This window comes from Coregonus lavaretus (genome assembly GCF_964263955.1).
Source record: "Coregonus lavaretus genome assembly, contig: HAP1_SCAFFOLD_550, whole genome shotgun sequence".
Classification (NCBI taxonomy): Eukaryota; Metazoa; Chordata; class Actinopteri; order Salmoniformes; family Salmonidae; genus Coregonus; species Coregonus lavaretus.
Genome location: NW_028162133.1, coordinates 197,831 through 269,919, shown reverse-complemented (window position 1 = coordinate 269,919; position 72,089 = coordinate 197,831). Strand labels below are relative to the sequence as shown.

The following is a 72,089-nucleotide window of genomic DNA, read 5'->3' as shown; positions in this document are numbered from 1 at the left end:
TGTAGTGTATCTCAATCACAGATATTACTAACAGTATTATGACTGCACTACTGTATGTGTTTCTCCTGACAGCCAATCAGAGAGCTCTGTCAGAGGATCAGATTTGTCAACAGACAGCGTCAACATAGAATCCTCCTACACACTGACGCGGCCCAGGCCATAGGCAAGGTGCGGGTCGACGCCCTTGACCTGGGAGTGGATTACCTCACCATTGTAGGACACAAGGTCAGGGGTCAGGTCACTTCTGGACTTCAGGCAAATCTGAAATGTGTTTCCTTGATTCCTTATGTTCTTCTCAAAACGTATTGGAGGAGAGGGTCAGAGGGGAGTGACCCTAAGATCTTCTCCTCCAATGCGTTTTGAGGTACGGGTCAAGATGCGAGGAATCAAGGAAATACAATTTAAAGATTCACCCATGGATACTGTGATTGGCTATGTCTTCTGTTGCATTCTGGGAAGATGAGTTCTTGTGTTGAGTTCTGAGAATCTTAGAAGGTTTTTATTCCGTCACTTTGGTTTCCAGTTCTACGCACCGAGGATAGGGGCGCTGTATGTGAACGGCCCAGGAACAACCACACCACTCTACCCCATGTTGTTTGGAGGGGGACAGGAGAGGAGCTTCAGACCAGGGTATCATTCAAGTAATTATGTGTGCTTCCCAAAATGGCACCCTATTCCCTATGTAGTGCACTACTTTTGACCAGGGTCCATAAGGCTCTGGTCAAAACTAGTGCATCACTATATAGGGAATAGGGTGCCATTGATACTCAATTACTCGCCACACTGAGATATTTTGACCATTTAAATAGCTATTATGTATGTATAAATAAAAAAAACACTGAAGTTATAATGAACAACAGATGAAGATATTACAAGTGATGAAGTAATAGCACTGTATTTTCATGTTTGGCTTGTTTTAGCACTGAGAACACACCCATGATCGCTGGCCTTGGAAAGGTACAGTATGGAATCATTACAGTATTAATTAGTCCATTTGTGTAACGACACGTTATGACCCTTTCTACTACCGTATTTTCCGCACTATAAGGCGCACCGGAGTATAAGCCGCAGCAGCTAAATTGAATGATATTGAATGATGTGTACATATATAAGCCGCACTGGACTATAAACCGCAGGTGTTTTAATGTTTAATTACCATATGTAAGGGTTCGTGCACAGAGGGGATTGTCGGGAAAGAGACAAACTGTCTCGCTCTCGTAATGTCTGTCTGTCTTGCTCTCGTTCTGTCTCTCGTACCACTCTCGGTTCCACTTTTACTTTTGCGCGCTACCTGTCTCACTCTTTTCCGGCCTCCAGCTTTTCCTGCTGGAGCCCGCCGCTTAAAGGTGGGGGGGCGCGGACCGGTCATAGAGCCCATAGAGTTAAAGTTGGTGGGCTGTAACCTGTAAAATCCATAGATTTAGGAGGTCTTCTAGTGGCCGTTAGCTGTAAAAATCCATAGATTAGCCGCACCGTTATATAAGCCGCAGGGTCGAAAAATGGGAAAAAAGGCGCGGCTTATAGTCCGAAAATTACGGTACTCAATATGTATTTTACTAAAACTGGTGGCCAAATACAGTTATATAAGTATTGCTAAAGCAAACCATATTCATGGTGTCTATATGATGTGATGATGCAGAGCCTGTAGCTGAACTAAAGAGTTGTCGCTCTACTAGGCAGCAGAGTTGGTGAACTAAAGAGTTGTCTCTCTACTAGGCAGCAGAGTCTGTAGCTGAACTAAAGAGTTGTCTCTCTACTAGGCAGCAGAGTTGGTGAACTAAAGAGTTGTCTCTCTACTAGGCAGCAGAGTTGGTGAACTAAAGAGTTGTCTCTCTACTAGGCAGCAGAGCTGGTGAACTAAAGAGTTGTCTCTCTACTAGGCAGCAGAGTCTGTAGCTGAACTAAAGAGTCGTCTCTCTACTAGGCTGCAGAGTTGGTGAACTAAAGAGTTGTCTCTCTACTAGGCAGCAGAGCTGGTGAACTAAAGAGTTGTCTCTCTACTAGGCAGCAGAGTTGGTGAACTAAAGAGTTGTCTCTCTACTAGGCAGCAGAGTTGGTGAACTAAAGAGTTGTCTCTCTACTAGGCAGCAGAGCTGGTGAACTAAAGAGTTGTCTCTCTACTAGGCAGCAGAGCTGGTGAACTAAAGAGTTGTCTCTCTACTAGGCAGCAGAGTTGGTGAACTAAAGAGTTGTCTCTCTACTAGGCAGCAGAGTTGGTGAACTAAAGAGTTGTCTCTACTAGGTAGCAGAGCTGGTGAACTAAAGAGTTGTCTCTCTACTAGGCAGCAGAGTCTGTAGCTGAACTAAAGAGTTGTCTCTCTACTAGGCAGCAGAATTGGTGAACTAAAGAGTTGTCTATCTACTAGGCAGCAGAGCTGGTGAACTCTAACCTGACTGAGTATGAGACTCATATGCTGGATACAAGGGACTACCTGGAGGAACGACTAGAGGTACAGTAACAGAACGTTAGTCTGTTAATCCATCCATCTTAGACTATCACAAGCATCAATGTTTTTGTTGGATTTCAGAAATTATTTATAGCCTGTGTTGACACTGTTCTGGAAGCTGTTTTGGAGATTTGTTCAGTAGTTTCAATGTAGAACCAACATTTATTTTCCTTGTAGATAGTGGCCTGTTTTCCTTAGAATTTACTGTTTCGTGAGTGAAGTCAATGTACAGTATAGTAAATCTTATTAATTCTATGTCCACATCTTTGCTGTTGTGTGTTGCCAGGCCGTCTTTGGGAGAGAGAGGATCCATTTCAACAGTCATTTCCCTGACTCAGAGACCCTCCCCAACACCTGTAACGTGTCCGTTCTGGGTCCTGGACTACAGGGTTAGTAGAAATGTGCTATTGAGCTGTGCAGTCTCTTTTGTTACATACGTCGGCCACGCAATAACAGCCAGTGAAACTACATTGGTAAATATGTAATAATTGGCCAGTGGACTATCACAGCTCCGTGGATGTGGACTCTGAATTGAGCTGCAGAGTCACACTGGCGTCTTCCTTGTCTCTACCCTTCCTGCCGTGGGATTTGTCTCTGTCAATCTGCCACCCTGTACAGCAGCCTTTCTTAAAGTATGGGTTGGGTCGCGGACATGTTAATGGTGGGTTGCGACATTGCAGACTAAAAAAATAAATATATAGATTGCCTTCGGAAAATATTCAGACCCGTTGACTTTTGTGGGGAAAAACTCATTCTGACTGGCTGGGCCTGGCTCCCAAGTGGGTGGGCCTAAGCCCTCCCAGTCCCACCCATGGCTGTGCCCCTGCCCATTCATGTGAAATCCATAGTCTAGGGCCTAATTTATTTATCTCAATCGACTGACTTCATTATATGAACTGTAACTCAGTAAAATCATTGAAATTGTTGCACATTACTTCGGAAAGTATTCAGACCCCTTGACTTTTTCCACATTTTGTTACGTTACAGCCTTATTCTAAAATGGATTTAAAAACAAATCCTCAGCAATCTACACATAATACCCCATAATGACAAAGCGAAAACAGATTTTTAGAAATTTTAGCAAATGTATAAAAAAACAAAAAACAGAAATACCTTATTTACAGAAGTATTCAGACCCTTTGCTATGAGACTCGAAATTGAGCTCAGGTGCATCCTGTTTCCATTGATCATCCTTGAGATGTTTCTACAACTTGATTGAAGTCCACCTGTGGTAAATTCAACTGATTGGACATGATTTGGAAAGGCACCCAGCTGTCTATATAAGGTCCCACAGTTGACAGTGCATGTCAGAGTAAAAACCAAGCCATGAGGTCGAAGGAATTGTCCGTAGAGCTCCGAGACAGGATTGTGTCAAGGCACAGATCTGGGGAAGGGTACCAAAACATTTCTGCAGCATTGAAGGTCCACAGTGGCCTCCATCATTCCTAAATGGAAGAAGTTTGGAACCACCAAGACTCTTCCTAGAGCTGGCCGCCCGGGTTAAACTGAGCAATCGGGGGAGAAGGGCCTTGGTCAGGGAGGTGACCAAGAACCCGATGGTCACTCTGACAGAGCTCTAGAGTTCCTCTGTGGAGATGGGAGAACCTTCCAGAAGGACAACCATCTCTGCAGCACTCCACCAATCAGGCCTTTATTGTAGAGTGGCCAGACGGAAGCCACTCCTCAGTAAAAGGCACATGACAGCCCACTTGAAGTTTGCCAAAAGGCACCTAAAGGACTCTCAGACCATGAGAAACAAGATTATCTGGTCTGATGAAACCAAGATTGAACACTTTGGCCTGAATGCCAAGCGTCACGTCTGGAGGAAACCTGGCACCATCTCTATGGTGAAGCATGGTGGTGGCAGCATCAGGTGTGGGGATGTTTTTCAGCGGCAGGAACTGGGAGACTAGTCAGGATCGAGGCAAAGATGAACTGAACAAAGTACAGAGATCCTTGATGAAAACCTGCTCCGGAGTGCTCAGGACCTCAGACTGGGGTGAAGGTTCACCTTCCAACAGGACAACGACCCTAAGCACACAGCCTAGACAATGCAGGAGTGGCTTCGGGACAAGTCTCTGAATGTCCTTGAGTGACCCAGACAGAGCCCGGACTTGAACCCAATCGAACATCTCTGGAGAGACCTGAAAATAGCTGTGCAGCAACGCTCCCCATCCAACCTGACAGAGCTTGAGAGGATCTGCAAAGAAGAATGGGAGAAACTCCCCAAATACAGATGTGCCAAGCTTGTAGCGTCATACCCAAGAAGACTCAATGCTGTAATCGCTGCCAAAGATGCTTCAACAAAGTACTGAGTAAAGGGTCTGAATACTTATGTAAATGTGATATGTCAGGTTTTTTTTAAATATAAATTAGCAAAAATGTCTAACAACATGTATTAAAATGCATTGTCATTATAGGGTATTGTGTGTAGATTGATGAGGGGGGAAAAAACAATTTAATCCATTTTAGAATAAGGCCGTAACTTAAGGGGTATGAATAGTTTCCGAATGCACTATTCATACCCCTTACTCATACCCCTGAACTAAAATATAAACGCAACATGCAACAATTTCAGTGATTTTACTGAGTTACAGTTCATATAATGAAGTCAGTAAATTGAAATAAATTCATTATGCCCTAATCTATGGATTTCACATGAATGGGCAGGGGCACAGCCATGGGTGGACCTGGGAGGGCTTAGGCCCACCCGCTTGGGGGTCAGGCCCACCCGCTTGGGGGCCAGGCCCAGCCAGTCAGAATGTTTTCCCCACATTAGGGCTTTATTACAGACAGAAATACTCCTCACTTTCATCAGCTGTCTGGGTGGCTGGTCTCAGACGATCCCGCAGGTGAAGAAGCCGGATGTGGAGGTCCTGGGCTGACGTAGTTACACGTGGTCTGTGGTTGTGAGGCCGGTTGGACATACTGTCAAATTCTCTAAAACGGCTTATGGTAGAGAAATTAACATTAAATTATCTGGCAACCGCTCTTGTGGACATCCCTGCAATCAGCATGCCAATTGCACGCTCCCTCAAAACTTGAGACATCTGTGGCATTGTGTTGTGTGACAAAACTACACATTTTAGACTGGCCTTTTATTGTACCCAGCACAAGGTGCACCTGTGTAATGATGTTGCTGTTTAATCAGCTTCTTGATATGCCACACCTGTCAGGTGGATGGTTTATCTTGGCAAAGGAGAATTGCTCACTAACAGGGATGTAAACACATTTGTGCACATTTGAGAGAAATCAGCTTTTTGTGCGTATGGAACATTTCTGGAATCTTTTATTTCTGCTCATGAAACATGGGACCAACACTTTACATGTTGCGTTTATATTTTTGTTCCGTATTTTTTGTACAGTATATACAGTTGAAGTCGGAAGTTTACATACACTTAGGTTGGAGTCATTCAAACTTGTTTTTCAACCACTCCACAAATGTCTTGTTAACAAACTATAGTTTTGGCAAGTCGGTTAGGAAATCTACTTTGTGCATGACACAAGTAATCTTTCCAACAATTGTTTACAGACAGATTATTTCACTTATAATTCACTGTATCACAATTCCAGTGGGTCAGAAGTTTACATACACTAAGTTGACTGTGCTTTTAAACAGCTTGGAAAATTCCAGAAAATTATGTCATGGCTTTAGAAGCTTCTGATAGGCTAATTGACATCATTTGAGTCAATTGGAGGTGTACCTGTGGATGTATTTCAAGGCCTACCTTCAAACTCAGTGCCTCTTTGCTTGACATCATGGGAAAATGAAAAGAAATCAGCCAAGACCTCAGAAAAAAAGTTGTAGACCTCCACAAGTCTGGTTCATCCTTGGGAGCAATTTCCAAACGCCTGAAGGTACCACGTTCATCTGTACAAACAATAGTATGCAAGTATAAACACCATGGGACCACGCAGCCATCATACCGCTCAGGAAGGAGACCCGTTCTGTCTCCTAGAGATGAAAATACTTTGGTGCGAAAAGTGCAAATCAATCCCAGAACAACAGCAAAGGACCTTGTGAAGATGCTGGAGGAAACAGGTACAAAAGTATCTATATCCACAGTAAAACAAGTCCTATATCTATGGTTTTCAAGTGCACATGGTGACAAAGATCGTACTTTTTGGAGAAATGTCCTCGGGTCTGATGAAACAACAATAGAAATGTTTGGCCATAATGACCATCATTATATTTGGAGGGAAAAGGGGGATGCTTGCAAGCTGAAGAACACCATCCCAACTGTGAAGCACGGGGGTGGCAGCATCATGCTGTGGGGGTGCTTTGCTGCAGGAGGGACTGGTGCACTTCACAAAATAGATGGCATCATGAGGAAGGAAAATTATGTGGATATATTGAAGCAACATCTCAAGACATCAGTCAGGAAGTTAAAGCTTGGTCGCAAATGGGTCTTCCAAATGGACAATGACCCCAAGCAAAGTTGTGGCAAAATGTCTTAAGGACAACAAAGTCAAGGTATTGGAGTGGCCATCTCAAAGCCCTGACCTCAATCATATAGAAAATGTGTGGGCAGAACTGAAAAAGCGTGTGCGAGCAAGGAGGCCTACAAACCTGACTCAGTTACACCAGCTCTGTCAGAAGGAATGGGCCAAAATTCACCCAACTTATTGTGGGAAGCTTGTGGAAGGCTACCCGAAACGTTTGACCCAAGTTAAACAATTAAAAGGCAACGCTACCAAATAATTATTGAGTGTATGTAAACTTCTGACCCACTGGGAATGTGATGAAAGAAATAAAAGCTGAAATAAATCATTCTCTCTACTATTATTCTGACATTTCACATTCTTAAAATAAAGTGGTGATCCTAACTGACCTAAGACAGGGAATTTTTACGAGGATTAAATGTCAGGAATCTTGAAAAACTGAGTTTAAATATATTTGGCTAAGGTGTATGTAAACCTCCGACTTCAACTGTATATATATTGTTTAGTTTTTTGGGGAGTGGGGGGGGGGGGGGGGGGGGAACTCAGTCTGGGTCTCAACTTCCTGTTGAGAGTTAGAATAGTAGAATATCGAGGTGGAATTTCTAAATGTGGTTGTGCATCATCAGTTATTCTCTTGTTACGTCAGTCACTGACAGTCACTCAATTAGCCCATGTCAGCTAACATTTTGTAGATTGGTAAGCTAGTCTAGCCAACTATCTACACTTGTAGTAATCATGGCCGAATACCGAACGGGCACGCAGGGCACGTGCCAAGTAGGGTTGGGCGATTTTTACGATTGTATCGTCTGTCGACGATGTTTGACAGCCGTTGTCGATGGTGACGACATCGTGATGTCACAAAGGATGGTTTAGCATATATATATATATTTGCGAGAAAAAAAAACATATGGGGGATTGGAAGTGATGCAGACAATTACATTGATGGAAGTTACAATCTATCTGCAATATTAAAGCTGATCTACCCCCTAAAAAAAAAAGAGACTAATCCAATAGGAAGTTTAAACAAACCTGATATGTTTCTGCTTTACATGAACAAAGAGTAAGCAAAATAAATTGTGCCATCGGACAATCCCTCCTGGCAACCCAAACAGCCAATAATAGAGACCTAAACATAGGCTACTGTCAAAAGTTGCAGTAAACATTACTTTTAACAAGTAATGGTAGAATTGCGTAACGTAATCCTTGAATTGCGTAACGGGCAGTCAGGGGAAAATCTCCAGCAGCAGTTTCAATAAGCGGGAACAAAAAATGATGGAATGATGAGTTGTCTCACAAACAACTTTATTTTAAATAGCTTACAAATTGGCTCATTCATCCCCCCTCCTCTCCCCTGTAAGTATTCCACAGGTCGTTGCTGTAAATGAGACTGTGTTCTCAGTCACAACGGGGCATGTTTTCATGAGCTTGGGTCCCAGGAAAACAGTGAATTTCTCATTTGGTTCCCAGGAAAACAGTGAATTTCTCATTTGGTTCCCAGGAAAACAGTGAATTTCTCATTTGGTTCCCAGGAAAACAGTGAATTTCTCATTTGGTTCCCAGGAAAACAGTGAATTTCTCATTTGGTTCCCAGGAAAACAGTGAATAAGAACCCCTGCTGTGCAGGATCTCTAACCCTACATCGTCGCGAGGTCACGACCTGCGTTGCTGTGGCTATTTATAAACTACAGCGGCTGTTAATGATTCATGTCTCTTCTGTCCCCCTGTACTGTACTGTAGGGAGGAAGGTATTGTCCAGCTGTAGAAGACTTCTGGCCAGTGTTGGGGCTGCATGCCATTCACACAGAGGAGACAGGTAAATACCTGACGCCTACAGTTACTAGCTACTGTATATCATAGACCTACAATAACTAGCTACTGTATATCATAGACCTACAGTAACTAGCTACATCATAGAGCTACAGTAACTAGCTTCATCATAGACCTACAGTAACTAGCTACATCATAGACCTACAGTAACTAGCTACATCATAGACCTACAGTAACTAGCTACATCATAGACCTACAGTAACTAGCTACATCATAGACCTACAGTAACTAGCTACATCATATACCTACAGTAACTAGCTACATCATAGACCTACAGTAACTAGCTACATCATAGACCTACAGTAACTAGCTACATCATAGACCTACAGTAACTAGCTACATCATAGACCTACAGTAACTAGCTACATCATAGACCTACAGTAACTAGCTACATCATAGACCTACAGTAACTAGCTACATCATAGACCTACAGTAACTAGCTACATCATAGACCTACAGTAACTAGCTACATCATAGACCTACAGTAACTAGATCATCATAGACCTACAGTAACTAGCTACATCATAGACCTACAGTAACTAGCTACATCATAGACCTACAGTAACTAGATCATCATAGACCTACAGTAACTAGCTACATCATAGACCTACAGTAACTAGCTACATCATAGACCTACGTAACTAGCTACATCATAGACCTACAGTAACTAGCTACATCATAGACCTACAGTAACTAGCTACATCATAGACCTTCAGTAACTAGCTACATCATAGAGCTACAGTAACTAGCTACATCATAGACCTACAGTAACTAGCTACATCATAGAGCTACAGTAACTAGCTACATCATAGAGCTACAGTAACTAGCTACATCATAGACCTTCAGTAACTAGCTACATCATAGACCTACAGTAACTAGCTACATCTTAGAGCTACAGTAACTAGCTACATCATATACCTACAGTAACTAGCTACATCATAGACCTACAGTAACTAGCTACATCATAGACCTTCAGTAACTAGCTACATCATAGACCTACAGTAACTAGCTACATCATAGAGCTACAGTAACTAGCTACATCATAGACCTTCAGTAACTAGCTACATCATAGACCTACAGTAACTAGCTACATCTTAGAGCTACAGTAACTAGCTACATCATATACCTACAGTAACTAGCTACATCATAGACCTACACTAACTAGCTACATCATAGACCTTCAGTAACTAGCTACATCTTAGAGCTACAGTAACTAGCTACATCATATACCTACAGTAACTAGCTACATCATAGACCTACAGTAACTAGCTACATCATAGAGCTACAGTAACTAGCTACATCATAGACCTACAGTTACTAGCTACATCATAGACCTACAGTTACTAGCTACATCATAGACCTACAGTAACTAGCTACATCATAGACCTACAGTAACTAGCTACATCATAGACCTTCAGTAACTAGCTACATCATAGACCTTCATCATTTACATTTACATTTTAGTCATTTAGCAGACGCTCTTATCCAGAGCGACTTACAGTTAGTGAATACATATTTTTTTATACTGGCCCCCCGTTGGAATCGAACCCACAACCCTGGCGTTACAAACGCCATGCTCTATCAACTGAGCTACATCCCTGCCGGCCATTCCCTCCCCTACCCTGGACGACGCTGGGCCAATTGTGCGCCGCCCATGAGTCTCCCGGTCGCGGCCGGCTGCGACAGAGCCTGGATTCGAACCAGGATCTCTAGTGGCACAGTTAGCACTGCGATGCAGTGCCTTAGACCACTGCGCCACTCAGGAGTACTTCAGTAACTAGCTACATCATAGACCTACAGTAACTAGCTACATCATAGACCTTCAGTAACTAGCTACATCATAGACCTACAGTAACTAGCTACATCATAGACGTACAGTAACTAGCTACATCATAGACCTTCAGTAACTAGCTACATCATAGACCTACAGTAACTAGCTACATCATAGACCTACAGTAACTAGCTACATCATAGACATTCAGTAACTAGCTACATCATAGACCTACAGTAACTAGCTACATCATAGACCTACAGTAACTAGCTACATCATAGACCTTCAGTAACTAGCTACATCATAGACCTACAGTAACTAGCTACATCATAGACCTACAGTAACTAGCTACATCATAGACCTACAGTAACTAGCTACATCATAGACCTACAGTAACTAGCTACATCATAGACCTACAGTAACTAGCTACATCATAGACCTACAGTAACTAGCTACATCATAGACCTACAGTAACTTTACAGTCACAAGAACTGCCCTTAGCCAAACTTAAGACCGTTACAATATATATATATACTGTATATATAGACATTATATATATATATAGAAAGCATGCACATTAATTACAAACAACAAAATAAATCACCCCTGTTTAGTGGAACCATTTTGTTTTGTTGACACTGTTAGTTTTCACTCTGTTTGTCCCTCAGGCCCTCCCATATCCTGCTGAGCTGTGGCATCCCTGAGGAGGTGGCAGCTAATGCCCTGAGGCTGAGTGTGGGGAGAAGCACCAGCAGGGCTGAGGTAGGCCTGGTGGTGGACGACCTGAAGAACGCTGTAGAGACGCTGCAGGGACTCAACTGATCACATACATTGATTGATTGATTGATTGATTGATTGATTGATTGATTGATTGATTGATTGATTGATTGATTGATTGACTGATTGATTGACTGATTGATCGATTGACTGATTGGTTGATTGAGCTACAGACTGATTGACTGATTGGTTGATTGAGCTACACACTGATTGATTGATTGATTGACTGATCGATTGACTGATCGATTGACTGATTGGTTGATTGAGCTACACAATATACACCTGATAGTACTTTGATCTGCTGTGTTACAAACAGTAAATCATTTAAAGCAATACCTTGTAAATTCTACAATGAGAATTTATTTTGCAAATTTAAATAAATTGTGTCCTTTGTGAAAGGTGTTTGATATTTGTATGTAGACCTAATGTATACCTTTTGTGTTTATTAATTTAATTCAGGAGAAAATGTTTCCAATGTTTAAGACTGGAAAAAACGTATTCAAACTGACTTGAATGATGTGAATAGATGGATGGCTTTATCAAATCAAAATCAAATCAAATGTTATTGGTCAAATACACATATTTAGCAGATGGTATAGCGGGTGTAGCGAAATGCTTGGCTTCTAGCTCCGACAGTGCAGTAATATCTAACAAGTAATAATAATAATAATATGCCACTTAGCAGACACTTTTATCCAAAGCGACTTACTGGTGGTCCTGGGGGTGGTGGTCCTGGGGATGGTGGTCCTGGGGGTGGTGGTCCTGGGGTGGTGGTCCTGGGGGTGGTGGTCCTGGGGGTGGTGGTCCTGAGGATGGTGGTCCTGGGGGTGGTGGTCCTGGGGATGGTGGTCCTGGGGGTGGTGGTCCTGGGGATGGTGGTCCTGGGGGTCCTGGGGGTGGTGGTCCTGGGGATGGTGGTCCTGGGGATGGTAGTCCTGGGGGTGGTGGTCCTGGGGGTGGTGGTCCTGGGGATGGTGGTCCTGGGGGTGGTGGTCCTGGGGATGGTGGTCCTGGGGATGGTGGTCCTGGGGGTGGTGGTCCTGGGGATGGTGGTCCTGGGGGTGGTGGTCCTGGGGGTGGTGGTCCTGGGGATCAAACCCACTACCCTGGCGTTACAAGCGCCGTGCTCTACCAGCTGAGCTACAGAGGACCACAATAACTTCTATACAGTATAATAATAATAATAAACATAATTTACTTTTATGTAGGCTATAACCCATATGTGTATGCTAAATAAACACAAGAGACAGCTTTTAGCTCCGACAGTGCAGTAATATCTCACAAGTAATATCTAACAATTTCACAACATCTACCCAATACACACAAAGCTAAGTAAGGAATGGATTTAAGAAAATATACATATATGGACGAGCAATGACAGAGTGGCATGGACTAAGATACAGTAGAATAGTATAGTATAGAATACAGTATATACATATGAGATGAGTAGTGCAAGATATGTAAACATTATTAAAGTGACTAGTGTTCCATTTCTTAAAGTGGCCAGTGATTTCTAGTCTATGTCTATAGGCAGCAGCCTCTAATGTGCTAGTGATATCCCCTTTAGTGTGCTTGCTATCAATCATCAGCTTCACTGGTTAATACTTAATCAGGGGAGCTAACAAAAACTTCCATGTGAATAGCATATCAGCTGTTTAAAATTGGAGATGCTTGTAAATGCTTCCGCAAATAAAGCACTGGTATATCAACTTCTACTTCACGTTCATTGTTTTATGATGGAGGGATGCTATTTGAATGACCACGTGTGTATGAACCTAATCAGCAGTCTAATCCCACGATAGCTGTAATCTGATAGATAACACAGTAGCACTCTGTTCACTCCCCACCGCGCCGAGATAAATAGCGCTAGTAATCTCATTTACCCCTTCATCTCGTCAATGGAGAATTCTCCCGTTACTTCAGTTTCCATCGTGCTCCTTCCGTACCCCCCCCCCCCCCCCCCCGCAAGTGTCCCAAACGGCACCCTATTCCCTATATAGTGCACTACTTTTGACCAGGACCTATAGCCTTAAGTTTAGCCCTTGATCATGACTCTCCGTTGCATTACATTACACATAAGAGTCAATGGACAAAGGTGTTATCTGATACACACCTTTTACAGGGTTAAGGTTAGTGTTCCCACACGGCCGTATTTCCATGTTACAGCGCGTGTTTACGGAAGACAGACGGAAGACGGAAGACAGACAGAAGACGGAAGACAGACGGAAGACCGGAGGGACCACCTGTGCTAATTAGCTATCTAGCATGCTCTGAACATCTGTGTGTAACGGAAGAAGGCCTGCCAGAAACGTGTTGTCACTGGAAAAAAATACTGTCGGCTGCAACTGTGATGAAGCTGGTTAACACAGTGTACTGTAAGTGTATATTTAGCATTTAGTGACATTTATTTTTGCTGTGATATGAAAGTAAAGGGCTTTATGTTTCTCGTTTGAGAATCGAGTCACGTTTCGATGGATTTTTGGCAGCCAGAGCCAGTCAACCTCTGAAAAAACTAACATAGAACATCCTTGGACCTTAAGGAGTAACAGCAGGCTCCTTAAGAGTACATCTTGGGCTAGGGTAAGCCTAACCGCATAGGGCCCTGGTCAAAAGTAGTGCACTACATATGGAATAAGGGTGCCATTTGGGACTTGGGGCCCCTGTGTTCAGTGAAGCAGGGGAGCGTGTGGCAGCATGTGTTCAGCCCAGCACAAAGGGAAACGCTAGGCTGTAAGCGGCGGGCCATTGTTCCTTCAACCTGTCTTTCATTACCCTTTTAGCTCACTGGGCCGCTGTGACCCTCTCCCCTCTGTCCCTCCCTCCCTCACTGGGCCGCTGTGACCCTCTCCCCTCTGTCCCTCCCTCCCTCACTGGGCCGCTGTGACCCTCTCCCCTCTGTCCCTCCCTCCCTCACTGGGCCGCTGTGACCCTCTCCCCTCCCTCCCTCCCTCCCTCACTGGGCCGCTGTGACCCTCTCCCCTCTGTCCCTCCCTCCCTCACTGGGCCGCTGTGACCCTCTGTCCCTCCTTCCCTCACTGGGCCGCTGTGACCCTCTCCCCTCTGTCCCTCCCTCCCTCACTGGGCCGCTGTGACCCTCTCCCCTCTGTCCCTCCCTCCCTCACTGGGCCGCTGTGACCCTCTCCCCTCTGTCCCTCCCTCCCTCACTGGGCCGCTGTGACCCTCTGTCCCTCCTTCCCTCACTGGGCCGCTGTGACCCTCTCCCCTCTGTCCCTCCCTCCCTCACTGGGCCGCTGTGACCCTCTCCCCTCTGTCCCTCCCTCCCTCACTGGGCCGCTGTGACCCTCTGTCCCTCCCTCCCTCACTGGGCCGCTGTGACCCTCTCCCCTCCCTCCCTCCCTCACTGGGCCGCTGTGACCCTCTCCCCTCCCTCCCTCCCTCACTGGGCCGCTGTGACCCTCTCCCCTCTGTCCCTCCCTCACTGGGCCGCTGTGACCCTCTCCCCTCTGTCCCTCCCTCCCTCACTGGGCCGCTGTGACCCTCTCCCCTCTGTCCCTCCCTCACTGGGCCGCTGTGACCCTCTCCCCTCTGTCCCTCCCTCCCTCACTGGGCCGCTGTGACCCTCTGTCCCTCCTTCCCTCACTGGGCCGCTGTGACCCTCTCCCCTCTGTCCCTCCCTCCCTCACTGGGCCGCTGTGACCCTCTGTCCCTCCTTCCCTCACTGGGCCACTGTGACCCTCTCCCCTCTGTCCCTCCCTCCCTCACTGGGCCGCTGTGACCCTCTCCCCTCTGTCCCTCCCTCCCTCACTGGGCCGCTGTGACCCTCTCCCCTCTGTCCCTCCCTCCCTCACTGGGCCGCTGTGACCCTCTCCCCTCTGTCCCTCCCTCCCTCACTGGGCCGCTGTGACCCTCTCCCCTCTGTCCCTCCCTCCCTCACTGGGCCGCTGTGACCCTCTCCCCTCCCTCCCTCCCTCACTGGGCCGCTGTGACCCTCTCCCCTCTGTCCCTCCCTCACTGGGCCGCTGTGACCCTCTCCCCTCTGTCCCTCCCTCACTGGGCCGCTGTGACCCTCTCCCCTCTGTCCCTCCCTCACTGGGCCGCTGTGACCCTCTCCCCTCCCTCCCTCCCTCCCTCACTGGGCCGCTGTGACCCTCTCCCCTCTGTCCCTCCCTCCCTCACTGGGCCACTGTGAACCTCTCCCCTCTGTCCCTCCCTCACTGGGCCACTGTGAACCTCTCCCCTCTGTCCCTCCCTCACTGGGCCGCTGTGACCCTCTCCCCTCTGTCCCTCCCTCCCTCACTGGGCCGCTGTGACCCTCTCCCCTCTGTCTCTCCCTCACTGGGCCACTGTGACCCTCTCCCCTCTGTCTCTCCCTCACTGGGCCGCTGTGACCCTCTCCCCTCTGTCCCTCCCTCACTGGGCCGCTGTGACCCTCTCCCCTCTGTCCCTCCCTCCCTCACTGGGCCACTGTGACCCTCTCCCCTCTGTCCCTCCCTCACTGGGCCGCTGTGACCCTCTCCCCTCCCTCCCTCCCTCACTGGGCCGCTGTGACCCTCTCCCCTCCCTCCCTCACTGGGCCGCTGTGACCCTCTCCCCTCCCTCCCTCACTGGGCCGCTGTGACCCTCTCCCCTCTGTCCCTCCCTCCCTCCCTCCCTACGCCCTGCCTGTTGGCCAGCTGGCTGCCCCCATGGTGTCACTTTCCCCTGGGCTCCTGGCTGGGAGAAGGCTCGGTGTTTGTGTGTGTGTGATCAAGTGTGCCTATGTGTGTATTCAAGTGTGCCTGTATGTGTGTGTGTGTGTGATCAAGTGTGCCTATGTGTGTATTCAAGTGTGCCTGTGCCTGTGTGTGTGTGTGTGGGTGTGTGTGTGTGAGCAGGCTAGGTTGCCGTGATCGGGGGAGAGCTCCAGCTCCAGCCTACCTGTGCAGCACCACAGCCAACTGTCAGAGCCAGAAAGACACCTGACGACAGAGACCAGCCAGAGAGAGACTACCGTAGGCCAGGCGACAGGCGTGGGCCAACTGTCAGAGCCAGAGTAGGAGATAGACTAGCCATCAGCCAGGTGTGGATGTATGATGGTGCTGCACCGGGTGATCCAGGCAGCCCGGGCAGGCGATCTCTCAGCCCTGAGGAAGCTCTCCTCCTCTGGGTGCCTCACGGTCTCAGCCTCCATCACAGACGCCCAGGGGGCCGGCCCGGTGCACCACGCCGCGCGATGCGGCCGCTTGGAATGCCTGCGCTACCTGGTGGTGGAGGTGGGGCTGGCGGCCGATGCCCGGGCCCTGAACAGAGCCACACCCGCCCACGACGCTGCCGCCACTGGCCACGCCCGGGAACTGCAGTGGCTGGTGAACCAAGGGGGCTGCAACATAGAGGTGAGTCTGGTTGAGACACTGAGGGTGGACCAGAGAGTTACAACATAGAGGTGAGCCTGGTTGAGACACTGAGGGTAGACCAGAGAGTTACGTCATAGAGGTGAGCCTGGTTGAGACACTGAGGGGACTGGAGAGAGGTGGAGATAAGTGGGTGTAGTTGTTGCCCTCATACATGAATGTAAAGTCCCATGGCGTCTAGCCAGCAGCCATGTATCAGGACAAGGATTACACGGAGCAGCGTGAAGACCAGTTTAGATGAGTCCATGGTACCTGGACTTCCCAGGGGTCTTGTCTCGTTCTCTGCACATGTTGTGCCTCATGAATGTGATGCTTAACCATCAGACTGTACTGCATGTAAACACTAACCCAAAGTCACATGGCTTCTGACCGTTGGGGTTCTTAATGACCGTGCTCCTAGAATAGAGGGTTACGTTGGGGTTCTTAATGACCGTGCTCCTAGAATAGAGGGTTACGTTGGGGTTCTTAATGACCGTGCTCCTAGAATAGAGGGTTACGTTGGGGTTCTTAATGACCGTGCTCCTAGAATAGAGGGTTACGTTGGGGTTCTTAATGACCGTGCTCCTAGAATAGAGGGTTAAGTTGGGGTTCTTAATGACCGTGCTCCTAGAATAGAGGGTTACGTTGGGGTTCTTAATGACCGTGCTCCTAGAATAGAGGGTTACGTTGGGGTTCTTAATGACCGTGCTCCTAAAATAGAGGGTTACGGTGGGGTTCTTAATGACCGTGCTCCTAAAACAGAGGGTTACGTTGGGGTTCTTAATGACCGTGCTCCTAGAATAGAGGGTTACATTGGGGTTCTTAATGACCGTGCTCCTAAAATAGAGGGTTACGGTGGGGTTCTTAATGACCGTGCTCCTAAAACAGAGGGTTACGGTGGGGTTCTTAATGACCGTGCTCCTAGAATAGAGGGTTACGTTGGGGTTCTTAATGACCGTGCTCCTAAAACAGAGGGTGACGTTGTGTCAGTTGGCGTTCCAGATGACTGGTCACTATCTGGTGTGTCAGTTGGCGTTCCAGATGATTGGTCACTATCTGGTGTGTCAGTTGGCGTTCCAGATGACTGGTCACTATCTGGTGTGTCAGTTGGCGTTCCAGATGATTGGTCACTATCTGGTGTGTCAGTTGGCGTTCCAGATGACTGGTCACTATCTGGTGTGTCAGTTGGCGTTCCAGATGACTGGTCACTATCTGGTGTGTCAGTTGGCGTTCCAGATGATTGGTCACTATCTGGTGTGTCAGTTGGCGTTCCAGATGACTGGTCACTATCTGGTGTGTCAGTTGGCGTTCCAGATGACTGGTCACTATCTGGTGTGTCAGTTGGCGTTCCAGATGATTGGTCACTATCTGGTGTGTCAGTTGGCGTTCCAGATGACTGGTCACTATCTGGTGTGTCAGTTGGCGTTCCAGATGACTGGTCACTATCTGGTGTGTCAGTTGGCGTTCCAGATGACTGGTCACTATCTGGTGTGTCAGTTGGCGTTCCAGATGATTGGTCACTATCTGGTGTGTCAGTTGGCGTTCCAGATGACTGGTCACTATCTGGTGTGTCAGTTGGCGTTCCAGATGACTGGTCACTATCTGGTGTGTCAGTTGGCGTTCCAGATGACTGGTCACTATCTGGTGTGTCAGTTGGCGTTCCAGATGACTGGTCACTATCTGGTGTGTCAGTTGGCGTTCCAGATGACTGGTCACTATCTGGTGTGTCAGTTGGCGTTCCAGATGATTGGTCACTATCTGGTGTGTCAGTTGGCGTTCCAGATGACTGGTCACTATCTGGTGTGTCAGTTGGCGTTCCAGATGATTGGTCACTATCTGGTGTGTCAGTTGGCGTTCCAGATGACTGGTCACTATCTGGTGTGTCAGTTGGCGTTCCAGATGATTGGTCACTATCTGGTGTGTCAGTTGGCGTTCCAGATTACTGGTCACTATCTGGTGTGGCGTTACTTTGTTGTCCAGTAGTATTATCTCTCTCTCCTCCCCCTTTCTCTCTTCTCTCTCTCTCCTCCCCTTTTCCCTCTTCTCTCTCTCTCCTCCCCCTTTCTCTCTCTCTCTCTCTCCTCCCCTTTTCCCTCTTGTCTCCTCCCCCTTCTCTCTTCTCTCTCTCTCCTCCCCCTTTCTCTCTTCTCTCTCTCTCCTCCCCCTTCTCTCTTCTCTCTCTCTCCTCCCCCTTTCTCTCTTCTCTCTCTCTCCTCCCCTTTTCCCTATTCTCTCCTCCCCCTTCTCTCTTTTCTCTCTTTCCTCCCCCTTTCTCTCTTCTCTCTCTCCTCCCCCTTTCTCTCTTCTCTCTCTCTCCTCCCCTTTCCCCTCTTCTCTCCTCCCCCTTTCTCTCTTCTCTCTCTCTCCTCCCCCTTTCTCTCTTCTCTCTCTCTCCTCCCCCTTTCTCTCTTCTCTCTCTCTCCTCCCCCTTCTCTCTTCTCTCTCTCTCCTCCCCCTTCTCTCTTCTCTCTCTCTCCTCCCCCTTCTCTCTTCTCTCTCTCTCCTCCCCCTTCTCTCTTCTCTCTCTCTCCTCAGCCTTTCTCTCTTCTCTCTCTCTCCTCCCCTTTTCCCTCTTCTCTCCTCCCCCTTCTCTCTTCTCTCTCTCTCCTCCCCCTTCTCTCTTTTCTCTCTCCTCCCCCTTCTCTCTTCTCTCTCTCTCCTCCCCCTTCTCTCTTCTCTCTCTCTCCTCCCCCTTCTCTCTTTTCTCTCTCTCCTCCCCCTTTCACTCTTCTCTCTCTCTCCTCCCCCTTCTCTCTTTTCTCTCTCTCCTCCCCCTTCTCTCTTCTCTCTCTCTCCTCCCCCTTCTCTCTCTCTCCTCCCCCTTCTCTCTTCTCTCTCTCTCCTCCCCCTTCTCTCTTCTCTCTCTCTCCTCCCTCTTTCTCTCTTCTCTCTCTCTCCTCCCCCTTCTCTCTTCTCTCTCTCTCCTCCCCCTTCTCTCTTCTCTCTCTCTCCTCCCCCTTCTCTCTCTCTCCTCCCCCTTCTCTCTCTCGCCTCCCCCTTTCTCTCTTCTCTCTCTCTCCTCCCCCTTCTCTCTTCTCTCTCTCGCCTCCCCCTTTCTCTCTTCTCTCTCTCTCCTCCCCCTTTCTCTCTTCTCTCTCTCTCCTCCCCCTTTCTCTCTTCTCTCTCTCTCCTCCCCCTTTCTCTCTTCTCTCTCTCTCCTCCCCCTTCTCTCTTCTCTCTCTCTCCTCCCCCTTTCTCTCTTCTCTCTCTCTCTCCTCCCCTTTTCCCTCTTCTCTCCTCCCCCTTCTCTCTTCTCTCTCTCTCCTCCCCCTTTCTCTCTTCTCTCTCTCCTCCCCCTTTCTCTCTTCTCTCTCTCCTCCCCCTTTCTCTCTTCTCTCTCTCTCCTCCCCCTTTCTCTCTTCTCTCTCTCTCCTCCCCCTTTCTCTCTTCCCCCTCTCTCCCGTCTCGCTCTCCCTCCCTCCCTCTCCCTGCTAAAAATATTTTCGTTGACAGTAGTGTGTAAGTCAACCCCCCTCATAGGTTCTATTTCAGTTCTTTCTCACCCTAACTCAAACCGGCCCGTCTCAACATCACCGACCTCTTGATCTCATTTAAATACAGCTGCTCCAAGTTAAAGAACACGTTCAGAGTCCCTGGTTATTGTTCAGACAAAGTGATAACATTATTCTTGGTTGGTGGTCTCTCCCATAGAGGGGACCTGTATTGCTCCAGCCTATTGTGCTTCACAACGGGAGGTGAAAAGGGCAAGAATATGTTTAAATCATTCATTAACATTCCCTTACATGATTGAAGATGTATTAATCTGATTATGCTGTACTCAACTGGGTGGGAGTAAGTGATCTGTAAGCTTTAGTTTTGATTTTCATAACATGTCTTTGTGCTCTGTGTTGATACAGTAGAACCATTATGAATAGATCTCTGGGTCTGTTTTGTTTTCTAGCCGTAATATATTACAGTATGCAGACATATCTATGGTTGTGTGTGTAAATGTGCAAGGTAAATCAATCCTTAAAATAATTTGGTAACACTGTACTTAAAACCTGCAGGTATAATGCATTATGATGCCGTTATAACACATTCATAAGACTGTCATGATAATGTATGTCTTCTAATCATCTCATCCTGACTTAATCCAAGCTATTGATTTGTGTCTCTCTCTCTGGTTGTTTGTAGGACCAGGATGCAGCCGGGGCGACAGCGCTCCATCTCGCAGCCCGGTTCGGACGGGTAGAGGTCGTCCATTGGCTGCTGTTGGTTGGGGGCGTGGCCGAGGAGACGACAGACTGTGGGGCAGTCCCCGCCCATTACGCTGCTGCCAAGGGAGACCTTACCTGTCTGAAACTACTGGTCCACCAAGCACCTGGGTAGGACCAAAGATGAACAACATGTACGGATAGGACTGCTGCCTCTACACGTCTATCCAGTCAATGTGTTGGATGGTTGATTGTTGTCACTGCTTGTCCCACAGTGGTCATAGTGGAGAATATAGTCCTCATTGTCCTACAGTGGTCATAGTGGAGAATATAGTCCTCATTGTCCTACAGTGGTCATAGTGGAGAATATAGTCCTCATTGTCCTAGTGGTCATAGTGGAGAATATAGTCCTCATTGTCCTAGTGGTCATAGTGGAGAATATAGTCCTCATTGTCCTAGTGGTCATAGTGGAGAATATAGTCCTCATTGTCCTACATTGGTCATAGTGGAGAATATAGTCCTCATTGTCCTACAGTGGTCATAGTGGAGAATATAGTCCTCATTGTCCTACAGTGGTCATAGTGGAGAATATAGTCCTCATTGTCCTACAGTGGTCATAGTGGAGAATATAGTCCTCATTGTCCCACAGTGGTCATAGTGGAGAATATAGTCCTCATTGTCCTACAGTGGTCATAGTGGAGAATATAGTCCTCATTGTCCTACAGTGGTCATAGTGGAGAGTATAGTCCTCATTGTCCTACAGTGGTCATAGTGGAGAATATAGTCCTCATTGTCCTACAGTGGTCATAGTGGAGAATATAGTCCTCATTGTCCTACAGTGGTCATAGTGTAGAATATAGTCCTCATTGTCCTACAGTGGTCATAGTGGAGAATATAGTCCTCATTGTCCCACAGTGGTCATAGTGAAGAATATAGTCCTCATTGTCCCACAGTGGTCATAGTGGAGAATATAGTCCTCATTGTCCCACAGTGGTCATAGTGGAGAATATAGTCCTCATTGTCCTACAGTGGTCATAGTGGAGAATATAGTCATTTACATTTTACATTTTAGTCATTTAGCAGACGCTCTTATCCAGAGCGACTTACAGAAGCAATTAGGGTTAAGTGCCTTGCTCAAGGGCACATCGACAGATTTTTCACCTAGTCGGCTCGGGGATTAGAACCAGCGACCTTTCGGTTACTGGCACAACGCTCTTACCCACTAAGCTACCTGCCCTCATTGTCCTACAGTGGTCATAGTGGAGAATATAGTCCTCATTGTCCCACAGTGGTCATAGTGGAGAATATAGTCCTCATTGTCCCACAGTGGTCATAGTGGAGAATATAGTCCTCATTGTCCTACAGTGGTCATAGTGGAGAATATAGTCCTCATTGTCCCACAGTGGTCATAGTGGAGAATATAGTCCTCATTGTCCTACAGTGGTCATAGTGAAGAATATAGTCCTCATTGTCCTACAGTGGTCATAGTGGAGAATATAGTCCTCATTGTCCTACAGTGGTCATAGTGGAGAATATAGTCCTCATTGTCCGACAGTGGTCATAGTGGAGAATATAGTCCTCATTGTCCTACAGTGGTCATAGTGGAGAATATAGTCCTCATTGTCCTACAGTGGTCATAGTGGAGAATATAGTCCTCATTGTCCTACAGTGGTCATAGTGGAGAATATAGTCCTCATTGTCCTACAGTGGTCATAGTGGAGAATATAGTCCTCATTGTCCTACAGTGGTCATAGTGGAGAATATAGTCCTCATTGTCCTACAGTGGTCATAGTGGAGAATATAGTCCTCATTGTCCTACAGTGGTCATAGTGGAGAATATAGTCCTCATTGTCCTACAGTGGTCATAGTGGAGAATATAGTCCTCATTGTCCTACAGTGGTCATAGTGGAGAATATAGTCCTCATTGTCCTACAGTGGTCATAGTGGAGAATATAGTCCTCATTGTCCTACAGTGGTCATAGTGGAGAATATAGTCCTCATTGTCCTACAGTGGTCATAGTGGAGAATATAGTCCTCATTGTCCTACAGTGGTCATAGTGGAGAATATAGTCCTCATTGTCCCACAGTGGTCATAGTGGAGAATATAGTCCTCATTGTCCTACAGTGGTCATAGTGGAGAATATAGTCCTCATTGTCCTACAGTGGTCATAGTGGAGAATATAGTCCTCATTGTCCTACAGTGGTCATAGTGGAGAATATAGTCCTCATTGTCCTACAGTGGTCATAGTGGAGAGTATAGTCCTCATTGTCCTACAGTGGTCATAGTGGAGAATATAGTCCTCATTATCCTACAGTGGTCATAGTGGAGAATATAGTCCTCATTGTCCTACAGTGGTCATAGTGGAGAATATAGTCCTCATTGTCCTACAGTGGTCATAGTGGAGAGTATAGTCCTCATTGTCCTACAGTGGTCATAGTGGAGAATATAGTCCTCATTGTCCTACAGTGGTCATAGTGGAGAATATAGTCCTCATTGTCCTACAGTGGTCATAGTGGAGAATATAGTCCTCATTGTCCTACAGTGGTCATAGTGGAGAATATAGTCCTCATTGTCCTACAGTGGTCATAGTGGAGAATATAGTCCTCATTGTCCTACAGTGGTCATAGTGGAGAATATAGTCCTCATTGTCCTACAGTGGTCATAGTGGAGAATATAGTCCTCATTGTCCTACAGTGGTCATAGTGGAGAATATAGTCCTCATTGTCCTACAGTGGTCATAGTGGAGAATATAGTCCTCATTGTCCTACAGTGGTCATAGTGTATTTGTTGATTGAACAGGAAGTAGTGGTGGTAAGACATGATGAACCCTAACCTTAAGTTGACCCAGAGAGGTAACCACAGGGTATCCCATGACTCCTCTCACTCTGCCCCGCTGACATGTGATCGCCAGGGCATGGGACACACACACGACCCATCCAGGTCAGCCACCTCGAAACCCCACAGAGATTCACACACGATGGGTGATGGCACCATGGCAACCATGCCACTCTACTTTGTTTCATTCAGGGGGTTAGGTTAGGTTAGAGCCAGGTTAGGGTAGGTTAAGGCCAGGTCAGGTTAAGTTAAGGCCAGGTCAGGTTAGGTTAGGTTAAGGCCAGTTTAGGTTAGGTTAAGGCCAAGTTAGGGCCAGGTTAGGTTAGGTTAACGTTAGGTTAGGGTTAGGTTAAGGTCAGGTTAGGTTAAGGTTAGGTTAAGGTTAAGGTTAGGTTAAGGCCAGGTCAGGTTAAGGCCAGGTCAGGTTAGGTTAAGGCCAGGTTAGGTTAAAGTTAAGGTTAGGTTAAGGTCAGGTTAGGTTAAGGCCAGGCTAGGTTAAGGCCAGGTTAGGTTAAGGCCAGGTCAGGCCAGGTTAGGTTAAGGCCAGGTTAGGTTAAAGTTAAGGTTAGGTTAAGGCCAGGTTAGGTTAAGGCCAGGTCAGGCCAGGTTAGGTTAAGGCCAGGTTAGGTTAAGGCCAAGTTAGGGCCAGGTTAGGTTAAGGCTAGGTCAAGTTAGGTTAAGGCCAGGTCAGGTTAAGTTAAGGCCAGGTCAGGTTAGGTTAGGTTAAGGCCAGGTTAGGGCCAGGTTAGGTTAAGGTTAGGTTAGGTTAGGTTGAGGCCAAGTTAGGGCCAGGTTAGGTTAGGTTAGGGCCAGGTTAGGTTAAGGCCAGGTTAGGTTAAGGCCAGTTTAGGATAGGTTAGGTTAAGGCCAGGTCAGGTTAGGTTAAGGCCAGGTTAGGTTAGGTTAGGTTAAGGCCAGGTTAGGGTTAACCTGGCCGTAACCTAGCCTGGCCTTAACCTATCCTAACCTGGCCTTAACCTAACCTGGCCCTAACCTATCCTAACCTGGCCTTAACCTAACCTAACCTGGCCTTAACCTAACCTATCCTAAACTGACCTTAACCTAACCTGGCCCTAACCTAACCTAACCTGACCTTTTAACCTAATGTTAACATTACTGTATAACTGTAGTTGTATAAAGTATTATCTGCCACTAACATTACTGTATAACTGTAGTTTTATAATGTATTATCTGCCCACTAACATTACTGTGTAACTGGAGTTGTATAATGTACATTCTGGTGTCATCTTTACGATGCCTCCCTGTGTGTTTCTTCCACCAGGTGTGTGAACCGTCAGACCGGAATCGGTGCCACCCCTCTGTACCTGGCGTGTCAGGAGGGCCACCTGCATGTAGTGGAGTACCTGGTGAAGGACTGCGGGTCGGACGTACACCTCAGGGCCCACGATGGCATGACCGGCCTGCACGCTGCTGCACACATGGGTCACCATGCCCTGGTGGTCTGGCTGGTAAGTGGACTGCATGCCAATATGCTGTAGAACAGTGTTTCCTCAAACCTCTCCTTGAGTACCCCCCCAGCCAGTTGTCATGTCTGAATCACATGTCCTAGGTAAGCCCAGATTCATGTCTGGATCACATGTCCGAGGTAAGCCCAGATTCATGTCTGAATCACATGTCCGAGGTAAGCCCAGATTCATGTCTGAATCACATGTCCGAGGTAAGCCCAGATTCATGTCTGAATCACATGTCCGAGGTAAGCCCAGATTCATGTCTGAATCACATGTCCGAGGTAAGCCCAGATTCATGTCTGAATCACATGTCCGAGGTAAGCCCAGATTCATGTCTGAATCACATGTCCGAGGTAAGCCCAGATTCATGTCTGAATCACGTGTCCGAGGTAAGCCCAGATTCATGTCTGAATCACATGTCCGAGGTAAGCCCAGATTCATGTCTGAATCACATGTCCGAGGTAAGCCCAGATTCATGTCTGAATCACATGTCCGAGGTAAGCCCAGATTCATGTCTGAATCACATGTCCGAGGTAAGCCCAGATTCATGTCTGAATCACATGTCCGAGGTAAGCCCAGATTCATGTCTGAATCACATGTCTGAGGTAAGCCCAGATTCATGTCTGAATCACATGTCCGAGGTAAGCCCAGATTCATGTCTGAATCACATGTCCGAGGTAAGCCCAGATTCATGTCTGAATCACATGTCCGAGGTAAGCCCAGATTCATGTCTGAATCACATGTCCGAGGTAAGCCCAGATTCACGTCTGAATCACAGGTCCGAGGTAAGCCCAGATTCATGTCTGAATCACATGTCCGAGGTAAGCCCAGATTAATGTCTGAATCACATGTCCGAGGTAAGCCCAGATTCATGTCTGAATCACATGTCATAGGTAAGCCCAGATTCATGTCTGAATCACATGTCATAGGTAAGCCCAGATTCATGTCTGAATCACATGTCCGAGGTAAGCCCAGATTCATGTCTGAATCACATGTCCGAGGTAAGCCCAGATTCATGTCTGAATCACATGTCATAGGTAAGCCCAGATTCATGTCTGAATCACATGTCCTAGGTAAGCCCAGATTCATGTCTGAATCACATGTCCTAGGTAAGCCCAGATTCATGTCTGAATCACATGTCCGAGGTAAGCCCAGATTCATGTCTGAATCACATGTCATAGGTAAGCCCAGATTCATGTCTGAATCACATGTCCTAGGTAAGCCCAGATTCATGTCTGAATCACATGTCCGAGGTAAGCCCAGATTCATGTCTGAATCACATGTCCTAGGTAAGCCCAGATTCATGTCTGAATCACATGTCCGAGGTAAGCCCAGATTCATGTCTGAATCACATGTCATAGGTAAGCCCAGATTCATGTCTGAATCACATGTCATAGGTAAGCCCAGATTCATGTCTGAATCACATGTCCTAGGTAAGCCCAGATTCATGTCTGAATCACATGTCCTAGGTAAGCCCAGATTCATGTCTGAATCACATGTCCGAGGTAAGCCCAGATTCATGTCTGAATCACATGTCCTAGGTAAGCCCAGATTCATGTCTGAATCACATGTCCTAGGTAAGCCCAGATTCATGTCTGAATCACATGTCCGAGGTAAGCCCAGATTCATGTCTGAATCACATGTCCTAGGTAAGCCCAGATTCATGTCTGAATCACATGTCCGAGGTAAGCCCAGATTCATGTCTGAATCACATGTCCTAGGTAAGCCCAGATTCATGTCTGAATCACATGTCCTAGGTAAGCCCAGATTCATGTCTGAATCACATGTCCTAGGTAAGCCCAGATTCATGTCTGAATCACATGTCCAAGGTAAGCCCAGATTCATGTCTGAATCACATGTCCGAGGTAAGCCCAGATTCATGTCTGAATCACATGTCCGAGGTAAGCCCAGATTCATGTCTGAATCACATGTCCAAGGTAAGCCCAGGTAATCCTCTTGTTGTGGATTTGGACACTAGCACTCCTGTGTTACATACACTAAAGTATAGTTTATCTGGAACAAGATGTTTTATTTTTATTTTATTTTTTAGGGGGTAGATCAGCTTTAATAGTGCAGATAGATTGTAGATTCCATCAATGCAATTGTCTGCATCATTTCCAATCCCCCATATATTTTTTTGTAAATATATATACAGTGCCTTCGGAAAGTATTCAGACCCCTTGACTTTTCCCACATTTTGTTACGTTTACAGCCTTATTCTAAAATGGATTAAATATTTTTTTTCCCTCAGCAATCTACACACAATACCCCATAATGACAAAGCAAAAACGGTTAAAAAATAAATAAAAAACAGAACTACCTTATTTACATAAGTATTTAGACCCAAAATTGAGCTCAGGTTTATCCTGTTTCCATTGATCATCCTTGAGATGTTTCTACAAGGGAAAAAAGTATTTGATCCCCTGCTGATTTTGTACGTTTGCCCACTGACAAAGAAATGATCAGTCTATAATTTTAATGGTAGGTTTATTTGAACAGTGAGAGACAGAATAACAACAAAAAAATCCAGAAAAACGCATGTCAAAAATGTTATAAATTGATTTGCATTTTAAAGAGGGAAATAAGTATTTGACCCCTCTGCAAAACATGACTTAGTACTTGGTGGCAAAACCCTTGTTGGCAATCACAGAGGTCAGACATTTCTTGAAGTTGGCCACCAGGTTTGCACACATCTCAGGAGGGATATTTTCCCACTCCTCTTTGCAGATCTTCTCCAAGTAATTAAGGTTTCGAGGCTGACGTTTGGCAACATGAACCTTCAGCTCCCTCCACAGATTTTCAATGGGATTAAGGTCTGGAGACTGGCTAGGCCACTCCAGGACCTTAATGTGCTTCTTCTTGAGCCACTCCTTTGTTGCCTTGGCTGTGCGTTTTGGGTCATTGTCATGCTGGAATACCCATCCACGACCCTTTTTCAATGACCTGCTGAGGGAAGGATGTTCTCACCCAAGATTTGACGGTACATGGCCCCGTCCATCGTCCCTTTGATGCGGTGAAGTTGTCCTGTCCCCTTAGCAGAAAAACACCCCCAACGCATAATGTTTCCACCTCCATGTTTGATGGTGGGGATGGTGTTCTTGGGGTCAAAGGCAGCATTCCTCCTCCTCCAAACACGGCAAGTTGAGTTGATGCCAAAGAGCTCCATTTTGGTCTCATCTTACCACAACACTTTCACCCAGTTCTCCTCTGAATCATTCAGATGTTCATTGGCAAACTTCAGACGGGCCTGTATATGTGCTTTCTTGAGCAGGGGGACCTTGCGGGCGCTGCAGGATTTCAGTCCTTCGTGGCGTAGTGTGTTACCAATTGTTTTCTTGGTGACTATGGTCCCAGCTGCCTTGAGATCATTGACAAGATCCTCCCGTGTAGTTCTGGGCTGATTCTTCACCGTTCTCATGGTCATTGCAACTCCACGAGGTGAGATCTTGCATGGAGCCCCAGGCTGAGGGAGATTGACAGTTCTTTTGTGTTTCTTCCATTTGCGAATAATATTACCAACTGTTGTCACCTTCTCACCAAGCTGCTTGGCGATGGTCTTGTAGCCCATTCCAGCCTTGTGTAGGTCTACAATCTTGTCCCTGACATCCTTGGAGAGCTCTTTGGTCTTGGCCATGGTGGAGAGTTTGGAATCTGATTGATTGATTGCTTCTGTGGACAGGTGTCTTTTATACAGGTAACAAACTGAGATTAGGAGCACTCCCTTTAAGAGTGGGTTCCTAATCTCAGCTCGTTACCTGTATAAAAGACACCTGGGAGCCAGAAATCTTTCTGATTGAGAGGGGGTCAAATACTTATTTCCCTCATTAAAATGCAAATCAATTTATAACATTTTTACATGCGTTTTTCTGGATTTTTTTGTTGTTATTCTGTCTCTCACTTTTCAAATAAACCTACCATTAAAATTATAGACTGAACATTTCTTTGTCAGTGGGCAAACGTACAAAATCAGCAGGGGATCAAATACTTTTTTCCCTCACTGTAGTAACCAAAAAAGTGTTAAACAAATCAAAATATATTTTATATTTGAGATTCTTTAACTAGCCACCCTTTGCCTTGATGACAGCTTTGCACACTCTTGGCATTCTCTCAACCAGCTTCATGAGGTAGTAACCTGGAATGCATTTCAATTAACAGCCTTCTTAAAAGTTAATTTGTGGAATTTATTTCCTTCTTAATGCATTTGAGCCAATCAGTTGTGTTGTGACAAGGTAGGGGGGTATACAGAAGATAGCCCTATTTGGTAAAAGACCAAGTCCATATTATGGCAAGAACAGCTCAAATAAGCAAAGAGAAATGACAGTCCATCAATACTTTAAGACATGAAGGTCAGTCAATACGGAACATTTCAAGAACTTTGAACGTTTCTTCAAGTGCAGACGCAAAAACCCTCAAGCGCTATGATGAAACTGGCTCTCATGAGGACCGCCACAGGAATGGAAGACCCAGAGTTACTTCTGCTGCAGAGGATAAGTTCATTAGAGTTACCAGCCTCATAAATTGCAACCCAAAAAAATGCTTCACAGAGTTCAAGTAACAGACACATCTCAACATCAACTGTTCAGAGGGGACTGTGTGAATCAGGCCTCCATGGTCGATTTGCTGCAAAGAAACCAGTACTAAAGGACACCAATAAGAAGAAGAGACCTGCTTGGACCAAGAAACAGGAGCAATGGACATTAGACCATTGGAAATGTGTCCTTTGGTCTGGTGTACAAATTGAAGATTTTTGGTTCCAACCGCCTTGGCTTTGTGAGACACGGTGTGGGTGAATGGATGATCTCCGCATGTGTAGTTCCCACCGTAAAGCATGGAGGAGGAGGTGTTATGGTGTGGGGGTGCTTTGCTGGTGACACTGTCTGTGATTTATTTAGAATTCAAGGCACAATTAACCAGAATGGCTACCACAGCATTCTGCAGTGATACGCCATCCCATCTGGTTTAGGTTTAGTGGGACTATCATTTGTTTTTCAACAGGACAATGACACACCTCCAGGCTGTGGAAGGGCTATTTTACCAAGAAGGAGAGTGATGGAGTGCTGCATCAGATGACCTGGCCTCCACAATCACCCGACCTCAACCTAATTGAGATGGTTTGGGATGAGTGAAGGAAAAGCAACCAACAAGTGCTCAGCATATGTGGGAACTCCTTCAAGACTGTTGAAAAAGCATTCCAGGTGAAGCTGGTTGAGAGAATGCCAAGAGTGTGCAAAGCTGTCATCAATGCAAAGAGTGGCTACTTTGAAGAATCTCAAATGTAAAATATATTTTGATTTGTTTAACACTTTTTTTGGTTACTACATGATTCCATATGTGTTATTTCATAGTTTTGATGTCTTCACTATTATTCTACAATGTAGAAAATAGTAAAAATAAAGAAAAACCTTTGAATGAGTAGGTGTGTATACACACATATACACACACGTTTTAAAAATATATGTTCCTTTATTATTTTCCCCTAACCCTACCATCCCTCCACTAATTGGAGTAAACTAATGGACAACAACACTTAGGCTTCTACTTCCAGCTTATACATACTATATACATTTTACGGACACAATGTATTTTACAATAGTTATATTTTGTTTGTTTTTAACCCCATCATTCAGCTACCATCAACCCCTCCCATCTATCTCTGAAGCCAATCCAGTTTGAGTTCTATTTTGCGTATATTTTTAACTGAGCTGTTTCACAAAAGTTCTGAACCTATATACATTTTACAGACACAGTATATTTTACATTAGTTACTTGTTGTTTTTAATCCCACCCATCAGCTCCACCACAGATGGTATTAGTTCACTATGTTGAGTTATAAGGTCCTGCGACAGACAAGCTTCCTTTCCAGGAGGTGTTCTTATTCATCAAAGGCTTACTTACTTATGTTGAGACAACATTCTCCTCCCCTGTCATTTGTCCCTCGCAGGCCACCTTAACATTCTGGTCTGTTGACATTTGTAACTCATAGGCCACCTTCACAGACCTTAGCCTGCAGTGCCAGGACAGGGAGGGGGCGACTGCTCTTCACTTCGCGGCCAGTGGGGGGCACCATCGCATCCTGGAGAGGCTGCTCCGCATGGGGGCAAAGGTCATCAGAGACTACTGGGGGGGAACCCCTCTACATGATGCAGCTGAAAACGGAGAGCTGGAGGTGAGAGATATGACAAGATCAGAGTCTCAGAGTAGGAGTACTGATCTAGGATCTGGTCCCCCTTGTCCATGTAATCTGATTCACAGTGGTCTAAAAGTTAAAACTGATCGTAAATCAGAACTCCTAACTATCTACAGTATATTGAAGTCATGTTAAGTCATAGTAACAGAGGTTTGATTCAGTCTGTTTGCTAACTGTTACCCCTCCTTCTAGTGCTGCAGGATCCTGTTAGCCAACCAGGTGAGCCCATCAGAGCAGGACATAGATGGGTTCACAGCAGCAGACCTGGCAGAGTACAACGGACACTACGACTGTGCCGGCTACCTCCGAGCTGTGGAGACATGCGTAAGACCCAAAACCTCTGGCTACCTCCGAGCCGTGGAGACATGCGTAAGACCCAAAACCTCCGGCTACCTCCGAGCCGTGGAGACATGCGTAAGACCCAAAACCTCCGGCTACCTCCGAGCCTTAGAGACATACGTAAGACCCAAAACCTCCGGCTACCTCCGAGCCGTGGAGACATGCGTAAGACCCAAAACCTCCGGCTACCTCCGAGCCGTGGAGACATGCGTAAGACCCAAAACCTCCGGCTACCTCCGAGCCGTGGAGACATGTGTAAGACCCAAAACCTCCGGCTACCTCCGAGCCGTAGAGACATTCGTAAGACCCAAAACCTCCGGCTACCTCCGAGCCATGAAGACATGCGTAAGACCCAAAACCTCCGGCTACCTCCGAGCCGTGGAGACATGCGTAAGACCCAAAACCTCCGGCTACCTCCGAACCGTGGAGACATGCGTAAGACCCAAAACCTCCGGCTACCTCCGAGCCGTAGAGACATGCGTAAGACCCAAAACCTCCGGCTACCTCCGAGCCGTGGAGACATGCGTAAGACCCAAAACCTCCGGCTACCTCCGAGCCGTGGAGACATGCGTAAGACCCAAAACCTCCGGCTACCTCCGAGCCGTGGAGACATGCGTAAGACCCAAAACCTCCGGCTACCTCCGAGCCGTGGAGACATGCGTAAGACCCAAAACCTCCGGCTACCTCCGAGCCGTGGAGACATGCGTAAGACCCAAAACCTCCGGCTACCTCCGAGCCGTGGAGACATGCGTAAGACCCAAAACCTCCGGCTACCTCCGAGCCGTGAAGACATGCGTAAGACCCAAAACCTCCGGCTACCTCCGAGCCGTGGAGACATGCGTAAGACCCAAAACCTCCGGCTACCTCCGAGCCGTGGAGACATGCGTAAGACCCAAAACCTCCGGCTACCTCCGAGCCGTGGAGACATGCGTAAGACCCAAAACCTCCGGCTACCTCCGAGCCGTGGAGACATGCGTAAGACCCAAAACCTCTCCCTTTATACCATATTTCTTAGTTCAGAAATTATTTTCTTGTTTTTGTGGCCTCTCTAACTGTATATTGTTCCCAAGCATATTTGTTTTGCATTAAAATCCAAGTCGGAACAAGCTTGAAAACATCTATAAAGGGGAAAACTGTTTGTCTCTTACAGTCGTGTTGTGATTTGAGACTGTCCGTGTGTCTAGTGTTCAGACCTTAAGCCTTGTTCACACTGCAGGCCTTAATGCTCAAATCAGTTTAGTTTTTCAAAATCCATTTTGGAATACGGACTGTCCAAACAGCAAGTTACAAGTGACCAAATCGGATTTGTGTGTGTGTGTGTTCAGACAGCAGTCATTTGCTGACATGGCTACGCTAGTTGTCATAGTAACGACGGGTGCGCGCAGTGGTGTAGGCTGATTTGGTCGGTGGTGCTCGTGCTTCCTGTCACGCTGAAGTTATGTAGCAAGCGAAGGTGAGAGCAGTGCCTGCCATGGACGTTTCCCCAGTTGCTTTGAATGTTCAAAATGAAAGTGTAAGACAACTTTTAAAGCCTCAAAGGATAAAGATGATCCAACTTTCAAAACGAGTCCTTTTTGGCTAGCCACAGCAGCCAACTAGCTGTTTAGCTTTCTAGTACATGCACTCATTTGTTTGTAAACAATTAACAAGCTAGTTGGCTACCACATGTTCTTGTCAAACTGTCAACAGTAGGTAGCAAGCAACAATATATGCCAAATAACAGTCTAAAAACCACTTGAGTTCAAATAAATTCGATTTGACCGTTCAGACACAAGTCACATGGCCAGGAATCAGATCACTCAATCAATCAATCACATTTTTATTTATAAAGCCCTTTTTACATCAGCAGATGTCACAAAGTGCTATACAGAAACCCAGCCTAAAACCCCAAACAGCAAGCAATGCAGATGTAGAAGCACGGTGGCTAGGAAAAATTCCCTAGAAAAGGCAGGAACCTAGGAGGAACCAGGCTCTGAGGGGTGGCCAGTCCCCTTCTGGCTGTGCCGGGTGGAGATTATAACAGTACATGGCCATTAAGGACAGATTTTTCTCCAAGATGTTCAAACGTTCATAGATGACCAGCAGGGTCAAATAATAATCACAGTGGTTGTAGAGGTTGCAACAGGTCAGTACATCAGGAGTAAATGTTATTAGCTTACTATAGGGGAGTGTACACTAGATATAGAGGAGTGTACACAAGATATAGGGGAGTGTACACTAGATATAGGGGAGTGCACACTAGATATAGGGGAGTGCACACTAGATATAGGGGAGTGTACACTATATATAAGGGAGTGTTCAATAGATATAGGGGAGTGTACACTAGATATAGAGAAGTGTACACTAGATATATCAGAGTGTACACTAGATATAGGGGAGTGCACACTAGATATAGGGGAGTGTACACTAGACATGAGTGTACACTAGATATAGGGGAGTGTACACTAGATATAGGGGAGTGTACACTAGATATAGGGGAGTGTACACTAGATATAAGGGAGTGTTCAATAGATATAGGGGAGTGTACACTAGATATAGAGAAGTGTACACTAGATATATCAGAGTGTACACTAGATATAGAAGAGTGTAAACTAGATATAGGGGAGTGTAAACTAGATATAGGGGAGTGTACACTGCATCGCAGTGCTAGCTGTGCCACTAGAGATCCTGGTTCGAATCCAGGCTCTGCTGTAGCCGGCTGCAACCGGGAGACCAATGGGGCGGCGCACAATTGGCCCAGCGTCGTCCAGGGTAGGGGAGGGAATGGCCGGCAGGGATGTAGCTCAGTTGGTAGAGCATGGCGTTTGCAACGCCAGGGTTGTGGGTTCGATTCCCACGGGGGGACAGTATGAAAAATAAATAAAGAATAATGTATGCACTAACTGTAAGTTGCTCAGGATAAGAGCATCTGCTAAATAATGTAAAATGTAAAAAAAAATGTAAACTAGTGTACACTAGATATAGGGGAGTGTACACTAGATATAGGGGAGTGTTCAATAGATATAGGGGGAGTGTACACTAGATATAGGGGAGTGTTCAATAGATATAGGGGAGTGTACACTAGATATAGGGGAGTGTACACTAGATATAGGGAAGTGTACACTAGATATAGGGGAGTGTACACTAGATATAGGGGAGTGTACACTTGATATAGGGGAGTGTACACTAGATATAGGGGAGTGTACACTAGATATAGGGGAGTGTTCAATAGATATAAGGGAGTGTACACTAGATATAGGGGAGTGTACACTAGATATAGGGGAGTGTACACTAGATATAGGGGAGTGTACACTAGATATAGGGGAGTGTACACCAGATATAGGGGAGTGTACACTAGATATAGGGGAGTGTACACTAGATATAGGGGAGTGTACACTAGATATAGGGGAGTGTACACTAGATATAGGGGAGTGTACACTAGATATAGGGGAGTGTACACTAGATATAGGGGAGTGTACACTAGATATAGGGGAGTGTACACTAGATATAGGGGAGTGTACACTAGATATAGGGGAGTGTACACTAAATATAGGGGAGTGTACACTAGATATAGGGGAGTGTACACCAGATATAGGGGAGTGTACACTAGATATAGGGGAGTGTACACTAGATATAGGGGAGTGTACAATAGATATAGAGGAGTGTACACTATATATAGGGGAGTGTACACTAGATATAGGGGAGTGTACACTAGATATAGGGGAGTGTACACTAGATATAGGGGAGTGTACACTAGATATAGGGGAGTGTTCAATAGATATAGAGAAGTGTACACTATATATAGGGGAGTGTACACTAGATATAGGGGAGTGTACAATAGATATAGGGGAGTGTACACTAGATATAGGGGAGTGTACACTAGATATAGAGAAGTGTACACTATATATAGGGGAGTGTACACTAGATATAGGGGAGTGTACAATATATATAGGGGAGTGTACACTAGATATAGGGGAGTGTACACTGGATATAGGGGAGTGTTCAATAGATATAGAGAAGTGTACACTAGATATAGGGGAGTGTACACTAGATATAGGGGAGTGTACACTAGATATAGGGGAGTGTACACTAGATATAGGGGAGTGTACACTAGATATAGGGGAGTGTACAATAGATATAGGGGAGTGTACAATAGATATAGGGGAGTGTACACTAGATATAGGGGAGTGTACACTGGATATAGGGGAGTGTTCAATAGATATAGAGAAGTGTACACTAGATATAGGAGAGTGTACACTAGATATAGGGGAGTGTATACTAGATATAGGGGAGTGTTCAATAGATATAGAGAAGTGTACACTATATATAGGGGAGTGTACACTAGATATAGAAGAGTGTAAACTAGATATAGGGGAGTGTAAACTAGATATAGCGGAGTGTACACTAGGTATAGGGGAGTGTACACTAGATATAGGGGAGTGTACACTAGATATAGGGGAGTGTACACTAGATATAGGGGAGTGTACACTAGATATAGGGGAGTGTACACTAGATATAGGGGAGTGTACAATAGATATAGGGTAGTGTACACTAGATATAGGGGAGTGTACACTAGATATAGGGGAGTGTACACTAGATATAGGGGAGTGTACACTAGATACAGGGGAGTGTACACTAGATATAGAAGAGTGTAAACTAGATATAGGGGAGTGTAAACTAGATATAGCGGAGTGTACACTAGATATAGGGGAGTGTACACTAGGTATAGGGGAGTGTACACTAGATATAGGGGATTGTACACTAGATATAGGGGAGTGTACACTAGATATAGGGGAGTGTTCAATAGATATAGGGGAGTGTACACTAGATATAGGGGAGTGTACACTAGATATAGGGGAGTGTACACTATATATAGGGGAGTGTACACTAGATATAGGGGAGTGTACACTAGATATAGGGGAGTGTACACTAGATATAGGGGAGTGTTCACTAGATATAGGGAAGTGTTCAATATATATAGGGGATGTACACTAGATATAGCAGAGTGTACACTAGATATAGGAGAGTGTACACTAGATATAGAGGAGTGTTCAATAGATATAGGGGAGTGTTCAATAGATATAGTGGAGTATACACTAGATATAGGAGAGTGTACACTAGATATAGGAGAGTGTTCAATAGATATAGGAGAGTGTACACTAGATATAGGGGAGTGTTCAATAGATATAGGAGAGTGTACACTAGATATAGGGGAGTGTTCAATAGATATAGGAGAGTGTACACTAGATATAGGGGAGTGTTCAATAGATATAGGAGAGTATTCAATAGATATAGAGAAGTGTACACTAGATATAAGGGAGTGTTCATTAGATATAGGGGAGTGTTCAATAGATATAGGGGAGTGTACACTAGATATGAGAATGTACACTAGATATAGGGGAGTGTTCAATAGATATAGGGGAGTGTACACTAGATATAGTGGAGTGTTCAATAGCTATAGAGGAGTGTACTCTTTCAACTGGACATAGTTCTCTACCACATTGCTATACGATGTGTAATACTCTAGAATACTGATCTATCTGGAAGTTCCAACCCTAAATGTTGCTTTTGACACTACAGTCAAAATGTCCGATAGCGGCTGTAATATACAGAGGCAATAAGGATCTGGGAAAACATGAAATGTTGATGGACACAGAGCATGAACTTATGACCCCCCATGATCCATCCCATGACCACATGATGTCCAGATAGTTACATCACATGTATTGTTGTGTGTGTGTGTTGTTGTGTGTGTGTGTGTATTGTTATGTGTGTGTGTGTGTGTGTGTGTTGTTGTGTGTGAGTTATGTGTGTGTGTGTGTAGTTATGTGTGTGTATTGTTATGTGTGTGTGTTGTTGCTGTGTGTGTGTGTGTGTGTGTGTGTTGTCATGTGTGTATATTGTTATGTGTGTGTGTGTGTGTGTTGTTGTGTGTGTGTATTGTTGTGTGTGTGTGTGTGTGTGTGTGTGTTGTTGTGTGTGAGTTATGTGTGTGTGTGTGTAGTTATGTGTGTGTGTTGTTGTTGTTATATGTGTGTGTTGTTATGTGTGTCTATTGTTAGGTGTGTGTGTGTGTGTGTTGTCATGTGTGTATATTGTTATGTGTGTGTGTGTGTGTGTTGTTGTGTGTGTGTGTGTGTGTTGTTGTGTGTGTGTTGTTATGTGTGTGTGTTGTTGTGTGTGTTGTTGTGTGTGTTGTTGTGTGTGTGCTCGCCTCAGTCCACCACGTCCACAGTTCTACATACCCATAAATACCCAGTGATGTGTCCCCTACACAGTGATAGCAGCTCTCTGCCTGGCAGCCCATAGATACCCATTGATGTGTCCCCTACACAGTGATAGCAGCTCTCTGCCTGGCAGCCCATAGATACCCAGTGATGTGTCCCCTACACAGTGATAGCAGCTCTCTGCCTGGCAGCCCATAGATACCCATTGATGTGTCCCCTACACAGTGATAGCAGCTCTCTGCCTGGCAGCCCATAGATACCCATTGATGTGTCCCCTACACAGTGATAGCAGCTCTCTGCCTGGCAGCCCATAGATACCCAGTGATGTGTCCCCTACACAGTGATAGCAGCTCTCTGCCTGGCAGCCCATAGATACCCAGTGATGTGTCCCCTACACAGTGATAGCAGCTCTCTGCCTGGCAGCCCATAGATACCCAGTGATGTGTCCCCTACACAGTGATAGCAGCTCTCTGCCTGGCAGCCCATAGATACCCATTGATGTGTCCCCTACACAGTGATAGCAGCTCTCTGCCTGGCAGCCCATAGATACCCAGTGATGTGTCCCCTACACAGTGATAGCAGCTCTCTGCCTGGCAGCCCATAGATACCCATTGATGTGTCCCCTACACAGTGATAGCAGCTCTCTGCCTGGCAGCCCATAGATACCCATTGATGTGTCCCCTACACAGTGATAGCAGCTCTCTGCCTGGCAGCCCATAGATACCCATTGATGTGTCCCCTACACAGTGATAGCAGCTCTCTGCCTGGCAGCCCATAGATACCCATTGATGTGTCCCCTACACAGTGATAGCAGCTCTCTGCCTGGCAGCCCATAGATACCCATTGATGTGTCCCCTACACATGTGACATGTTAGAATGAGGATGGAAAGACTATGCACTCCAAATGGCACCCTATTCCCATAGAGCACCGGTCAAAAGTAGTGCACTACATAGGGAATAGGGGGTGCCATTTGGGGCGTACCCAGCAAAGCTTGGCTCCCGGGGGATAGCTTCACCTCCCCCTCCACCTGAAATAATCCTCCTGCCTCCTGTTAAAAAATGGGACTGCTAATTAACTGTGGAGCCGCTGGCGCTGCAGTGTTGCAGCTGCTGTTTGGAGACGCCGTGAGCCCCTGGGACCTATCAGTTACCCCAGATAGGAAGCTCAGGTGGCGGGGAGAGGGCCTGGCCTATGGGGCCTGAGCCGGTTATGAGATCTGATGTCTTCGGTTTCACCATTTTCACTGCAGTTCTGATGCCTGGAACCGGAAACTCTATCCCTCAGGAGCAGGATGTCATGTTGGCTTCAAACACACGTCCTCCTCGGTTTGATTGTGTGTCATGTTCTGTTTCCAGATCACCCATTACACATAGCATATCATATTATGGTGGTTTAGTTTAGATTAGAATAGGGCTGTTCTCAACAAAGGCCCTAAAATTTGGTGTAAAGTGTAAACTCTCAAGGATAATTCTTGTACTTTTTTATCTATTTAATCCCATGAAATTGAAGTCATTGCAACAGTAGTTCTGTAAAAAAACGTGCAGTATAAATCCACTGGGTCGTTTTAATTACATGTCCCTTAGTGTCACACTTTCACAGGGTTGTAGGGTTTCTGTCCGTTCTAAAGTGTCAGTCCGTCACTTCGTCTCATTTCCGATTGGCAGCTTTTAATGGGCCGGTAGCCAGAGAGTTGCGTGCTAGGTTTTTCATCATGTTTGGTTTTCTCCGAAAGAGATCACCTTCCCTCCTCCTTATTTAGCTAGCATTCTGCTACAGTCAGCCAGCCAGCCAGCCAGCCTGCCAGCCAGTCAGCCAGCCAGCCAGCCAGTCAGCCAGCCAGCCAGTCAGCAAACCAGTCAGCCAGTCAGCCAGTCAGCGAGCCAGCCAACCAGTCAGCCAGCCAGTCAGCCAGCCAGTCAGCCATCCAGCCAGCCATCCAGCCAGCCAGCCATCCAGCCATCCAGCCAGCCAGCCATCCAGCCATCCAGCCATCCAGCCATCCAGCTAGTCAGCCAGTCAGCCAGCCAGCCAGCCAGCCAGCCAGTCAGCCATCCAGCCAGCCAGCCATCCATCCATCCATCCAGTCAGCCAGCCAGCCAGCCAGCCAGTCAAAGTTTGCTGCTTCAGTGTTATGAGATATTTTTGTCAGATGTTACTATGGTATACTGAAGTATAATTACAAGCATTCCATAAATGTCAAAGGCTTTTATTGACAATTACATTAAGTTTATGCAAAGAGTCAATATTTGCAGTGTTGACCCTTCTTTTTCAAGACCTCTGCAATCCGCCCTGGCATGCTGTCAATTAACTTCTGGGCCACATCCTGACTGATGGCAGACCATTCTTGAATAATCAATGCTTGGAGTTTGTCAGAATTTGTGGGTTTTTGTTTGTCCACCCGCCTCTTGAGGATCGACCACAAGTTCTCAATGGGATTAAGGTCTGGGGAGTTTCCTGGCCATGGACCCAACATTTCGATGTTTTGTACCCCGAGCCACTTAGTTATCACTTTTGCCTCATGGCAAGGTGCTCCATCATGCTGGAAAAGGCATTGGTCATCACCAAACTGTTCTTGGATGGTTGGGAGACGTTGCTCTCGGAGGATGTGTTGGTACCATTCTTTATTCATGGCTGTGTTCTTAGGCAAAATTGTGAGTGAGCCCACTCCCTTGGCTGAGAAGCAACCCCACACATGAATGGTCTCAGGATTGGCATGACACAGGACTGATGGTAGCGCTCACCTTGTCTTCTCCGGACAAGGTGTTTTCCGGATGCCCCAAACAATCGGAAAGGGATTCATCAGAGAAAATGACTTTACCCCAGTCCTCAGCAGTCCAATCCCTGTACCTTTTGCAGAATATCAGTCTGTCCCTGATGTTCTTTCCTGGAGAGAAGTGGCTTATTTGCTGCCCTTCTTGACACCAGGCCATCCTCCAAAAGTATTCGCCTCACTGTGCGTGCAGATGCACTCACACCTGCCTGCTGCCATTCCTGAGCAAGCTCTGCACTGGTGGTGCCCCGATCCCGCAGTTGAATACACTTTAGGAGACGGTCCTGGCGCTTGCTGGACTTTCTTGTGCGCCCTGACGCCTTCTTCACAACAATTGAACCGCTCTCCTTGAAGTTCTTGATGATCTGATAAATGGTTGATTTAGGTGCAATCTTACTAGCAGCAATATCCTTGCCTGTGAAGCCCTTTTTGTGCAAAGCAATGATGACGGCACCCTCCTTTTAAAAGCTTCCCGTCTGTTATTCTAACTCAATCAGCATGACAGAGTGATCTCCAGCCTTGTCCTCGTCAACACTCTCACCTGTGTTAACGAGAGAATCACTGACATGATGGCAGCTGGTCCTTTTGTGGCAGGGCTGAAATGCAGTGGAAATGTTTTTGGGGGATTAAGTTCATTTTCATGGCAAAGAGGGACTTTGCAATTTATTGCAAGTCATCTGATCACTCTTCATGACATTCTGGAGTATATGCAAACTGCCATCATCAAAACTGAGGCAGCAGACTTGACCACGACTGTAGTGCACTACTTTTGACCAGAGCCCTGTTAATTAGTGCACTATGTAGGGAATAGGGTGCCATTTGGGACGCATACGAGGACTTCCGCTCTTCATTCACACAGAAAGACAGTGGACTTCTTGAAATGTGATTTTTTTTTTTTTTTTACATTGGAAAGTCAAGAAAGGGCCTTCACAATGATAAGCTGAAACAGAGATAATGATCAGCTGAAACAGAGATAATGATCAGCTGAAACACGTTTCCACTTCACAATAACAGCACTTACAGTTGACCGGGGCAGAAATTTGACGAACTGACTTGTTGGAAAGGTGGCGTCCTATGACAGCTCTTCAGTAAGGCCATTCTACTGCTAATGTTTGTCTGTGGAGATTGCATGGCGGTGTGCTCAGTTGTATACACCTGTCAGCAACGGGTGTGGCTGAAATAGCTGAATCCACTAATTTGAATTGATGTCCACATACTTTTTGTGTATAAAGTGTCTATTTTCCAGCTGCTTTGACAGCCTTAGGTATCGTCCCAACTGGCACCCTATTCCCTATGGGCCCTGGTCAAAAGTAGTGCACTATAAAGGGAACAGGGTGCCATTGGGACACTACCTTAGTTCCGCTGACAGTTCTCTTCCTTTGTTCGGTGCCACAGCAACATAGCTGTTGGTTTGTCCTGCATTAGGGACATTACCGGCCATCCCATCCTACACCTTAATAATTAACACCATTCTCCGATCAGTGTTATTGTTTATTGGCTGGCAGGGCGGCAGTGTGGAGGCTGGCTGTCTGTTCATGGGGGTGTCAAACGCCTACCTGAATGACTGGCTGCCTGGTTACCTGGCAGGCTAGACGGCTGACTGACTGACTGGGTGGGATCTATCGGCAGATTCTGTCACGTCCTCATCATTGAGGGCCGACTGACCGGATAACTAACTAACTAATTGACTGACTGCAAGACGTAGCATCACTCGGGTCTGAGCCGTAAGTTACTTATTGATTTTGTTGATTGCTATGGCTTTATTTGATACACTGCTTTTAAGTCAAATGCTTGTCAAAGTGTTGATTCATTACTTAACTAGGCCAGGGGTAGGCAACATGAATATAAACGCAACATGCAACAGTTTCTAAGATTTTACTGAGTTACAGTTCATATAAGGAAATCAGTCAATTGAAATAAATTAATTAGGTCCTAATCGATGGATTTCACATGACTGGGATGTTTTCGTTGTCCGTAGCTTATGCCTGCCCATACCATAACCCCAACGACACCATGGGGCACTCTGTTCACAACGTTGAAATCAGCAAACCGCTCTCCCACACATCGCCATACACGTGGTCTGCGGTTTTTTAGGCTGGTTAGATGTACTGCCAAATTATCTAAAACGACGTTGGAAGCAGTGTCGTGTATTCACGGATGCCAAGGGAAGCCAGGCTTCCCAAAAATATTTACAAAGAAAACAATTCTAAAACATAAAAAAAATATATCTCTGTGTTTCATAATTTTCCTTCAATTCGCAAGAGGCTGAATGTACACTACATGATCAAAAGTATGTGGAAACCTGCTCGTCCAACATCTCATTCCAAAATCATGGGCATTAATATGGAGTTGGTCCCCCCCTTTGGTGCTATAACAGCCTCCACTCTTCTGGGAAGGCTTTCCACTAGATGTTGGAACATTGCTGCGTGGATTTGTTTCCATTCAGCCACAAGAGCATTAGTGAGGTCGGGCACAGATGTTGGGCGATTATGCCTGGCTCGCAGTCGGCGTTCCAATTCATCCCAAAGGTGTTCGAATGGCGTTGAGGTCAGGGCTCTGTGCATGCCAGTCAAGTTCTTCCACACCGATCTCGACAAACCATTTCTGTATGGACCTCGCTTTGTGCACGGGGGGCATTATCATGCTGAAACAGGTAAGGACCTTCCCCAAACTGTTGCTACCAAGTTGGAAACACAGAATCGTCTAGAATGTCATTGTATGCTGTAGCGTTAAGATTTCCCTTCACTGGAACTAAGGGGCCTAACCCGAACCATGAAAAACTGCCCCAGACCATTATTCCTCCTCCACCAAACTTTATACAGTTGGCACTACGTATTGGGGCAGGTAGCGTTCTCCTGGCATCCGCCAAATCCAGATTCGTCCGTCGGACTGCCAGATGCGTGATTCATCACTCCAGAGAACGCGTTTCCACTGCTCCAGTCCAATGGCAGTGAACGTTATACCACTCCACTTCACGGCGTAGTGTGTTACCAATTGTTTTCTTGGTGACTATGGTCCCAGCTGCCTTTAGATCATTGACAAGATCCTCCCGTGTAGTTCTGGGCTGATTCCTCACCGTTCTCATGATCATTGCAACTCCACGAGGTGAGATCTTGCATGGAGCCCCAGGCCGAGGGAGATTGACAGTTCTTTTGTATTTCTTCCATTTGCGAATAATCGCACCAACTGTTGTCACCTTCTCACCAAGCTGCTTGGCGATGGTCTTGTAGCCCATTCCAGCCTTGTGTAGGTCTACAATCTTGTCCCTGACATCCTTGGAGAGCTCTTTGGTCTTGGCCATGGTGGAGAGTTTGGAATCTGATTGATTGATTGCTTCTGTGGACAGGTGTCTTTTATACAGGTAACAAGCTGAGATTAGGAGCACACCCTTTAAGAGTGTGCTCCTAATCTCAGCTCGTTACCTGTATAAAAGACACCTGGGAGCCAGAAATCTTTCTGATTGAGAGGGGGTCAAATACTTATTTCTCTTATTAAAATGCAAATCAATTTCTAACATTTTTGACATGTGTTTTTCTGGATTTCTTTGTTGTTATTCTGTCTCTCACTGTTCAAATAAACATACCATTAAAATTATAGACTGATCAATTCTTTGTCAGTGGGCAAACGTACAAAATCAGCAGGGGATCAAATACTTTTTTCCCTCACATACATGCATACATATACATATCCTTTTTTGTATGAGAATACCTTCAATTTTATGCTGACAGTCTGCACTTTTACCTCATAGTCATTGTATCATTTCAGATCCAAAGTGCTGGAGTACAGAGCCAGAACAACAACAGATGTGTGACTGTATGTCTCTTTTTTTTTATTTGATATGTTAGTCATTTAGGAGACGCTCTTATCCTTAGCCTTGCTCAGGGGCACAACGATAGGCTTTTTCACATAGTCGGCTTGGGGATTCAAACCAGCGACCTTTCGGTTACTGCCGAAAACCGATATTTATACACTGACTATACAAAACATTAGGAACTGACCAGGTGAATCCAGGTGAAAGCGATGATCCCTTATTGATGTCAGCTGTTAAATCCACTTCAATCATTGTAGATGAAGGGGAGGAGACAGGTTAAAGAAGGATTTTTAAGCCTTGATACAATTGAGACATGGATTGTGTATGTGTGCCATTCAGAGGGTGAATGGGCAAGACAAAATATTGAAGTGCCTTTGAACTGGCTATGGTAGTAGGTGCCAGGCGCACCGGTTTGAGTGTGTCAAGAACTGCAACACTGCTTGGTTTTTTACACTCAACAGTTTCCCGTGGGTATCAAGAATGGTCCACCACCCATTGGACATCCAGCCAACTTGGAGCCGCTGACCGGAGCTAGACCAGGCACCGGTGGAGCGGACTGCTCTGGCACCAGCCGTACCGGGCTGGGGACACGCACCACTGGTCTGGTGCAGGGATCAGGCACGTTGCGTACCGGGCTGGGGACACGCACCACTGTTCTGGTGCGAGGAGCAGGCACGGGACGTACCGGGCTGGCGACACGGGTTACCGGTTTCTACATCTAAGGAGAAAGGGATCTCTCTGACGTTGGGAATGCAATATATTTAATAGTTACAGGAAACTATATGGGCTGTATCAATTTATGTGCCCCATGTTGCACTTTTGTCAAATTATACATTTTTCTACAAGTATAGCACTGTATACCTAGCTACGGGGAGCAGGTACGGGACGTACCGGGCTGGCGACACCCACCACTGGTTTGGTGCGAAGAGCAGGAACAACCCGTCCTGGCTGAACGCTCATTTTCACCCGACAAGAGCGGGACGCGGGCACCACTCGCACCGGGCTGTGAATGCGCATCACCGCAGAACAGGGTGCCTGTATGGTCCCACGCTCCTCCTGTTGCCTGGCCAGCTCCTCTCTCCGTGCATCCCCTGACTCCTTCTCCCTTTGGGCCTCCTGCAGCGCCTCCTTCTGAAGGGAGAGCTCCTACTCCCTCTTCTCTAACAGCCCCCGTAATGTGGTGGCCTCCTCTCTCATGCTGCTGATCCGCAGGTCTTGGAGGACCTCTACAATAGCGGCCTCCTCCTCCACAGTCAGCCCCTTTCACGGCCTCCTGCTGCTTCGTCGACCACCCTGTGTGCCCCCCCCCCCCCCCCCCCCCCCCATTTTTTTTTTTATTGGGGTTGCCTCTCGGGTCTCCTTCGTCATTTCGCATTTTGGAGTCGCCGTCGATCCTCTCCTCCCTGGGTTTCGCCCAGGGTCCTTTACCCGCAAATATCTCCTCCCAAGACCACATCTTCCCCACCTGTGTCCAGGGTGTTTGCTCCTCCTGGCCACGCTGCTTGGCCCGTTGGTGGTGGGATCTTCTGTCACGTTCGTTGAGTACAGGATTGGACCAAGGTGCAGCGTGGAATGCATACATGTTTATTCACTAAGTTAACACACGACAAAACAACAACAGCAACGTAACGTGAAGCTCACAATGGCTACACACAAACAAGCCAAACAAGAGTCAAGATCCCACAACATAGATAGGCAAAATGGCTGCCTAAGTATGATCCCCAAATCAGAGACAACGATCGACAGCTGCCTCTGATTGGGAACCACACCCGGCCAACATAGAAATATATAATCTAGATCTACACATAGATACCTAGATATTCACATGGTAACCTCTAGCATTCGTGACAGCTATTTTTCTGTAGGACCCTCTGACTTAGTACCAGAGCATTAGTAGACCCATTGCAAAAGAATCTGTATTTTAAACTTTGGCAGTAAAACTCCCACCCATGGTGATTCTAAGGTGGTGGGAAAAGCCAGGTTTTGTTTGCAACGGTACTAGTAGTAATGAGTAGGTTACCGGTTTCTACATCTAAGGAGAAAGGGATCTCTCTGACGTTTGGGAATGCAATATATTTAATAGTTACAGGAAACTATATGGGCTGTATCGATTTTATGTGCCCCATGTTGCACTTTTGTCAAATTATACATTTTTCTACAAATTATAGCACTGTATACCTAGCTACGTTTCAGGTGCTACTATCATACTCTGGTATACCTCCTTATTAACATTGATTGCTCAGTACTGACTGGCTCAGATCAGCTGAATGTGTCTCTTTCCATGACAATGTAAGATGCATTTATTGCAGAGATTGATATCATCTGATGGAGGAATATCAGTCCATCATATCCTTCTCCAAGGGGCTACTGATGATCAGTCCATCAGATCCTTCTCCAAGGGGCTACTGATGATCAGTCCATCAGATCCTTCTCCAAGGGGCTACTGATGATCAGTCCATCAGATCCTTCTCCAAGTGGCTACTGATGATCAGTCCATCAGATCCTTCTCCAAGGGGCTACTGATGATCAGTCCATCATATCCTTCTCCAAGGGGCTACTGATGATCAGTCCATCAGATCCTTCTCCAAGTGGCTACTGATGATCAGTCCATCATATCCTTCTCCAAGGGGCTACTGATGATCAGTCCATCAGATCCTTCTCCAAGGGGCTACTGATGATCAGTCCATCAGATCCTTCTCCAAGGGGCTACTGATGATCAGTCCATCAGATCCTTCTCCAATGGGCTACTGATGATCAGTCCATCAGATCCTTCTCCAAGGGGCTACTGATGATCAGTCCATCATATCCTTCTCCAAGGGGCTACTGATGATCAGTCCATCAGATCCTTCTCCAAAGGGCTACTGATGATCAGTCCATCAGATCCTTCTCCAAGTGGCTACTGATGATCAGTCCATCAGATCCTTCTCCAAGGGGCTACTGATGATCAGTCCATCAGATCCTTCTCCAAGTGGCTACTGATGATCAGTCCATCAGATCCTTCTGCAAGGGGCTACTGATGATCAGTCCATCAGATCCTTCTCCAAGGGGCTACTGATGATCAGTCCATCATATCCTTCTCCAAGGGGCTACTGATGATCAGTCCATCATATCCTTCTCCAAGGGGCTATTGATGATCAGTCCATCATATCCTTCTCCAAGGGGCTACTGATGATCAGTCCATCAGATCCTTCTCCAAGGGGCTACTGATGATCAGTCCATCATATCCTTCTCCAAGGGGCTACTGATGATCAGTCCATCAGATCCTTCTCCAAGGGGCTACTGATGATCAGTCCATCAGATCCTTCTCCAAGGGGCTACTGATGATCAGTCCATCAGATCCTTCTCCAAGTGGCTACTGATGATCAGTCCATCAGATCCTTCTCCAAGTGGCTACTGATGATCAGTCCATCAGATCCTTCTCCAAGGGGCTACTGATGATCAGTCCATCAGATCCTTCTCCAAGGGGCTACTGATGATCAGTCCATCAGATCCTTCTCCAAGGGGCTACTGATGATCAGTCCATCATATCCTTCTCCAAGGGGCTACTGATGATCAGTCCATCAGATCCTTCTCCAAGGGGCTACTGATGATCAGTCCATCATATCCTTCTCCAAGGGGCTACTGATGATCAGTCCATCATATCCTTCTCCAAGGGGCTACTGATGATAAGTCCATCATATCCTTCTCCAAGGGGCTACTGATGATCAGTCCATCAGATCCTTCTCCAAGTGGCTACTGATGATCAGTGCATCAGATCCTTCTCCAAGGGGCTACTGATGATCAGTCCATCAGATCCTTCTCCAAGTGGCTACTGATGATCAGTCCATCAGATCCTTCTCCAAGGGGCTACTGATGATCAGTCCATCAGATCCTTCTCCAAGGGGCTACTGATGATCAGTCCATCATATCCTTCTCCAAGGGGCTACTGATGATCAGTCCATCATATCCTTCTCCAAGGGGCTACTGATGATCAGTCCATCATATCCTTCTCCAAGGGGCTACTGATGATCAGTCCATCAGATCCTTCTCCAAAGGGCTACTGATGATCAGTCCATCAGATCCTTCTCCAAGTGGCTACTGATGATCAGTCCATCAGATCCTTCTCCAAGGGGCTACTGATGATCAGTCCATCAGATCCTTCTCCAAGGGGCTACTGATGATCAGTCCATCAGATCCTTCTCCAAGGGGCTACTGATGATCAGTCCATCAGATCCTTCTCCAAGGGGCTACTGATGATCAGTCCATCATATCCTTCTCCAAGGGGCTACTGATGATCAGTCCATCAGATCCTTCTCCAAGGGGCTACTGATGATCAGTCCATCAGATCCTTCTCCAAGGGGCTACTGATGATCAGTCCATCAGATCCTTCTCCAAGGGGCTACTGATGATCAGTCCATCAGATCCTTCTCCAAGTGGCTACTGATGATCAGTCCATCAGATCATTCTCCAAGTGGCTACTGATGATCAGTCCATCAGATCCTTCTCCAAGGGGCTACTGATGATCAGTCCATCAGATCCTTCTCCAAGTGGCTACTGATGATTGGTATGTCTGTTTTGTGTGACAGTGGCTGCATTTACACAGGCAGCCCAATTCTGATCTTTTTCCACTAATTGGTCTTTTGACCAATCAGATCAGCTCTTTTGCCAGTAATTGGGCAGAAGGTCAGAACTGGACTGCCTGTGTAAACGCAGCCAGTGTTAGATTGCGGATATAGTGACTAAACAGGCCCCATAAACTGTGCTTGTCAGTCTCTGTGTCAGTGTCTGTGTGGCTGTAAAAACTCAGAGCAGAGCAGAGGGGGATCAGGGTTGGGGTTAGTATGGATGGGGTTAGTATGGCTGGGGTTAGTATGGCTGGGGTTAGTATGGTTTTGGTTAGTATGGATGGGGTTAGTATGGATGGGGTTAGTATGGATGGGGTTAGTATGGATGCGGTTAGTATGGTTTTGGTTAGTATGGATGGGGTTAGTATGGTTTTGGTTAGTATGGATGGGGTTAGTATGGATGGGGTTAGTATGGATGGGGTTAGTATGGATGGGGTTAGTATGGTTGGGGTTAGTATGGATGGGGTTAGTATGGATGGGGTTAGTATGGATGGGGTTAGTATGGCTGGGGTTAGTATGGTTTTGGTTAGTATGGATGGGGTTAGTATGGTTTTGGTTAGTATGGATGGGGTTAGTATGGATGGGGTTAGTATGGTTGGGGTTAGTATGGATGGGGTTAGTATGGATGGGGTTAGTATGGTTGGGGTTAGTATGGATGGGGTTAGTATGGATGGGGTTAGTATGGCTGGTGATAGCACGGTTGGGGATAGTACGGTTGGCGTTGTATGGTTGGGGATAGTACGGTTGGGGTTAGTACGGTTGGCGTTGTATGGCTGGGGATAGTACGGTTGGGGTTAGTACGGCTGGGGTTATCCAATAGGGTTAGCTCATCAGCTTGGGGATCATGAGGAGCTGCTGATGAAAACCAAATGCACAGCTGAGGCCAATGGCTTTAATTAAATGCACACACACACACACACACCAAATTGTATTGGTCGCGTAAACATATTTTGCAGATGTTATCGCGGGTGTAGCGAAATGCTTATGTTTTTAGGTCCAACAGTGCAGTAATACAAGTAAACAATACACGCAAATCCAAAAATAACAAAGGAATTAAGAAATATAGAAATATTAGAACGAGCAATATCAGAGTCTGGAATATAAATATACATGTACAGTGCATTCGGAAAGTATTCAGACCCCTTGACCTTTTCCACATTTTGTTACGTTACAGCCTTATTCTAAAATGGATTAAATAAAACAAATTCTTCAGCAATCTACACACGATACCCCATAATGACAAAGTGAAAACAGGTTTTTTATAATTTTAGCAAATTTGTTAAAAACAAAAAACAGAAATACCTTATTTACAGAAGTATTCAGGCCCTTTGCTATGAGACTCGAAATTGAGCTCAGGTGCATCCTGTTTCCATTTATCGTCCTTGAGATGTTTCTACAACTTGATTGGAGTCCAGCTGTGGTAAATTCAATTGATTGGACATTATTTGGAAAGGCACACAGTTGACAGTGCAAGTCAGAGCAAAAACCAAGCCATGAGGTCGAAGGAATTGTCTGCAGAGCTCCGAGACAGGATTGTGTCAAGGCACAGATCTGGGGAAGGGTACCAAAAAATGTCTGCCGCTTTGAAGGTCCCTAAGAACACAGTGGCCTTCATTCTTAAATTGAAGAAGTTTGGAACCACCAAGACTCTTCCTAGAGCTGGCCGCCCAGCCCAACTGAGCAATTGGGGGAGAAGGGCCTTGGTCAGGAAGGTGACCAAGAACCCGATGGTCACTCTGACAGAGCTCTAGAGTTCCTCTGTGGAGATGGGAGAACCTTCCAGAAGAACAACCATCTCTGCAGCACTCCACCAATTAGGCCTTTATGGGAGAGTGGCCAGACGGAAGCCACTCCTCGGTAAAAGGCACATGACAGCCCACTTGGAGTTTTCCAAAAGGCAGTTAAAGACTCTCAGACCATGAGAAACAAGATTCTCTGGTCTGATGAAACCAAGATTGAACACTTTGGCCTGAATGCCAAGCGTCACGTCTGGAGGAAACCTGGCACCATCCCTACGGTGAAGCATGGTGGTGCAGCATCATGCTGTAGGGATGTTTTTCAGCGGCAGGGACTGGGAGACTAGTCAGGATCGAGGCAAAGATGAACGGAGCAAAGTACAGAGAGATCCTTGATAAAAACCTGCTCCAGAGTGCTCAGGACCTCAGACTGGGTCGAAGGTTCACCTTCCAACAGAACAATGACCCTAAGCACACAGCCAAGACAACGCAGGAGTGGCTTCGGGACAAGTCTCTGAATGTCCTTGAGTGGCCCAGCCAGAGCCCAGACTTGAACCCGATCGAACATCTCTGGAGAGACCTGAAAATAGCTGTACTGCGACGCTCCCCATCCAACCTGACAGAGCTTGAGAGGATCTGCAGAGAAGAATGGAAGAAACTCCCCAAATACAGGTGTGCCAAGCTTGTAGCGTCATACCCAATAAGACTCGATGCTGTAATCGCTGCCAAAAGTGCTTCAACAAAGTACTGAGTAAAGGGTCTGAATACTTATGTAAATGTGATTTTTCCATCTTTTTTTTTTTTTTTTTTACAAATTAGCAAAAATGTCATTATGGGGTATTGTGTGTAGATTGATGAGGGGGAAAAAACTATTTCATCAATTTTAGAATAAGGCTGTAACCTAACAAATTGTGGAAAAAGTCAGTGGGTCTGAATACTTTCTGAATACACTGTATGATGGTGTGTATGGACAGTATATTTATAGAAACGGTTTGTACAGCAGTAGTTATATAGGATGAGCCTTGACTAGAATACAGTATATATATATATATAAAGTGGGTAAAACAGTATGTAAACATTATTAAAGTGACCAATGTTCAATGACTATGGACATAGAGCAGAACTCTAAGGTTCAGGGCAGGGTACTGGGCGGAGGCCCGGCTAGTGGTGACTATTTAACAGTCTGATGGCCTGGAAATAGAAGCTGTTTTTCAGTCGGTCGGTCCCAGCTTTTATGCACCTGTACTGTCTCCACCTTCTAAATGGTAGCGGGGTGAACAGGCCGTGGCTCGGGTGGCTGAGGTCCTTGATGATTTTCTTGACCTTCTTGTGTCACCGGGTGCTGTAGATGTCCTGGAGGGCAGGCAGTGTGCCCCCGGTGATGCGTTGTGTTGACCGCACCACCCTTTGGAGAGCCCTGCGGTTGCGGATGGTGCAGTTGCCGTACCAGGCGGTGATAGGATGATCTCAGTGGTGCATCTGCAGAAGTTGGTGAGGGTGTTAGGGGCCAGGCCGAAAGAGGTGCTGTTGCGCCTTCTTCACCACACTGTCTGTGACCATTTCAGGTTGTCAGTGCCGTGCATGCTGAGAAACTTGAAGCTTTTCACCCCGTCGATGTGGATGGGGGTGTGCTCTGTCTGCTGTCACCTGAAGTCCACGATCAGCTCCTTTGTTTTGTTGACGTTGAGGGAGAGGTTATTTTCCTGGCACCACTCCGCCAGGGCCCTCACCTCCTCCCTGTAGGCAGTCTCGACATTGTTGGTAATCAGGCCTACGATTTCAATTTTGCGTGAATGCTGCCATCTATCCACAGGTTTTGGTTTGGATAATCGTCATAGTGGGAGCAACATCTTCTATACACTTTCTGATTAACTCCGTCACCGAGTCAGTGTATACGTCAATGTTATTCTCATAAGCAACCCGGCACATATCCCAGTCCGCTTGATCAAGACAATCTTGAAGCATAGATTCCGATTGGTCAGAACAACATTGAACAGTCCTTACCACGGGTACTTCCTGTTTAAGTTTCTGCCTATAGGAAAGGAGGAGCAGAATGTGGAGGAGTGATCTGATTTGCCAAAAGGAGGGCAGGAGAGGGCCTCTTAGCTGTCCTGGAAGGGGGAGTAGCAATGGTCAAGAGTTCTTGATGAACGAGTAGCGCATGCGATGTGTTGATACAAATTCGGTAGCGTTCTTCTCAGATTTGCTTTATTGATCCCCAGCTACAATAAATGCGGCCTCAGGATATGCGGTTTTCCAGTTTGCACAAAGTCCAATGTAGTTCCTTAAGAGCCGTCGCCGTGACGATGACCGAAGAGAATTCTCTCTGGAGATAATGCAGTCTGTATTTGATAGTGAGGTATTCCAGATCGGGAGAAGAAAAGGACTTGAGTTCCTGTACGTTACCACAATCACACCATGATAGTTAATCATGAAACATACACCACCGCCATTTCTTTTTTTTTTTTCCTGGAGAGTTCTTTCTTCCTGTCCGCGCGATGTACTGAGAACCCAGCTGGCTGTATGGACGGGGACAGTATATCTGGAGAGAGCCATGATTCCGGAAAAGTATGTTACAGTCGCTGATGTCTCTCTGGAAGGAGATCCTCGCTCTGAGCTCGTGTACTTTATTGTCCAGGGACTGAAGATTAGCGAGTAATATACTCGGAAGCGGTGAATAGTATGCTCACTCCGTATTCCTCTTCTCCGTCGGCGGCGTCTTAAAGCAGCCCCTGAGATGAGTGGAAATGCCTCTAGGGGTATGAACAAAGAATCCATTTCAGGAAAGTCTCATTTCTGGTCGAAATATCTGGTGACCGCCAATCTAATAACCATAAGTTATTTTCGGCTGTAGGTAATAATGCAAGACAACGTTCTGAGCAAATCATGTAAGAAATAACACAACAACAGCAAAAATACTGCAATGTCGGCTAGGAGCTAGGAACAGGGTGACCATGTCTTTCCGCGCCATCTTGAGCGATGCAGCAACGTCACAGCATATTTGGTGCTGTTCCACATCAAAGTGGTGTGAGAGAGGAAATGGTTGGGACCGCCCCTTGGAGACAAAGCACAACAGTGTGTCGCAACGTATCAGCCCTTCCTTTGATGTTTTCGCGTGTCCCAAATGGCACCCTATTCCCTAAACAGTACACTAGAGCCCTATGTTCAAAAGTAGTGCACTATATAGGGAATAGGGTGCCATTTGGGACACAGAGAGTTGTGGGTTTTAATCCTGTCCTTGGAGAGCAGAATTTGATCTGCATTCTGCATGGCCTCGATTAGGACATTACAGGTTCATTAGGGGAGATCTAAACGCTTCCATATATCCTGCATCCTCCCCGCGGGGGTTGGAATCCTGCCAATACAATGTTTGTTTCTTTCTCCTCCTCTCCTCTCTACTCTGAACTCATTGTACCTCTCCGATCTGAGATTCTCTCTCTCTCTCTCTCTGTCTCTCTCTCTCTCTCTCTCTCTCTCTGTCTCTGTCTCTGTCTCTGTCTCTCTCTCTCTCTCTGTCTCTCTGTCTCTCTCTCTCTCTGTCTCTGTCTCTGTCTCTCTCTCTCCGTCTCTCTCTCTCTGTCTCTCTCTGTCTCTCTCTCTCTGTCTCTCTCTGTCTCTCTCTGTCTCTCTCTCCGTCTCTCTCTGTCTCTCTCTCTCTCTCCCCGTCTCTGTCTCTGTCTCTCTCTCTCTCTCTCTCTCTCCGTCTCTCTCTCTCTCTCTCTCTCTCTCTCTCTCTCCGTCTCTGTCTCTGTGTCTCTCTCTCTGTGTCTCTGTCTCTCTCTCTCTCTCTGTGTCTCTCTCTCTGTGTCTCTGTCTCTCTCTCTCTCTCTGTGTGTCTCTCTCTCTCTCTCTCTCTCTCTCTCTGTCTCTGTCTCTGTGTGTCTCTCTCTCTCTCTGTGTGTCTCTCTGTCTCTCTCTCTCTCTCTCTCTCTGTCTCTCTCTCTCTCTCTCTCTCTCTCTCTGTCCCCCTCCCAGCCCTTCTCAACAGACCGGCCAATAGAAGAACTAGGTCCGGTGGAAGAGGACGTGAGGGGGAGACAGGCTGTGACGTGGCAGCCCAGTAAAGAGGACTACTACCGTCGCCTTAGCGACCCCGGCCGGGACTACTTCCACAATAACAACAAAACAAATATGGAGAGCTTAAAGGTGATTCGCTTACATACTGACAGTATGATACTGAGCTGATCGTTGGCATACTGATGGGCTTCTGTTTTAAGGTTTGAGAGGCGGGCCAGTACCCAGTGGGTTGCCGATTCGAATTCCAGGGCTGATGGGGAAATGTTGTAAATCCCATATCGGCATATTCTATATCGGCATATCCTATATCGGCATATCCCATATCAGCACATATCCTATATCCCATATCCTATATCCCATATCGGCATATCCTATATCCCAAAGACTCACCATCTCTTTGTTTTCCTACCCAGCAACCAGAGACAGAGGAGTCCCCTCAGGCTCCTCCCCCTGAACCTCCTCTACCCACCTCATCCTCCTCTCAACCACAACCATCTGCCATCTCCAGTGTACAACATGTTAAAGTGGCATCAACTGGTGAGGGTAACACCAGTTAGTAGGGCTATGATGATAGCAGATGAGTGTAACACCAGTTAGTAGGGCTGTGATGATAGCAGGTGAGGGTAACACCAGTTAGTAGGGCTGTGATGATAGCAGGTGAGGGTAACACCAGTTAGTAGGGCTGTGATGATAGTAGGTGAGGGTAACACCAGTTAGTAGGGCTGTGATCATAGCAGGTGAGGGTAACACCAGTTAGTAGGGCTGTGATGATAGTAGGTGAGGGTGACACCAGTTAGTAGGGCTGTGATGATAGTAGGTGAGGGTAACACCAGTTAGTAGGGCTGTGATGATAGTAGGTGAGGGTGACACCAGTTAGTAGGGCTGTGATGATAGTAGGTGAGGGTAACACCAGTTAGTAGGGCTGTGATGATAGCAGGTGAGGGTAACACCAGTTAGTAGGGCTATGATGATAGTAGGTGAGGGTAACACCAGTTAGTAGGGCTATGATGATAACAGGTGAGAGTAACACCAGTTAGTAGGGCTGTGATCATAGCAGGTGAGGGTAACACCAGTTAGTAGGGCTGTGATGATAGTAGGTGAGGGTAACACCAGTTAGTAGGGCTGTGATGATAGTAGGTGAGGGTAACACCAGTTAGTAGGGCTGTGATGATAGTAGGTGAGGGTAACACCAGTTAGTAGGGCTGTGATGATAGTAGGTGAGGGTAACACCAGTTAGTAGGGCTGTGATGATAGTAGGTGAGGTTAACACCAGTTAGTAGGGCTGTGATGATAGTAGGTGAGGGTAACACCAGTTAGTAGGGCTGTGATGATAGTAGGTGAGGGTAACACCAGTTAGTAGGGCTGTGATGATAGCAGGTGAGGGTAACACCAGTTAGTAGGGCTGTGATGATAGTAGGTGAGGGTAACACCAGTTAGTAGGGCTGTGATGATAGCAGGTGAGGGTAACACCAGTTAGTAGGGCTGTGATGATAGTAGGTGAGGGTAACACCAGTTAGTAGGGCTGTGATGATAGCAGGTGAGGGTAACACCAGTTAGTAGGGCTGTGATGATAGTAGGTGAGGGTAACACCAGTTAGTAGGGCTGTGATGATAGCAGGTGAGGGTAACACCAGTTAGTAGGGCTGTGATGATAGCAGATGAGGATAACACCAGTTAGTAGGGCTGTGATGATAGCAGGTGAGGGTAACACCAGTTAGTAGGGCTGTGATCATAGCAGGTGAGGGTAACACCAGTTAGTAGGGCTGTGATGATAGTAGGTGAGGGTAACACCAGTTAGTAGGGCTGTGATGATAGCAGGTGAGGGTAACACCAGTTAGTAGGGCTGTGATGATAGCAGGTGAGGGTAACACCAGTTAGTAGGGCTGTGATGATAGCAGGTGAGGGTAACACCAGTTAGTAGGGCTGTGATGATAGCAGATGGGGATAACACCAGTTAGTAGGGCTGTGATGATAGCAGGTGAGGGTAACACCAGTTAGTAGGGCTGTGATGATAGTAGGTGAGGGTGACACCAGTTAGTAGGGCTATGATGATAGTAGGTGAGGGTAACACCAGTTAGTAGGGCTGTGATGATAGTAGGTGAGGGTGACACCAGTTAGTAGGGCTGTGATGATAGTAGGTGAGGGTAACACCAGTTAGTAGGGCTGTGATGATAGCAGGTGAGGGTAACACGAGTTAGTAGGGCTGTGATCATAGCAGGTGAGGGTAACACCAGTTAGTAGGGCTGTGATGATAGTAGGTGAGGGTAACACCAGTTAGTAGGGCTGTGATGATAGCAGGTGAGGGTAACACCAGTTAGTAGGGCTGTGATGATAGCAGGTGAGGGTAACACCAGTTAGTAGGGCTGTGATGATAGCAGGTGAGGGTAACACCAGTTAGTAGGGCTGTGATCATAGCAGGTGAGGGTGACACCAGTTAGTAGGGCTGTGATGATAGCAGGTGAGGGTAACACCAGTTAGTAGGGCTGTGATGATAGCAGGTGAGGGTAACACCAGTTAGTAGGGCTGTGATGATAGTAGGTGAGGGTAACACCAGTTAGTAGGGCTGTGATGATAGTAGGTGAGGGTAACACCAGTTAGTAGGGCTGTGATGATAGCAGGTGAGGGTAACACCAGTTAGTAGGGCTGTGATGATAGCAGGTGAGGGTAACACCAGTTAGTAGGGCTGTGATCATAGCAGTATCACAATATTTTTTCCATGGCAAAAATGAAAACACAAAGCAGACAAAACGCTTTGGTCCTTTAAAAACAATAAAATATTGTTTGCTATAGCTTGGGAAATAAATAAATGTGACTCTGGATGACAACATAGTGATGTTTGTTTCCAACATTAGGGTTGTTTTCCTAAAGAAGGTAAATCTGCTTCGTGTTTTGTTTCCTTGCCACGATACTAACGACTACCGCAATACTGGTATCGTCCCGACCCTACCAGTTTAGTGTTATACCAGTATTGCACTGTATTTCAACTTTATTTATTTATTTAACCATTGTTTTTACTAAGCAAGTCACTACTTGTAAAAGTTGGTTTGGGAATTGATGTCACCATTGGTTCAGTTCAATCATTGGTCAATCCATGACGTTTGGAATTTATGTTTGAGTCGGTTGTTTCCATGTGTTAACACGAGTAGGACAACGCTCTCATCCAAACACACAACAACAAACACAGCTGTCACTGTTTTATTTCAGTGGTGAAAACTTTAACACAGAGCAGCAAGGAGGTGAAAAGTGTCGATCTGACCAAGGTTTCAGACAAAAACCTCCTGGCTGGGAAAAGCAACGGTGATGAAAGGCTCCTGACAGAAAGGAAGTCGATGATTAATTTGAAACGATCAGAGCTAGTATCAACACAAGCAGTAAGCATCACGTTACCTTCCCCCTTTGATATTTCTCTTTCTGCTTCAAGGATGATATACAAGGCTGTTATACTGATAAATAGTTTGTCTTCTACAGAATAAGATAGCGGCGGAAGAGATTACTGTCGATCTCACCAAAGTTCAGCTGGGTGGCAAAAAGCTCCTTTTGTGAAATGAAATCCTCAGCAGCTGCAGCAGTTAGTTCTTCCTCAGATATTTTGTTTTTCTGATTTTTAACCAAACACCTCTGTTTCGTTGTTCTTGAACTAATACGGCAAAATGTTATGTTATGCTGATGAAAAGCCAATACATTGGATTTCCTCTTTGCTCTTCCTCAGATATTTGTGTTTTTGTATTAATACTCCTTTCTGTTGTAATTATGGTGTCCTTATCAGGACATCCTGATATGGAAACAAGTCCGTCTGAGTCTGAGTCTGTCCTAATAATCACACTGTATGTAACTGATGAATGATATGGCTTTTGTCATCAACAGAGTAAGATGGTGTCGTTTTCCACAGAAGAGGTCCAACCTTCTGAAGAGTCTAATGTTGATCTGACCCAAAACTTCCTTGGGCTCGGTGGCAAAAAACCCCTCTGTGAAATGAAGTCTCCAGAAGCTTCAACAAACGCTGTAATTACTCTTCACTCTCTGATGTCTTGTTTCTGTTCTTGGACTTTTAGTTGTTTTAACTGATGTTCGGTCTTGCTTTTCTTCAACAGAGTAAAATGGTGGCGAGACACACGCTTTCCGCAGAAGGACTCCGTCACAACAAACCTTCTGAAGAAGTGATTACTGTTGATCTGACCAAAAACGTTCAGCTTGGTGGCAAAAGGCTCCTCACTGAAATGAAGTCTTCGGAATCTGCACACGCAGTAAGCACTAACATTGGATGATGTCTAATGCAGAGATTTCTGTTTGAATTCATTAAGGGCTCGATCCAATCAGATTTGCGCTAGCCGACACCCACATACTGTAGCTGGTGTTCTGACGGTGTCGGAGGTGGAACCGCTTTAGAGCTGTCCAATCCACAAGCGGCTCCCGGCGTTATAGCTATCGCGGACATTGCCATTGGCTGCACGGAGTCGCATTAGTAGGAATCCCACGCAGCCATGTTTACAAGTTCGAACACTGGAATGTGTGATGTAATCTACACCTTGATTAGGATGATGATAACATCCTCATTATATATAATTTAATGATTTTCAGTTTGAGTGTCGTTATTTCAATATAGCCTACACTTTTCTCATTCTGAACTTCTAACACGAGTGGGATGGGTGTGGCTTCGTGATAATGATCACAAAAGCAGCTGCTCACCGATTTGATATCTCCAAAGCAGTTACACCTCCGACAACCCCCAAAACATCAGCTATGCGGGTGTCGGTTATTGCCTGTTTAACACTTGATCTGATTGAATCTTGGCCTCTAATACACCACTCTGTTATAACTGATGAAGGTTAACTTGCCTCGTCTTCACCAGAGTAAAATGGTGGCGAGACACACGCTTTCCGCAGAAGGAGTCAGTCACAACAAACCTTCTGAAGAAGTGATTACTGTTGATCTGACCAAAAACGTTCAGCTTGGTGGCAAAAGGCTCCTCACTGAAATGAAGTCTTCAGCGAATGCAGCACACATGGTAAACACTTACATCAGATTTCCTCTTCTGTTTTTCCATTTTCTGTTCTTAGATTTATACACCAAACTGTTATAACGGATGAATGGTCACTTTCTTTGTCTTAAACAGGGTAATATACTGGTAAAGGCTGAGGTAAAAACTGTCGATCTGACGAAGGCTTCTGACAAAAATCTCCTGGCTGGCAAAAACCTGCTCGGTGACAAAAAGTTCCTCGACAACATGAAATCCATCACATCTCTGAAACAGACAGAGATAACCACAGTAGCTGTAGCACAAGCAGTAAGCAATCACATCACTTCTCCTTTTGAGATTTCTCTACTTGGACTAATACTTACTTACTTAGTCCCCTTCGTCTGGTGTCGGACATAAGGCAGCAGCAATCTTCTGCCACTGGAGTCTGTCTTTGGCCACAGCTTCTGCCCTGTCCCATGAGAGACCCATCTCGTCCAGCTCAGCTTCCATATTGGACTAATACACCGAGCTGTTATAACTGATGGTAAATTGGTGTTGTAATTGTTTTTGTCGCCAACAGAACAGGATGGTAGTTCTGCCCACAGAAGAGGCCAACCTGTCAGACATCGACTACCTGGTTCCCACCCATGACGAGCGGGGTCGGCCGATCGCTGAGTGGAAGAGACAGGTCATGGTGCGTCAGCTACAGGCCAGGCTATTGGACGAGGAGGACCAGAGGAGGAAGGTGAGGCACTCTTGATTGGATATCCCAATACGGTCGCAGCTCTGATTGGATATCCCATGATGCTGTACGGTCACGTCAATAGAGCTGGCATGTTATTCGTATCATTACACCAATCAGGGCGTAAAGAGCCGGATTCTCAGACCCAGATTAAGCCTACTCATTTCTTGTGTCCAAGAAACCGGCCCTCAGCATTGGTATGTCAGTGATATGACATGCACTGTATATTAAAAACGCTGTACTGTGTCGCCTTCACCTCTGTAGGAGAATGGGAACACCACTTCCAAAGCAGTGAGCTGGAGGTACTCCCAGGCCCACAACGCTATCCTGGGCCCGTTTGGAGAGCTGCTGACCGAGGACGACCTGATCTACCTGGAGAAGCAGATCCGGAGCGTGTCCAACCAGAAGAAATGTGAGGGCTATGAGACAGAGCTAGCCCGTCTGGCTGAGGAGCTCAGGACCATCCTGCCAGCTCCCATCGTCAACATCACAGCCAGCACTCAGTTCAGAAACCCCAACCAGGAATCTCAGGTTTGAGTTTATTTGATAATAATAAAAAAAAAGAAATACAAACAGTACATACCACAGAGATCCTATTAAATGATAAATGTAATTATATGCTACAAACAATGTTTCTAGGATCACACAATGAAGTCAATGACTTATTTTCATTGTGATCCCTTAATAAAAAGGTCCCTCTGCCCGTGTGGTGCAACCGCATCTCAGGCATCGTAAAGAGTATGTCCCTGCTGATGGCCAACCTGGCAGACGGGCCGTACTCTAAGATGCCCAACACAGAGCTATCCACTGTGTTCTCCCAGACCCCGGACAGACCCACCTCTGCCCGGGGGCGCAGGGAGAAGATAGAGTCCGAGATCCACCAGTTTGGGGTTTCTGTCCGGAATCTGAAGTCCAACTTTGAAGGTCATGAAGAAGAAACCGAAGTAGACGTCCACGCGATGTCAGACGTACAGGAAGTGATGTCAGACGTACAGGAGGAAGGCCTGGGGTCAGAGGTCAGAGGAACACAGGAACGGCCCAAAGAGATTAACCCAGCCCCTGAAGCTGACCAGAACAGTGACTCGGGCATAGCCCATGGTGACAACATGACCGACGTTAGGGAAACCACCAGTCTACGTAAGGAGCGCATCGTGGTGCTGTTCTTGGGCCACTGGAAGAAGTCAGCCTACACGGTGACTCTGAAGACCAGAGAGGCCGAGAGGAGAGCCAGTGTGGACGAGGTTGGTGGTAAACCTGGGGGGACAGATGGGAGGGGACCACGGAGGGGATCTCAGATGCCTCTGGGACATTTCTTCAAACAGAGGAGTGTCATCAACAAGATGATTGGTGATTGGAGGAGCATGATCTCCAGTGTTCCGTCTCGCCAGATCCGCCGTCTCCACCGGCAGCAGGCGCCATACTCCCCTGAACAGTTCCTCCCCAAGGTCATTCTACACTTTATACACACACACACACACACGCACACACACACACACACACACACACACACACAGACACTTTATACACACACAGACACTTTCTACAAACACAGACACTTTCTACAAACACAGAAATTGATTGTGTTCTGAATCTGATTCTAATTCCTCCACAAGGTGGACGGGGCGACGGCGGACTACGACAGCCTGACCCTTGACCTCTTCATGCTGGGCTACTTCCACATCCTGGAACTCGAACTCCCCGCGGACGAGAGGAAGATGAGACACCTGCTGTGCTTCGAGGTGTTTGACCACGTTGGTCGTTTCACCTGGGAGAGCGTCCGGGAGTTCCACAAGGCCGTCATGATGGACATCGAGGCTGGGAAACGTGAGTGGAAGGACGGCTTCGAGGACATTAAGGTCAAATTCTTTGGGAACGTGTCAACGACTCAGTCTGAACTGCCAGAGGTAGAGAAACAACAGTTCCTTCCAGAGGTCAGGCCGGTGCCCAAAGTCATCCTCCAAACCCCGACACCAGATGAAGGGGCTTTGATTAAACAAGGAGCAGACATCTCCAGTTTCAGCAACGATGAGATTTGTAAATACATAGACAGGAGTTTCGCTTTCTGGAAAGAGAAGGAGGCTGAGATTTTTGATTTTGAATAGTAGTTGTTTTCACTGTACCTTCTTTTTTTTTTGATATTTTTTAAAAATAATTTGTAGTCTGCTGACTTCAAGTTATAGTTATGTAGTCTGCTGACATCAAGTTATAGTTATGGCGAGGGATGGGGTTACTGTAAGTGCATTTTATTCTCAGTGTGAATACCTTTTGTGTTCTTGGTGAATAGTTGTTATTTAAAGAGAAAGCAATAAGTAGGCCTACAGTAAGCTTTCCAATCTTAGAAACTTGTAGTCAGATGCATAGTACAAGCTACATTGCATTCGGAAAGTATTCAGACCCCTTGACTTTTTCCACATTTTGTTACGTTACAGCCTTATTCTAAAATTGATTAAATAATATTTTTTCCTCATCAATCTACACACAATACCCCGTAATGACAAAGTGAAAACAGGTTTTTAGAAATGTATGCAAATGTATTAAAAACAGAAATACCTTATTTACATAAGTATTCAGACCGTTTGCTATGAGAATCGAAATTGAGCTCAGGTGCATCCTGTTTCCATTGATCATCCTTGAGATGTATCTACAACTTGATTGGGGTCCACCTGTGGTAAATTCAATTGATTGGACATGATTTGGAAAGGCACACACCTGTCTATATAAGGTCCCACAGTTGACAGTGCATGTCAGAGCAAGAACCAAGCCATGAGGTCGAAGGAATTGTCCGTAGAGCTCCGAGACAGGATTGTGTTGAGGCACAGATCTGGGGAAGGGTACCCAAAAATGTCTGCAGCATTGAAGGTCCCCAAGAACACAGTGGTCTCCATCATTCTTAAATGGAAGAAGTTTGGAACCACCAAGACTCTTCATAGAGCTGGCTGCCCGACCAAAATGAGCAATCGGGGGAGAAGGGCGATGACCAAGAACCCGATGGTAACTCTGACAGAACTCCAGAGTTCCTTTGTGGAGATGGGAGAACCTTCCAGAAGGACAACCATCTCTACAGCACTCCACCAATCAGGTCTTTATGGTAGAGTGGCCAGGCGGAAGCCACTCCTCTGTAAAAGGCACACGACAGCCCACTTGGAGTTTGCCAAAAGGCACCTAAAGGACAGACCATGAGAAACAAGATTCTCTGGTCTGATGAAACCAAGATTGAACTCTTTGGCCTGAATGCCAAGTGTCACGTATGGAGGAAACCTGGCAGCATTATGCTGTGGGGATGTTTTTCAGCGGCAGGGACTGGGAGACTAGTCAGGATTGAGGGAAAGATGAACGGAGCAAAGTACAGAGAGATCCTTGATGAAAACCTGCTCCAGAGCGCTCAGGACCTCAGACTGGGGCGAAGGTTCACCTTCCAACAGGACAACGACCCTAAGCACACAGCCAAGACAATGCAGGAGTGGCTTCGGGACAAGTCTCTGAATGTCCTTGAGTGGCCCAGCCAGAGCCTGGACTTGAACCCGATCGAACATCTCTGGAGAGACCTGATAATAGCTGTGCAGCGACGCTCCCCATCCAACCTGACAGAGCTTGAGAGGATCTGCAGAGAAGAATGGGAGAAACTCCCCAAATACAGGTGTGCCAAGCTTGTAGCGTCATACCCAAGAAGACTCAAGGCTGTAATCGCTGCCAAAGGTGCTTCAACAAAGTACTGAGTAAAGGGTCTGAATACTTATGTAAATGTGATATTTCCGGGGGGGGAGGGCGGGTTTGTTGATACATTTGCAACAATTTATAAAAAAACAGTTTTTGCTTTGTCATTATGGGGTAATGTGTGTAGATTGATGACGGGGGAAAAAACAACAACTATTTAATACATTTTAGAATAAGGCTGTAACGTAACAAAATGTGGGAAAAGTCAAGGGGTCTGAATACTTTCCGAATGCACTGTATAACGTAACAATACTACAAGCTATAACATTATTATAATAAAGGAGCATAAAGGACATGCTAGTGTCATGTGATCTCCTCTGTGAAGAGCCAGTACTGTCTGTCCATGGCTTTCTTCTGACACATATCAGTATCATTACTATTAGCATGACGTCACCTCGTACCATGATGTTACGTAATGTTAAAGGAATACTTTGAGATTCTGGCAATTATGTACTTCCCCAGAGTCAGACGAACTCGTGGATACTATTTTTATGTCTCTGTGTTCAGTATGAAGAAAGTTTGAGGTAGTTTCGCAAGCCAATGCTAACTAGCGTTAGTGCAATGGCTGGAAGTCTTGCTATCTGCTACCATAGACTTCCAGTCATTGTGCTAACGCTAGTTAGAATCTGTGCTACCGCTAATTAGCAACTTCCTTCAAACCTCATGCAGAGACATAAAAATGGTATCCACAAGTTAAATCTGACTCTGGGGAAGTTGATAAAGGGCCTCATTGCCAAAATCCGGAGTATCCCTTTAAGTATTAAGGTTACTACAAGCTTCACTCTGTTGATCTACGTGCGTGAGTTATCGTGAGTGGAGTGGGATGTTTGGAGAAGTAGACACCTTTTGGTAAAACGATATCCTCGCCGGTCCCACTCCCATTCACAAGGGGCCAATAGCAACATTTATTTTATTTTTGTCACCTTCCCTTGCTAGTAGTAGCCAGCTGGCAGCCTAGCTAGCTAGCCATTTTAGCTTTCCATGTGAAATAATCTGATTTATAATTTAAAAAATATGCCCTGGCAAATATTCGTATACTTGCCAGTGTAACCTAAAACACTATCCCAGTTTGATACGCTGCTTGTGTATTCATTCCCATAGAAGCTAAAAATATAACATCATGTTTTGCTCATGGCTATCTAGTTGGCTACAGCAAGTTCAACCTTTTCACAATCACTAGTTATTACTTCTAAACAAAAGTAATTGGATTCTTGTTGAATGCCAGAGCGTATTTACATTTACATTTGAGTCATTTAGTAGACGCTCTTATCCAGAGCGACATACAGTTAGCGAGTGCATACATTTTTCATATTGGCCCCCTGTGGGAATCAAACCCACAACCCTGGCGTTGCAAGCGCCATGCTCTACCAACTGAGCTACAGGAGGGTATTACAAGGAACCGTCCATTTTGTGACCCCCCCCAAAAAAACGACATTGCGACACTCAGAATCTTGTTTGCGTAGAGCTTGTAGTAAGCCTCTATCCCCACAAGGTGGTGGTACTGTAGCTGTCGTGGAGCCACTGTAACCTCATTTCAGAAGCCGTGTTACTCCTTACATTTTAGTAATTTTAGCAGACGCTCTTATCCAGAGCGACTTACAGTTAATGACTGCATACATTTTTCATACTGCCCCCCCCCCCCCCCCCCCCGGGAATCGAACCCAGCACCCTGGCGTTGCAAGCGCCATGCTACACACACACTCCTTGACAATACGTTTTAATTTCAATTACAGTATCTCATGAACTGTCCTGAGAACAAAGAGAGAGAGAAAGAGGCAGGGAAAGAGAGTGTCAGTGTGTATCTCTTGGTCTTTGTGTGTGTGTGCATGTCTGTTTGTGTGTATTGTCTTTGTGTGTGTGTGTCTGTGTGTGTGTGTGTGTGTGTGTGTGTGCCTGTGTGTGTGAGTGTGTGCGTGTGTGTGTGAGAGTTTGTGTGTGCCTGTGTGAGTGTTTGTGTTTGTGTGTTTGTGGTTGTGTGAGTGTGTGTGTCTGTGTGTGTGTGTGTGTGAGAGAGAGTTTGTGTGTGTGTTTGTGTGTTTGTGTGTGTGTGAGTGTGAGTGTGTGTGTGTGTGTGTGTGTGTGTGTGTGTGTGTGTGTGTGTCTGTGTGTGTGTGTGTGTGCCTGTGTGTGTGAGTGTGTGCGTGTGTGTGTGAGAGTTTGTGTGTGTGTGTGTGAGTGTGTGTGTGTGTGTGAGTGTTTGTGTTTGTGTGTGAGTGTTTGTGTGTGTGAGTGTGTGCGTGTGTGTGTGAGAGTTTGTGTGTGTCTGTGTGAGTGTTTGTGTTTGTGTGTTTGTGTGTGTGTGAGTGTTTGTGGTTGTGTGAGTGTGTGTGTCTGTGTGTGTGTGTGTGAGAGAGAGTTTGTGTGTGTGTTTGTGTGTTTGTGTGTGTGTGAGTGTGTGTGTCTGTGTGTGTGTTTGTGTGCCTGTGTGTGTGAGTGTGTGCGTGTGTGTGTGAGAGTTTGTGTGTGTGTGTGTGAGTGTGTGTGTCTGTGTGTGTGTGAGTGTTTGTGTTTGTGTGTGAGTGTTTGTGGTTGTGTGAGTGTGTGTTTGTGTGTGAGTGTTTGTGGTTGTGTGAGTGTGTGTGTGTGTGTGTGTGAGTGTTTGTGTTTGTGTGTGTGTGAGTGTTTGTGGTTGTGTTTGTGGTTGTGTGTGTGTGTGTGTGTGAGTGTTTGTGAGTGTGTGTGTGAGTGTGTGTTTGTGTGTTTGTGTGTGTGTGAGTGTTTGTGGTTGTGTGAGTGTTTGTGTGTGTGTGAGAGTGTGTGAGTGTGTGTGTGTGTGTGTGTGAGAGTGTGTGTGTGTGTGTGTGTGTGTGTGTGTGTGTGTGTGTGTGTGTGTCCCTTTAACAGCAGGTGTGGAGTGTGTTGAAACCCACCATGCTCTTTGGAATCTGACTTTAGTTCCGAGGCTCTGGTCGTCCTAAAAATAGCCCTCTGAAAGACCTGCTGCCCCAATAGCAACCTATTCCCTATATAGTGCACTACTTTTGACCAGGACCCATAGGGTGCCATTTGGGACTCAGCCGCAGCAGTCTGCCCCAATGACTTGGCTCTAGCAGTTGTCCTCCATACTGACAACTACATGTTCCAACTAGCCGCTCTGTCTGTCACACACTCCTTTTACCGGAAATATGAGTAATTATTCCCTTGGTTTGCCTTTCTGGTTAGTCTGTCATTTATTCTCTCTGGTTCAGCATGAGAGACATAACATCATAGGGTCAGTTAGGATACAACCACAGCTTTTAGCTCTGACTCTACTGCTGTTAGCGCTGAGTCTACTGCTGTTAGCTCCTCTCTACTGCTGTTAGCTCCTCTCTACTGCTGTTAGCTCCTCTCTACTGCTGTTAGCTCCTCTCTACTGCTGTCTACTGCTGTTAGCTCCTCTCTACTGCTGTTAGCTCCTCTCTACAGCTGTTAGCTCCTCTCTACTGCTGTTAGCTCCTCTCTACAGCTGTTAGCTCCTCTCTACTGCTGTTAGCTCCTCTCTACTGCTGTTAGCTCCTCTCTACTGCTGTTAGCTCCTCTCTACTGCTGTTAGCTCCTCTCTACTGCTGTTAGCTCCTCTCTACTGCTGTTAGCTCCTCTCTACTGCTGTCTACTGCTGTTAGCTCCTCTCTACTGCTGTTAGCTCCTCTCTACTGCTGTTAGCTCTGTCTCTACTGCTGTTAGCTCTGTCTCTACAGCTGTTAGCTCCTCTCTACTGCTGTTAGCTCCTCTCCACAGCTGTTAGCTCCTCTCTACAGCTGTTAGCTCTGTCTCTACTGCTGTTAGCTCCTCTCTACTGCTGTTAGCTCCTCTCTACTGCTGTTAGCTCCTCTCTACTGCTGTTAGCTCCTCTCTACTGCTGTTAGCTCCTCTCTACAGCTGTTAGCTCCTCTCTACAGCTGTTAGCTCTGTCTCTACTGCTGTTAGCTCTGTCTCTACAGCTGTTAGCTCCTCTCTACTGCTGTTAGCTCCTCTCCACAGCTGTTAGCTCCTCTCCACAGCTGTTAGCTCTGACTCTACAGCTGATAGCGCTGTCTCTACAGCTGTTATCTCTGTCTCTACAGCTGTTAGCTCCTCTCTATAGCTGATAGCTCTGTCTCTACTGCTGTTATCTCTGTCTCTACAGCTGTTAGCTCCTCTCTATAGCTGTTAGCTCTGTCTCTACTGCTGTTAGCTCTGTCTCTACTGCTGTTAGCGCCTCTCCTGCTGTTAGCTCCTCTCTACTGCTGTTAGCTCCTCTCTACTGCTGTTATCTCTGTCTCTACTGCTGTTATCTCTGTCTCTACTGCTGTTATCTATGTCTCTACTGCTGTTATCTCTGTCTCTACAGCTGTTAGCTCCTCTCTACTGCTGTTAGCTCCTCTCTACTGCTGTTAGCTCCTCTCTACTGCTGTTATCTCTGTCTCTACTGCTGTTATCTCTGTCTCTACTGTTGTTATCTCTGTCTCTACAGCTGTTAGCTCCTCTCTACTGCTGTTAGCTCCTCTCTACTGCTGTTAGCTCCTCTCTACTGCTGTTAGCTCCTCTCTACAGCTGTTAGCTCCTCTCTACTGCTGTTAGCTCCTCTCTACTGCTGTTAGCTCTGTCTCTACTGCTGTTAGCTCCTCTCTACTGCTGTTAGCTCCTCTCCACAGCTGTTAGCTCTGACTCTACAGCTGTTAGCTCTGACTCTACAGCTGTTAGCTCTGACTCTACAGCTGTTAGCTCTGACTCTACTGCTGTTAGCTCCTCTCTACAGCTGTTAGCTCCTCTCTACTGCTGTTAGCTCTGTCTCTACAGCTGTTAGCTCCTCTCTACAGCTGTTAGCTCTGTCTCTACTGCTGTTAGCTCCTCTCTACTGCTGTTAGCTCCTCTCTACTGCTGTTAGCTCCTCTCTACTGCTGTTAGCTCTGTTTCTACTGCTGTTAGCTCTGTCTCTACTGCTGTTATCTCTGTCTCTACTGCTGTTATCTCTGTCTCTACTGCTGTTATCTCTGTCTCTACAGCTGTTAGCTCCTCTCCACAGCTGTTAGCTCTGTCTCTACTGCTGTTAGCTCCTCTCCACAGCTGTTAGCTCCTCTGTAGTTGTCCAACTCGGCTCCTCCTTCACTCCAGACCGCGTTGGCCCACTCCAGGGCTTTCCCCGAGAGGTAGGAGACGAGGGCGGACACCTTCTCCCGCTCCGATGGAGCCGGGCTGATGGTCGAGAAGTATAGGTCCAGTTACAGGAGGAATCCCTGGTAGCGGGCAGCTGTCCCGTCATAATCCCTAGGTCGGGATAGATTAATCCCTCTGGGTGCTGGGGTGTGGGTGGCTGGATCCGGTCGCTCAGCTGGTCCCGAAGGGTCGGGTCCTCTCCTCTCCAGGCGTTGGACGACCTGGAGAACCCGATCCATCGCTTCTCCCAAGCTGGTTAGCATTGTAGAATGCTCCCGGACCCGCGCCACGACTCCAGGCAGGTGCTCCTCTCCTGCTGACTCCATGTCTTGGTGTGTGATGCTGTGGCGAGTGATTTTGAAAGGAGTCAGGCGCAGGAGGGTAAATCGCACAATAAAGGGTTTATTCCAAAAGGCACAGCGGTACGCAGAAATGCGTCAAACACTCCAGTGCGTAAATCGGACGCACTGGGAAACAACAAGGCACACGGGTGAAATATCCTGGAGATACAAAATACAAGGAGCTCCACCGAGCTAAACTAACCTCCACAATAAACAATCACACACAAAGACAAGGGGGCAGAGGGAACACTTATACAGGTACTGATGAGGGGATATGAACCAGGTGTGTGTAATAAACAAGACAAAACAAATGGAATGATGAGATGAGGAGCGGCGGTGGCTAGAAGGCCATTGACGACGAATGCCGAAGCCTGCCCGGACAAGGAGAGGAGGCAGCTTCGGAGGAAGTCGTGACAACCTGATTCATATGATGCATGTCATAACAAGATCGCCAGCGATTCAAGCCTCCTCCTCCTCAATCCTCTCTCGCTCTCTCTCCCTAACCCGCAAAATTTCAGTCGCATCTTGCGCCGTAGTCTACACTTGTCTGTCCATCACCCATGTAAACAACTAGCTCGCCTGCTCCATCCACACTGATTGGTGAAGTCATTTAATGAGCTAAATGTAAAAAACTGTTGATTTCAGAGGTTTAAAAAGGAACAGAAAGGAACAGAAAGGAATTATACAAACCGGTACTTTTTTTTTTTATTCGAACCGGTTCAGAACTTTATTTTGCTGGTCGGAACAGTGGAATGAAATAAAAAAAAGTGGTTCTGTTCAGAACTAAATGATTGGATAATAATTTTGGTTCCAACCCCATGCAACGTACACTTTAGTTTATACTATTTTTTTTGCGGTTTTAAAGCAAGTTTGCTGCAATTCTACAAATGTTGAGCGGAGAGAAGATTGTGCAGTTTTAAAGATCATTTCATTCAATTCTACTCATTTTGCAGTTTTGAATATGATATCTGAGTGAGATTGACAAACAAAATCAATGGGGGCCCCCAGTAATCAGTAATTCGACCATGATTACGACAAACTTAGAAAGCTAGCTAGACTAACATAGCAATCACTTTATTAACTTTTTTTGCTGACATGGGATAATTGAGTGACATAAGAAGAGAAAAACGGCTAATGCACAACCAAATTTCTAAATTGCACCTTGTGTATTCTACTATTCTAACTCTCAACAGTAAGTTCAGGCCCCGGCTGAGTTCTGTTGCCCATCCCTGTGCTATACAGTAACAGTTACCTCCGTCGTGGCCAAAACTACTCTTTCCCATAAGCTTGTACTATCTATAGCATGACAGCATCAGCAGGTAGCTACCAACATCTGGCAGACATGTTTACATTTGGTTTGCTTTATCAGTGTTATTTAGATGGAAGACATGAGCTAAATGCTCTATAGCGCGCTAACGTTAGCGTGAAAGTAGCAAGCTGGCTCTTTCACTTACCCGGCTCACTTCCATTCTCACGGTCTCTGCTGGTGCTGCTGGGCTGTTTGACATTCTTTTGAAGCCACATTGATGATAGGGACAGTATCCGCTTTGAGAAGATAACTTCTTGCTGAAGTGCTCCTTCCAGCTGTGGAAGTTCTCAGGGATGAAATGTGCCTCGCAGTTTCCGCCTCATTCTCACAAATGTATCCCACTTTTTTACTAGGTTTTTCATTCATTCTAACTCTGACCGCGGGGAGTTGTGGGATTTTTTCCGAAGTTAGAGCTGATTTGGAAATAAACTCAAACACAACTTTTGAAACAACATTATAATATTGTAAAAATTGATTTAAGATTTTGTAATTTGGGAATGTGCTCAAATTTACTTTTATATGTGTTTCTGGCATTGAAAAGAATACATGGAGTGTAGAAAACAGTAGGAACACCGGCTCTTTCCATGGCATAGACTGACCAGGTGAATCCAGGTGAAAGCCATGATCCCTTATTGATGTCAATTGTTAGAGCCACTTCAATCAGTGTAGATGAAGGGGAGGAGACAGGTTAAAGAAGGATTTTTAAGCCTTGAGACAATTGAGACATGGATTGTGTATGTGTCCCATTCAAAGGGTGAACGGGCAAGACAAAAGATTTAAGTGCCTTTGAATGGGGTTTGATAGTAGGTGCCAGGCGCACCGGTTTGAGTGTGTCAAGAACTGCAACACTGCTGGGTTTTTCACACTCCAACAGTTTCCAGTGTGTACCAAGAATGGTCCACCACCCAAAGGACATCCAGCCAATTTGACACCACTGTGGGAAAGCATTGGAGTCAACATGGGGCCAGCATCCCTGTGGAACACTTTCGACACCTTGTATTCCATGCCCGACGACTTGAGGCTGTTCTGAGGGCAAAAGGGGATGCGACTCAATATTAGGAAGGTGTTCCTAATGTTTTGTACACTCAGTGTGCGTGCTACAATGCCTTTTAAGCACTGAGCCCATGGCCATGACAGACTTATCTCAGGGTCACAGAAACCTATCTCAGGGCCATAGTGACTGTGCT

At 46.3% G+C, this 72,089-nt stretch overlaps 1 protein-coding gene and 1 pseudogene across 3 annotated transcripts in view; both read left to right on the top strand.

Annotated features, from left to right (window-relative positions):
- The window catches only part of LOC311116504 (selenocysteine lyase-like), a 17,861-nt gene extending 6,190 nt beyond the window's left edge, over positions 1 to 11,671 (top strand). Inside the window, exons 7-13 of one of the 2 annotated variants that reach the window (XM_084191591.1) lie at positions 73 to 225; positions 524 to 630; positions 921 to 957; positions 2,367 to 2,450; positions 2,734 to 2,836; positions 8,628 to 8,703; positions 11,157 to 11,671. In XM_084191591.1, the coding sequence (XP_084047717.1) occupies positions 73 to 225; positions 524 to 630; positions 921 to 957; positions 2,367 to 2,450; positions 2,734 to 2,836; positions 8,628 to 8,703; positions 11,157 to 11,310 (714 nt within the window). In that variant the 3' untranslated portion in view covers positions 11,311 to 11,671. The remainder of the gene's footprint in view (positions 1 to 72; positions 226 to 523; positions 631 to 920; positions 958 to 2,366; positions 2,451 to 2,733; positions 2,837 to 8,627; positions 8,704 to 11,156) is intronic. The other variant, XM_084191592.1, reaches the window with a different exon arrangement.
- A 4,624-nt stretch (positions 11,672 to 16,295) lies between these two features.
- Positions 16,296 to 62,808, top strand: LOC311116506 (espin-like protein; annotated as a pseudogene). The gene is made up of 16 exons: positions 16,296 to 16,598; positions 20,730 to 20,920; positions 24,868 to 25,054; positions 31,038 to 31,220; positions 31,434 to 31,565; positions 54,684 to 54,854; positions 55,139 to 55,262; positions 57,929 to 58,095; positions 58,193 to 58,292; positions 58,589 to 58,726; positions 59,574 to 59,729; positions 59,838 to 60,008; positions 60,262 to 60,426; positions 60,688 to 60,954; positions 61,116 to 61,868; positions 62,037 to 62,808. The product of its transcript is annotated as an espin-like protein (transcript).
- Positions 62,809 to 72,089: the final 9,281 nt, after the last annotated feature.